Genomic DNA, 69,894 nt, shown 5'->3' with positions numbered 1-69,894 from the left:
CGGCGTCTATAAACCCTCCGGCCGGAAGACCGTCGAGCTCTGACGTTAAAAATCGAGAGACGAGCCGGCGTCTATAAACCCTCCGAGCGGAAGACCGTCGAGCTCCGACGTAAAAAATCGAGAGACGAGCCGGCGTCTATAAACCCTCCGGCCGGAAAACCGTCGAGCTCCGACGTTAAAATCGAGAGACGAGCCGGCGTCTATAAACCCTCCGAGCGGAAGACCGTCGAGCTCCGACATTAAAAATCGAGAGACGAGCCGGCGTCTATAAACCCTTCGAGCGGAAGACCGTCGAGATCCGACGTTAAAAATCGTGAGACAAGCCGGCATATATAAACCCTCCGGCCGGAAGACCGTCGAGCTCCGACGTTAAAAATCGAGAGACGAGCCGGCGTCTATAAACCCTCCAAGCGGAAGACCGTCGAGCTCCGACGTTAAAAATCGAGAGACGAGCCAGCGTCTATAAACCCTCCGAGCGGAAGACCGTCGAGCTCCGACGTTAAAAATCGAGAGACGAGCCGGCGTCTATAAACCCTCCTAGCGGAAGACCATCGAGCTCCGATGTTAAAAATCGAGTGATGAACCGCCGTTTATAAAGCCTCCGGACGGATAGCTGTTCGCATGGTACGACCCAGTTGTAAGCGCCGACCCATAACCGGTCCTACTATTAAGGCAAGAATAAGGCCATCGTACGGCCGAGCGGCTCCCTTATAAAGAATACTTAGAGTGAAAAAATTATTATGATCGAAACAAAGGCTAAGGATGAATATTGGTCTAGCAAGCAAATAACAAGCAAAAACAGAGTTCATTTACGCCGAACGGCGGCCAGACAAAAGTAGTAATAACAAGAACGTTCGCACCGAACAACGGGCATACAAAAAGCGGTTCAAATACTCCTCACTCATCGAAATTAAAAAGGGCGTCAGGGATAGAGCCCATCATGACAGCCAGATCTTCGGGGGGGACGGACAACTCGGATGGTAGGTGGCCCTTAGTCTTCAAATAATCAATCGCCACCTTGATAGCCTCTTCAAAAGTTAGAGACAGCTTGTCGCTGAACTTTTCACCGAACTCGTCCGAGCGGACGAAAGCTTTCCGCACTTCAGCCGACCGGCCAGGCTCCCCGTCTTGATATTCTTTGAGCGTGGCTCGGGAAGCGTCAAGGGCAGCCTGGAGATCTTTCAAATCCGCTGCAAATTTAGCCTGATCGGCCGAGCGGCCCCCCCCCCCCCGTTCGGCGGACAAGAGGGTGCCCAACTCTTTGACGCGTTGATCTAGTCCCCGATTCTCCACTTTCATAATATCCAGGTCTGAGATGACCTGAAGCTTCCGGTTAGTCACAAGCTTTATATCGTGGTCGCGCTTCTTGACCACAGCTTCAAGACGAGTCACCTCAGCCGTCAGCTCGGAGGACTTTCGCCGCTCGGATTCCAAAAGCTTTTTACTTTTCTCCAGCTCGGCGGATGAATGCCCCTGACGTTCCCCTGACAGTTTGATCTTTTTCAGCTCATTTTCCAGCTCAACCAGGCGATTGCTAATTGCAATCTGTTCCACCCAGGTCTACACAGAAGGAGAGATGTCAAGGGATAATTAAAAAGGAACGCAAGGGGAGAAAGAACATACCCCGGTGGCCTGCTGCAGATTGCTGTCCCCCAACTGACTGGGAGTCATGAGCGCGACACGAATTCGGGCATCCTCCCAAACTTTGGCAAGAGGCCCTGTTAGGGTAATTTGCTGCTCGGGGCTCGTGGGCCGATCGGCCTCCAAAAGTTGTTCCTCGGAAGGAAAGCGCAGAATGGTCTTGATCACCCGAGGGCCGCTCGGATCATCCTGGGTCTCAGCTGCCTGATCAGAAGGTCCGGTCCCCCAATAGTAGAAAGGTCACCTAAGCGCCTGAGGCGACGGCGAGTGCGGGGGCGAGAATCAGTCGGCTCCCCTTCGGGGAGCACCTCAGGCAAGCCAAGCTGGGAGGGTGTTCGATCCGAAGAGAGCTTCTCGATGGTCGTCGAAGCTCCTTCTTCTCGATCGGGAGGAATACCACCCCGTTCAGAAAGCTGCTCACCAGAGGGGACCAATGGTGGCGTGGGGTCCGCCCGATGTCTCTTCCGGGTACTTAGGGGGGCGTCATAAATAGGAAGAATCTCCTCCCCGACTGGGGTGGATAAAGTAGCGTCACCTGCGGCTTCATGTACAGGTGCTCGAGCGGCTGATATCTCGGGGGTGGACTGTGTCCCTTCAACCCCCGAGCTGGCTGGGACAAGCCCCCGCGCAGCGACCTCCTTTTCAGTAGCCGCCTCAATCTCTGCGGCTCTCAGCTTCAGACGTTCGGTAGCCTTAGCGTGCCACATGATCTCAACTGCAGAAAAGAAAAATAAATCAGTTAGAGCAAAGGAGAAAGATAAAGATTAATCCTTACCCATGCTGCAGGGAATGCCAGCCCGAACGGGAGACAGGCCGAACAAGTACATTACTCCCTTAAGGAGTAACTTATCAATGTTGTATCGTTGGCCAACCAGACGGTTATCTTGTATTTGCCGAGCTCTGGTTGGGCCGGCACCGTGGTCTGCCACTTGGTTCAGAAAAGCGGCGGCTCGGGGAAGCGCACATAGAAAAAGTATTCTTTCCAGTGCTTGTTAGAGCTCGGCATATTGATAAAAAGAACAAAACCAATCCTAGTTTGGAAGATGAAGGTGCCACTCAGATTGTTTCGGATAGTAGAAGTAATGGAAGGTTTTAGGGTCCAGAGGGATGTCGTTCAGCTTGAAAAGAATTACCACTCCGCACAGCAGCCTAATGGAGTTCGGAACAAGTTGGCCGAGCGGGAGGCGGAAGTAATTACATACTTCCAAGATGAAGTGATGTATAGGAAACCGCAGGCCGACCAAAAATTGATCCCAAAAAAAGCAAACAGTGTCGGACGGTGGGTTATTGGGCAGGTCGGAAGGAGTGGCTAATATTATTTCAAGGTTAGTGGGGAACTCATAAGTACGAACGAGGCAAAGAGCATCTTCCTTGTCAAACCGGCTCTCCATGGTCATGTACCAAAGACCAGGAGCGCCGGTGGTCGGCTGGGAAGTGCTCGCCATGGTTGGGATTGAAGAGGATATCGAAGACGGAAAAGGGAAGAGAGAGCAAGCGGGGAAGGATGATGACAAGATGAAAAGGACAACTAACGAAAAATGCAACGGAAAGATGAAGTGAAGGATGAGGGAGGCTTACGAACAAGAGAATGATCGAAGGGGCTGCGAGGTCGCCGGAGAGCCGAAAGACGAGGTCGCCGGAGCAAAGAAAGCAGCAAGGCTCCTGAACGCGAGGGAGCAGAAATGCGGCGGAGAGAAGAATCGAAAGCTTTATAGTGTTGGCCCCTAATGGCCTCAGCCGTCAGATTCAGGTCGCAAGAAACGAAGCTGTCATCGAGCCGTTCATTTCAAACGGCGGCTGTCCCATCGGAGGTAACGCCATCGCCGTACGCTGACGACAGCAGGAGCGCCACGTGTCAACAGGACACAGGGCGCATTTAATGAACGCCCATTACCGCACGCAGCGCGCGTGCTTGGCGTTAATGGAGAAGATTTGGCACGAATTCCGAAGGGATACCGAAAGCGTCAGCATTGACCATCCGTCCATTGGTAGAGTCGAACGGGCATAATGAAGAGTGTGAGCCGAGCGGATGAGCATTCCCGGGGTCGGCCTAGCGGCCGTTACTCAATCAGACCGGCAGTCCAGTCAGTCGGACTTTGACGCCTCCTTCGACTAGACTTGAGGAGGGGGGGCAAGTGATCCGGTGGTAAGGCTGGAGGGCCCTCATAAGGGAAAGGTCAACGACACGTGGAGGTCAACAGTCAAAGGGGGGTCAACCCCATGGGCTCGACGAGCGGGCGGGACATGCCGATCACTAGGCAATGACCTTCATCCGAGAGAATAACCATCTGGCTGTGAGTCCGGATTTCCAATGAAGAAGATCATATGGCCGAGCGGATAGTTTGCTCGGCCGCGGTGCAAGGCAAGAGTAAAGGCCGAGCAGTCTGCCCGCTCGGCCAGGGTGTCAGGCTACGAGAGCCAAGCAGGCGACGACCCTGAACCTTCCCGGACGGACGACCACCTATGCCAGATCAAAGGCTAATGTTCTGGCTGAGCGGCTTGATGGTTGATCCGGGAAGAGGAAGTCAAAAAGTGTGGGACAGTGGGGACGTCATCTTAGTAACCCCTGTTGCTGACAACAGGCATGTTCGAGGACCAGGCCATACTCAGTATCGTACGACAAAGGGTTCTGCTGTCCCATCAAGGAGACACTCAAACTGTAGCAGTATAGCGTCAGACATGCTCTTTTGACAAGACCATACTGCGGTATGGTATAGGACACGTGTACACCTCGGTTTGTGTGCACCAAGCTCCCATAGCTCTATATAAGAGCCCTTAGACTTCACCGGAGGTATGAAATCCATGATCCTGGGAGCCACTTTCTTATTTTTCGTCTGCCTGACTTGAGCGTCGGAGGGTCGTCGCCGAGAACCCCCTCCCGGCCCGACTTCCTTGCAGGTTCGCCGGAATTCCATACAGCCGGTTGAAGATCTACGTCAGCAATTTGGAGAGAGTCACGTGTCCAGCGTCCGTTGATTCAGCATTCGGACAAGATCAAGGACATATCAATTATTTCTTTCCTTTATTACTCTGTTAATTGACAGAGTATTATAATATTTTCTTTATTACTGTGTCAATTAACGAAGTCTTATAATTGTATCTATAAATTATCCCTTTATGGACAAATCAAAGTAATTAACAATTTTATTATTTTATCTCGTTTCTATCCAATCTTATTTCTTTCATTTACGCTCAGCCGACACAATGTTGGACGGACTATTGCTAGAAGATAACGTTGTCAGGGAATCACAATCACTTGTCGGAGAGTAACGGTTGTTCATCGGGGAATATTCTGAGGCTCTACTATTTTATATAAAACCGAACCTTTCTTCACCCAATGGGAATTTGTTGTACATCCTCTATCACCCAATATACCCTGGCATTCGACATTCTCTGATGTCTGATGATTACGGAGGTTACGAAAGATAGTATAAAAAAGAAGGTCCTCTCCATTGGCCAAGTACACGCACACACTCTCTTATACACACGCATTACTATTGTTCTACTTTCATACTTTTTCCACTCAACTTGTTTCTAACTTGAGTGTTGGAGGACCTGCGTCAGGGACCTCTTTAATTTTTTGATTCTTACTCTAACGCTTCAAGTGTTTGGCCTGTGGTATTTGTAGGATCATTGGTATCATCGGCTATCGTCCCTCCTCTTTCCTCAGCAGGTCCTAGGTCTGTCCAGGTCTTCTCCTCATCAACGTTCTCATCCTCGTCATCGGCACCTCCATCCGACTCAAATTCCGGATGAGATCAACAACGAAAAGTGTTCTTTAACGTAGATAAAACTTTAGGTGCTTTTAGCTAAAGAAATGGACAACTTGACGTTGCTTGCAAATTCAACAACTTGACGTGGCTTGCAAATTCAATTTCCGGGTTCTTAAAGAACTGATCAGCTTTCTCTCTCACTTTGTGCAATCTTCTCTGCTCTTTCATGCACTTGGACGTGGAATCTAATACACATGGGTAGTCTCTAATCTGTCTAAAATTCCACTTTTACAAGCATGCGCTCACTTTGAGCTTTCCTAATAACAATCCTAGCTGATACTTTTGCCAACTTTAACCATTAGCTCAACTGCTCAAGCATGCAGAATGAAGACTGAAGAGCAGTACTGTCTTTTTGTTCATGTCCCCAGTAAGCTAAGTGGATCTGATACAACCATCATTACGAACACATCATCTTTTAAAGTATTTTATCTTCTTAAGCTTTAACATCTACTCGATGCCATCAAGTTCCTTTAGCAGCAGATTAATATAGAAATGCAGGGAGCTAGATCACTAGCCGTGAAAGTGATAAAAAGTCGTATAGGAATCAAAATTAAAGGAGCTTTGCAATCTCATAACGAAAGAGCTGCAGCAACTTTAATCAGACTCCTAATCATGTGAGTTAGATGCCATCTCCAAGGTAAACCAAACGCAGTTACGTTAGCAAATCGCTTGGATATACATTCGTTGCTTTTGATGGCCACGACTGGTAAAGATGTACAATGTCGAGTGTGAATTGATTGCAGTGCAGAGTTGGTTTGCATTGGCCAATGCATTACGTATTACAAAAGCCAGGGGGAACATAATGAAGATGTTGGATGTTAGGGTACAATTCAAATCTGTCATATACGTGTATGGTTAGATTTTGTAGGGCATCCATATCTGCCTGTAATCATTCACTGAGCCTTACTTCATCATTTGCGAGTTTCAGTACTCGCCAATTCTGAGTCTGCTTCATCTTTTCTTGGTCTTCTTCGACAGTAGTCTGCTTCATCATGATAACTTATACATATTAAATCTACTAATCCTACAGACAATCAGTATAGTTCACACAGAAAGACTCATAGATAAACAAGTCATTCTTAAGTTTAACAAGGTACGTACACAAGTGATAATAATGTATCAGATCTTCTAGTATTTGTTTAATTAGCTTACAGACTTGAAACAGCAAATCATCTTCTGCCTAATATTGGGCTATCTTTCATGTCAATCTCCTACTTGAGATCACCATGAAAAGAAAAAAAAAATTATTGTTTTCATTACTTTTAGAAAGGGCATATTTACACTTTTTTCTTTCTCAATCAATAATTGTCATTTATATAAAGAGTTTTACTAAGAAGTATTAATTCAGAGATAAATCAGTTAATTCCTCAGATTTTCAGAGTTTAAATCCGCATTTAATTTTATTGCTAATTATCCTAAGAACACTATTTTTTTTTTTTGAATTATATATATATAATACTTATATATATCGTATGTGTGTGGGTGAACCCAGAGGTAATGTGAAATTGATGGTCAAGATAATGTGATAGTCAAAGTAAAAATGATGTGGTGGTCAAAATAAGAGTGCACGTATCCGGATGAACCATCACTCAGGAGTAAGATCTCCAGTATAAACTCGAGCGGACTTGAACCTGAATCGGGCCATGGGGCGCAGCTCGATTTTTATATATCTTATGGGTATGCCTCTCAGTATAAACCCGTGCAGATCAAGAGTCAATCGAACATACAGGACTCAGCGTCCCACTCAGTGCTCTTCGTTTTTCATATGAGTAGAATTCCTGGCATTAACCCGTGCAAGCTAAGAGTTGGCGGGATTTACAGGGTTTAGCCCCTCATTTTTCAAGCACAAGTCTTTTAGCATACAATCAATCGACATAATATCCAACTAGACTTAAGGGACTTAACACTCTATTCCTCAGTGCTAAGATACATAGAATATAGCTGGTCAACCCTAGAGCAAGTCGGACTTAAGGGATTTAGCTCCCTACTCTTACAATACAACTCTTAGTATACAGCCAATCGGCCAAAGAGCATGTCGGACTTCAAGGACATGGTTTCCCATTTCTCAATGTTAAGACACTTTGCATACCGATGGTCGGCTATGAAGTCGGTCAGGTCTTTGGGGCTCAATTCCCCATTTCTTATGTACAAGACTCCTAACATATAGTCGATCGGCTATTAGACCGACCCGACTGCCTCCAGGAGACAATATTATAAAGGAATGACAACAACCTATTAGACTACTCGACAGGGAATATTCCACCATCAAAGCATATATAGGAAACAAAACATTTCTCCGAGAATGGTCGTACAACCTCTATTGCCCGGTGTTACTTGGTATAGTTTGGCATTAAACATTCTCAACCGCTTTATTAATACGGGAGTTACAAAAGATAGTTCATTTGCATTAAGTGGAATTTTTCTCGAACTGTACATATTCCATTAGTCGACATATTCTAGCACCAGATATTCTCTGACACCTCATAATTACAGAGGTTCTAAGGATCAGTATAAAAGGAGTCCTCTCCGTTGGCTAAAACGTTCTCCTATACTAAAAAAGAGGCACACTTATACGCTACTGTTCATCTTCTTCTCCACTTTTCGCTCAGCTACGGTACTAACTTGAGTGTCGGAGTAAAGGGCACCCTCCCTGCTTCTTGCTCTAACGCTCTCCTTTACTCTCTTTGCGATGTGCACAGGAAGGAGTGTTAGGTGTCATCTCTTCTCCATCTCAAAATTTTCTTCTAATCAACTGATCCTGTCCGAATGCTGAATCAACGGACGTTGGGCACATGACTTTCTCCGAATTGCTGACGTAGATCTTCAACCGGCCATATGGAACTCCGGCGAACCTGCAAGGAAGTCGGGCCGGGAGGGGGTTCCCGGCGACGACCCTCCGACGCTCAAGTCAGGCAGACGAAAAATAAGAAAGTGGCTCCCAGGATCTGAGATTTCATACCTCCGGTGAAGTCTAAGGGCTCTTATATAGAGCTATGGGAGCTTGGTGCACACAAACCGAGGTGTACACGTGTCATATACCATACCGCAGCATGGGCTTGTCAGAAGAGCATGTCTGACGCCACACTGCTACAGTCTGAGCGTCTCCTTGATGGGACAGCAGAACCCTTTGTCGTACGATACTGAGTATGGCCTGGTCCTCGAACATGCCAGTTGTCAGCAACAGGGGTTACTAAGATGACGTCCCCACTGTCCCATACTTTTTGACTTCCTCTTCCCGGATCGACCATCAAGCTGCTCAGCCAGAATATTCGCCTTTGATCTAGCGTAGGTGGTCATCCGTCCGGGAAGGTTCAGGGTCGTCGCCTGCTCGGCTCTCATAGCCTGACACCCTGGCCGAGCGGGCAGACTGCTCGGCCTTTACTCTTGCCTTGCACCGCGGCCGAGCGAACTATCCGCTCGGCCATATGATCTTCTTTCCTTCATTGGAAATCTAGGCTCACGGCCAGATGGTTGTTCTCTTGGATGAAGGTCATTGCCTAGTGATCGGCATGTCCCGCCTGCTCGTCGAGCCCATGGGGTTGACCCCCCTTTGACTGTTGACCTCCACGTGTCGTTGACCTTTCCCTCATGAAGGCCCCCCGGCCTTACCACCGGATCACTTGCCTCCCCCTCAAGTCTAGTCGAAGGAGGCGTCAAAGTCCGACTGACTGGACTGCCGGTCTGATTGAGTAACGGCCGCTAGGTCGGCCCCGGGAATGCTCATCCGCTCGGCTCACACTCTTCATTATGCTCGTTCGGCTCTACCAATGGACGGATGGTCAATGCTGACGCTTTCGGTATCCCCTCAAAATTCGTGCCAAATCTTCTCCATTAACGCCAAGCACGCGCGCTGCGCGCGGTAATGGGTGTTCATTAAATGCGCCCTGTGTCCTGCTGACACGTGGCGCTCCCGCTGTCGTCAGCGTATGGCGGTGGCGTTACCTCCTATGGGACAACCGCCGTTTGAAATGAACGGCTCGATGACAGCTTCGTTTCTTGTGACCTGAATCTGACGGCTGAGGCCATTAGGGGCCAACACTATAAAGCTTTCGATTCTTCTCTCCGCCGCAATTCTGCTCCCTCGCGTTCAGGAGCCTTGCTGCTTTCTTTGCTCCGGCGACCTCGTCTTTCGGCTCTCCGGCGACTTCGCAGCCCCTTCGATCATTCTCTTGCTCGTAAGCCTCCCTCATCCTTCACTTCATCGTTCCGTTGCATTTTTCGTTAGCTGTCCTTTTCATCTTGTCATCATCCTTCCCCGCTTGCTCTCTCTTCCCTTTTCCGTCTTCGATATCCTCTTCAATCCCGACCATGGCAAGCACTTCCCAGCCGACCACCGGCGCTCCTGGTCTTTGGTACATGACCATGGAGAGCCGGTTTGACGAGGAAGACGCACTGCGCCTCGCTCGGACATATGAACTCCCTGCTAACCATAACATTGTATTAGCCACCCCCACCGACCGGCCTCATGAACCACTGCCCGGCACAGTTCTCTTTTTCCGAGACCAATTTTTGGCTGGGCTGCGATTTCCTTCGCACCGATTCCTCTTACAAGTGTGCAACTATTTTCGCATCCCGCTCGGCCAACTAGTTCCGAACTCCATTAGGCTGCTGAGCGGGGTGGTAATTCTTTTTAAACTGAACAACATCCCACTGGACCCCAAACTCTTTCACTACTTCTACTATCCGAAACAATCCGAGTGGGGCACTTTCATTTTCCAATCTAGGATAGGTTTTGTTCTTTTCGACAACATGCCGAGCTCCAATAAGCACTGGAAGGAACATTTTTTCTACTTGCGTTTTCCCGAGCTACCGGCTTTCCGTACCAAATGACAGACGGCGGTGCCAACACAACCGGAGCTCGGCAAGTTTAAGAGCGATCCGGCCTATCTTCATGTAGTCAACCGGCTGGTCGGCCAGCGCTACAACATCGATAAGCTGCTCCTTCCGGGAGTGCTATATATATTCGGCCTGTCCCCTGTCCAAGCCGACCTGCCTTGCAGCATGAGTAAGCATTCTTATCGTCCTCTTTCCTTTGTTCTAACTGATTTATTCTTTGTTTCTGCAGCTGAAATCATGTGGCTTGCCAAGGCTACTGAGCGGCTTAAGTTGAGAGCTGCTGAGATTGAGGCGACAAAGGATAAGGAGGTCGCCGAACGGGGGTTGGTCTTGGCTGGCTCGGCACTTGGAGGGGATGAGGGGACTCAAATTGTCCCCGAAGCCCTAACCACTTCTGTCTCTCTCAACGAGGCTGGAGGCGATATCGCATCCTCTGCTCAAGCCGAGGTAGAGGGCCGCTCGGCGGATGAGGCTCCTCTAGCGACTCGGAAACACAGACGGCAAGAGCAAGTCTCTTAGCTGACCCCATCCGATGAGCAGCGTTCCGAGCGGGGTGATGATGCTCCCATGATCTCTGGGGCGGTTTCCACAGAGAGCACCCCCACGCCGCTCGGCTCTCCCCGAGCTGCCTCCGAGGTGCCGCCTACCAGTTCTCCTCGGGCCCTGCGTCGCCTTAGACGATTGGGCGACCACCCCTCCACAATTGGCGAGCCCTCTGGCAAAGCAGCTGCGCCCCAAGATGATCCGAGCGGCCCGCGGGTGATAAAAAATGTTCTGCGATTTCCGTCGGAGGAATACTTATTGGCTGCTGATCGGCCAACGGTTCCCAAACAGCAAATCACTCTCACAGGTCCCCTCGCCAAAGCCTGGGAGGACGCTCGGATTCACATCGCGCTTATGACCCCCAGCCAACTAGGCGACAACAATTTGCAGCAGGCGACTGGGGTATATCCTTTGTCTTGTTGGTTACTTTGGTTTAGCTTCTAACTTGATCACATCTGTTCACAGAACTGGGTGGAGCAGATCGCTATCAACAACCGCCTGGACGAGCTGGAGGACGAGCTGAAAAAGCTCAAAATCTCGGGGGAAAGCCAAGGACAATCCTCGGCTGCTTTAGAGAAAGCCAAGAAGCTCTTGGAAGCCAAACGGAATAGATCTTCTGACTTGGCGAGTGAAGTGGCTCGGCTCGAGGCTCTGGTCAAGCAGCGCGATAAGGAAATAAAGCTCGCGACCAACCGGAAGCGCAAGGCCATCGACGATATGGACATGATGAAGGTGGAAAACCGGGGGCTGGAACAACGCGTGAAGGACTTGGACGCCCTACTGACCACCGAACGGGAGAGCCGCTCGGCTGATCAGGCTAAATTTGAAGGGCATTTGAAAGATCTCCAGGCGACCCTTGACGCTTCCCGAGCCACGTTCAAAGAATACCAAGACGGGGAGCCTGGCCGGTCGGCTGAAGTGCGAAAAGCTTTCGTCCGCTCGGACGAGTTTGGTGAAAAGTTCAGTGACAAGCTGTCCCTAACTTTTGAAGAGGCTATCAAGGTGGCGGTTGATTATTTGAAGACTAAGGGTCACCTACCAGCCGAGCTGTCCGTCCCCCCCCGAAGATCTGGCTGTCATGATGGGCTCTATCCCTGATGCCATTTTTAATTTCGATGAATGAGGAGTATTTGAACTGTTTTTTGTACGCCCGTCGTTCGGCGCGAACACCCTTGTTATTACTATTTTTGTCTGGCCGCCGTTCGGCGTAAATGAACTCTGTTTTTGCTTGTTATTTGCTTGCTAGACCAATATTCATCCTTAGCCTTTGTTTCAGTCATAATAATTTTTTCACGCTAAGTATTCTTTATAAGGGAGCCGCTCGGCCGTACGATGGCCTTATTCTTGCCTTAATAGTAGGACCGGTTATGGGTCGGCGCTTACAACCGGGTCGTACCATGCGAACAACTATCCGTCCGGAGGCTTTATAAACGGCGGTTCATTGCTCGATTTTTTACGTCGGAGCTAGACGGTCTTCCGGCCGGAGGGTTTATAGACGCCGGTTCGTCTCTCGATTTTTAACGTCGGAGCTCGACGGTCTTCCGGCCGGAGGGTTTATAGACGCCGGTTCGTCTCTCGATTTTTAACGTCGGAGCTCGACGGTCTTCCGGCCGGAGGGTTTATAGACGCCGGTTCGTCTCTCGATTTTTAACGTCGGAGCTCGACGGTCTTCCGGCCGGAGGGTTTATAGACGCCGGTTCGTCTCTCGATTTTTAACGTCGGAGCTCGACGGTCTTCCGGCCGGAGGGTTTATAGACGTCGGTTCGTCTCTCGATTTTTAACGTCGGAGCTTGACGGTCTTCCGGTCGGAGGGTTTATAGACGCCGGTTCGTCTCTCGATTTTTAACGTCGGAGCTCGACGGTATTCCGGTCGGAGGGTTTATAGACGCCGGTTCGTCTCTCGATTTTCATCTGCTGCCTGATTCTCCGCTCGGGGTATCTTTTGGATATTGACCTCTCTAAAGTTGGCCTTGAGCTTTTCAAATGCTTCAGCGTAGAGCTTGAGCCGAGCGTTGTTAATCTCAAAAGTGCCAGAGAGCTGCTGAGCGGCCAACTAAGAATCTGAATGGAGCGTCACCCTACCGGCCCCCACATGCCGGGCTACCTGCAACCCGGCTATGAGGGCTTCATACTCTGCTTCGTTGTTTGTGGCTCTGTAATCCAGCCAGACGGATAGATGCATCTTTTCTCCTTGGGGAGAGAGTAATAACACACCAATCCCGCTTCCGAGCCGAGTGAACGATCCATCCACAAATATTTTCCACATGACTTTGGGTTCTGGCCTTTGTACTTCGGTGACAAAATCCGCCAAGGACTGCGCCTTTATCGCCGAACGGGGCTGGTATTGAATGTCAAATTCGCTCAACTCCGTTGTCTATTTGATTAGCCGCTCGGACGCTTCTGGATTCAACAGCACTCTTCCCAATGGGCTATTCGTCCGGACGATAAATAGGGACGGAGGCGCCGAGCGGCGAGGACCAAAGCGAAAGCCAGCTTCTCAAGCCCAGTGTAGCGAGATTCAGCATCTTTTAAAATATGTCTTAGAAAATATACAGGTTCTTCTCCGCTTGCCCTTATTAGTGTCAAGCCGACTGCTTGCTCAATTGAAGATAAATAGATACAAAGTGGCTCACCCATAGCTGGCTTGGCTAGCACAGGCAGAGAGTTCAAGTATGTTTTCAGATCTTCGAACGCCCGATCGCATTCTTCGTCCCAGTGAAACTTAGTGGCTTTGCGCAAGATTTTGAAAAAAGGTAGGCTCCGGTCGGCAGTCTTGGAGATGAATCTGGACAAAGCAGTTATCCGACCGGTCAAGCGCTGCACTTCCCTCAGATTTCTTGGGGGCGGCATATCTTGTAGTGTTTTCACTTTGCTGGGATTTGCCTCGATGTCCCACTCGGTCACTATGTATCCCAAGAAACGCCTGCCTTTTGCTCCGAACAGGCACTTCTGAGGGTTTAGCTTAACTCCATATTTCCGTAGCGTTCGGAAAGTCTCCTCCATGTCTTCAAAGAGATCGGGCGCTCGGACCGACTTGATGAGAATGTCATCCACATATACTTCCAGATTTCGCCCGATTTGCTCCTTGAACACTTTGTTCATCAAGCGCTGGTAAGTTGCTCCCGCATTCTTCAGTCCGAACGACATCACATTGTAGCAGTAAGTGCCGTCAGCTGTAACGAAGCTAACCTTCTCTTGATCTTCTCGGGCGAGCGACACTTGATGGTAGCCCTGATAAGCGTCGAGCATGCATATCAACTCGCAGTCGGCTGTGGAGTCCACCAGTTGATCGATCCGGGGCAGGGGATAAAAATCCTTTGGGCACGCCTTGTTAAGATCCCGGAAATCGATGCACACTCTCCACTTGTTGTCCGTCTTGGAGACTAGTACCACGTTCGCCAACCAACTCGGGAACTGGACCTCGTGTATGTGGCCGGCCTCCAGGAGTTTCTCGACCTCCGCTTGGATGATTGCATTTTGTTCAGCGCTAAAGTCCCTCTTTCTCTACTTCACCGGCCGAGCGTCCGGTCGGACGTGGAGCTCGTGCTGCGCTATACTCGGCGAAATTCCGGGCAGCTCATGCGTCGACCAAACGAAGACATCACAGTTTCTCTGGAGGCATTTGACCACTTCCTCTTTCTGGCTTGCCTCCAGATCGGCCGCAATGAATGTGGTGGCCTCCGATCGAGTCGGGTGGATCTGCACTCCCTCTTTTTCTCCATACACCAAAGAGGGAGGTTTTTTAGTTATGGCATTTACCTCAATCCGGGGCGCCTTCCGAGCAGAATTGGCTTCTGCTCGTACCATCTCGACGTAGCATCGCCAAGCTGCCAGTTGATCTCCTCGTACTTCTCCCACTTTGTCTTCGACCGGGAACTTGATCTTCTGGTGGAAAGTGGAGACGGCCGCTCGGAATTCACTGAGAGCCGGTCATCCCAATATTACGTTGTATGCCGACGGAGAGTCCACCACGACGAAGTTTGCAGTCCGCGTCCTTCTGAGCGGCTCCTCTCCCAGCGAAATGGCCAGCCGGATCTGTCCGACCGGCAGAACTTCGTTGCCCGTAAACCCATAGAGGAGGGTTGTCATGAACAGCAGCTCGGCTCGATCAATTTGCAATTGGTCGAAGGCCTTTTTGAATATAATATTGACCGAGCTTCCTGTGTCAATGAAAACGCGGTGAATAGTATAGTTAGCTATTACCGCTTTGATGAGGAGAGCGTCGTCATGTGGCACTTCGACTCCCTCTAAGTCCTTGGGCCCGAAACTGATTTCAGGTCCACTCGCCCTTTCTTGGCTGCAGCCGACCGCATGGATCTGGAGCTGCCTGACGCTTGCCTTCCTTGCTCGGTTAGAGTCTCTTCCTGTCGGCCCACCAGCTATAATGTTGATTTCGCCTCGGGAAGTGTTATTTCTATTTTCTTCTTCCCGAGCGGACGGTCTAGGCCGCTCTCTAGACATCCGGGGATTGTCTTCACGCCTCGGAGTATGATGCCGCTCGGGAGTCTGTCTTTGCCGCCTGTCGGGTATCATCCGATCGGCTTCACGAGGTCTCTGTCACCTGTCGGATGATGGCGATCGACGGCCGCCACTCCGGGGAACGGGGTGGGCGATCAGAGGAAGACTCCGGCAATCTCTGGTGTTATGCGTGTCTGTCCAGTGGAATGAGCAGAACATTGGGGTCCATACATTCTTTTTTGGTTTGGGTCGCTCGGCAGCTACTTCTTGGACATGGGACCTCCCATGGTGAGAGCGGATTGCTTTAGCCCGCGGTCCTCTGGGCGGCTCCGGGCGATTGACAGGCTTCCGCTCGGTAGGTGCTGGCCGGTCAGTTGTGACTTCCTTTCTTCGGGCCGCTTGGGCTTCCTCCACATTGATGTATTCATTGGCCCGGTGTAGCATATGATTGTAGTCTCGGGGCAGCTTCCGAACGAGCAAGCGGAAGAAGTCCCCGTCCACGAGGCCTTGCGTGAAAGCATTCATCATAGTTTCTGAGGTGGCCGTTGGGATGTCCATGGCCACCTGGTTGAATCGCTGGATATAAGCTCTGAGCGGCTCTCTTGGCTCTTGCTTGATGGCGAACAGGCTGACACTTGTCTTCTGATAACGCCGGCTGCTTGCAAAGTGGTGGAGGAAGGCCGTGCGGAAGTCTTTGAAACTTGTGATGGATCCGTCTGACAGCCTCCGAAACCACCGTTGAGCCGATCCCGAGAGGGTAGTAAGGAAAACCCGACACTTCACTCCATCTGTGTATTGATGAAGGGTAGCGGTGTTGTCGAACTTACCCAAATGATCGTCCGGGTCGGTGGTTCCGTTGTATTTACCGATCGCCGGGGGCACATAGTGCTTTGGCAGAGGGTCTCGCAGAATGGCCTCCGAGAATTGCTGGTTGATCCGCTCGGGAGAAGCGTCCGCTCGGGGGGCCTTGCCTTTTCTCTTGTCTCGTATCGGCACTTCGTCTGATGAAGATCCTCGCTCCCGATTAACTACTGCAGCTCCAGGAGGCGTGCGGAATAGGGCCCGAGGAAATGAAACCGTGGCCTGAGGTGCTTCCGCTCGGCCCCCTGATGCTGATGTCGCTTGCTGCTCAATCCGCTCGGCTTGTGCCTTCTGTTTTTGTTCCACAAGCTTAGCTGCCCTTGACTCGATCAAAGCGTCGAGCTCCTCCGTGGAGAGCATCACTGTATGCGGTCGTCCAGCTTCGTCCATTGCTTCCGATCGGATGCAAGAGCGTTCCCACAGACGGCGCCAAATTGATCCTGTCTGAATGCTGAATCAATGAACGCTGGGCACGTGGCTCTCTCCGAATTACTGACGTAGATCTTCAACCGGCCGTATGGAACTCCGGGGAACCTGCAAGGAAGTCGGACAGGGAGGGGGTTCCCGGCGACGACCCTCCGACGCTCAAGTCAGGCAGACGAAAAATATGAAAGTGGTTCCCAGGATCCGAGATTTCATACCTCCGGTGAAGTCTAAGGGCTCTTATATAGAGCTATGGGAGCTTGGTGCACACAAACCGAGGTGTACACGTGTCCTATACCATACCACAGCATGGGCTTGTCAGAAGAGCATGTCTGACGCCACACTGCTACAGTCTGAGCGTCTCCTTGATGGGACAGCAGAACCCTTTGTCGTACGATACTGAGTATGGCCTAGTCCTCGAACATGCATGTTGTCAGCAACAGGGGTTACTAAGATGACGTCCCCACTATCCCATACTTTTTGACTTCCTCTTCCCGGATCGACCATCAAGCTGCTCAGCCAGAATATTCGCCTTTGATCTGGCGTAGGTGGTCGTCCGTCCGGGAAGGTTCAGGGTCGTCCGTCCGAGAAGGTTCAGGGTCGTCGCCTGCTCGGCTCTCATAGCCTGACACCTTGGCTGAGCGGGCAGACTGCTCGGCCTTTACTCTTGCCTTGCACCGTGGCCGAGCGGACTATCCGCTCGGCCATATGATCTTCTTTCCTTAATTGGAAATCTGGGCTCACGGCCAGATGGTTGTTCTCTCGGATAAAGGTCATTGCCTAGTGATCGGCATGTCCCGCCCGCTCGTCGAGCCCATGGGGTTGACCCCCCTTTGACTGTTGACCTCCACGTGTCGTTGACCTTTCCCTCATGAGGACCCCCCCGGTCTTACTACCGGATCATCAATGATAAAGTCACCTACCCAACATATCATTTCCATCGCTTTTAGACATGATCACATGAGTAGCTATAGTAATTTGTAAGAAAAATAAAGATTAACGGAAGGTATATATAAAGCTAAAAGATATGCAAAATATTAATTGATATAATAAAAATAATTTAATTATTTTACTTAATATTAACTACATAGCCTTGCAATTAATGGAGCTTAGAATTGTTAAAGTGACTAAAATTTGATAAGGATTTAGAAATAGTTAAAGTCAAAGTCTTAGGATACTTTTATTTTATATGGAGATAACTTTGTGTTTTTTATAACATTTTTATCACTCAAAATACGGATGACTGTTCTCTAGTTATATAAAATTATGAGAAAATTAGAGCATCCCAATTGCGCCATTACTTTCTTTTCTCCGTGCGTTTCTCTAAAAAAGCTTAAAGCGGACCAAACGATGCAAACTCTTCTTTTAACATCTCTTTACCAGCAATTTCGCCAGGCCACACGAGAAATCAGGATGGTGAACAATGGAACATTGACATTCCTCTATTTCCTTTCTCTGTTTCATCACTTTCTTGGATTCCTTCTCACAAGAGCTGACCTCTATAAACGAACAATTTCATCCAAATTAAAATATTGTCTTCCACCAACTAAAGCCTAAAGGCTAAGATAACGCTAGCTAGTTTGCAAAAACCAAAAAAGTATCTTATAAACTGGTCGCAATTAAGAACGAATGATTCTTAATTCAAGAGCAAAACTAGAACAAACAATGAAGTATGTCAATCAAAATTCGCACATCACAGCCAGCCGCTGCTTCCTCGAGGTGCCAAAGTAAAGCGAAAAAAGATGCCCAAAGCAGAGGCTCCTGCCTGCTCTGTGCCTCTGTCCCTCGCCAATGCATCTTTCGCTTTAAATCTTCCTTTTTCTTTTTTCCTTCCTTTCGTCTTCTGTTTTTTTCCCAGTGACTATACATCAACGTTTCCTTCCTTTTCTAGTTTATATAAGTCATACGCTTTCTGACTTATTGTGCTCGTGTAATATCCCACTGCTCTCAGTGTGCTCTGCTCTTGTTCTTGAGCTGCAGCTGGTAGAAGGAGAGCGGCAGAAACAGTGGCAGGTAGTGGAAGATCATGGAGCTTCTGTCGCAGATGTGGTCGCTCTTAGGGCTGCTCACCATCCTCCAAAACATCCTTCCTTCTCAGCTTCTGGCCCTTCTCCACTCGACGTGGCAGTCACTTCAAGACTCCCTCACCCCTTACTCCTACTTCGACGTGCCTGAGTTCCTAGGCTCCTCCGCCGTCGAGCCCAACGACCTCTACCGCCACGTCTACCTCTACCTCCATCAGTCGCTTCTTAGCTCCGCCGCCGCCTCCTCTTCCCCGCCCCGCCTCACCCTCTCCCTCCCCCGCGGCTCCCTGGCCGCCCCTTCGCTGTCGCTGTCCCCTAACCATTCCCTCGAGGATTGCTTCGCCGGCCAGCGCCTCCTCTGGACCCACCACGCCGACACGCTCCAGGACTCGCTTGAGGAGCGCCGGTCCTTCTCCTTGCGCCTCCCCAAGCGCGCTTCGGCCTCCCTCCTCAGTCCTTACTTCGCCCACCTCGCCGAGGCGGCCGACCACCTCGAGCGCTCCTCACGCCCCCGCCGCCTCTTTACCAATTCCCGCGGCGGGGCTCCCTCCTGGTCGTCCGTGCCCTTCCGCCACCCGGCCACGTTCGCCACGCTGGCGCTCGAGCCCGCGCAGAAGGAAAGCCTGCTCGCGGACCTGGATGCCTTCGCGGCCGGCCGCGAGTTCTACTTCCGCACCGGCCGCGCGTGGAAACGAGGGTACTTGCTCCACGGCCCGCCGGGATCCGGGAAGTCCTCGCTCATCGCCGCGATGGCCAACCACCTGCGCTACGACGTCTACGACCTGGAGTTGACCCGAGTCGCCAACAACTCGGACCTACGTTCGTTGCTCATCCAGACGAACAACCGCTCCGTAATCGTTATCGAGGACATCGACTGCTCTCTCGATCTCACCGGCGACCGACGTATTACAGCTATGTCAGCGGCAGCGAGGACGAGAACGGTGAGGCGTCGACGGCAGCCTCCGCTCAGCAACGAGGGAACTGACTCCGATGACAATGACGTCGTCGGCAGTAGCAGGGGCAACGACGCGCGTGTGACTCTGTCAGGACTGCTGAACTTTATCGACGGGCTATGGTCGTGCTGCGGCGAGGAGAGGGTGATAGTGTTCACGACGAACTACGTGGAGGCGTTCGACCCGGCGCTTCTGCGGCCGGGGCGGATGGACGTGCACGTGAATCTAGGGGCCTGCGGGGTGCACGCGATGAGGGAGCTGATGGAGCGATACGTCGGGGTGAGGGACCACGAGATGCTAGGCGTGGCGGAGAGTTGCATTCGGGTGGGGGCGGACATGACGCCGGCGGAGGTGACGGAGGTGCTGCTGAGGCACAGGGAGGAGCCGGAGGAGGCGGTGAGGAGTTTGGTAGCGGAGCTGAGTGCGCGAGTAGCCGGTGGAGAAGGTAGCGGAGGGGAAGAGGAGTCGGGGGCGTGGAGTTGGGAGGAGTCACCGGAGAAGGCGGGCGGAAAGAGGAGGAGGGCCGGGTGGGAGAAAAAGGTGAGGTTTCTGAGGCGGCTTAGGAGCTTGACCAAGCTCGATTCAGAGAGTAGGGGTGTTTAGTACGGAAGGCTGCAATTTTCTTTTTATTTTCCCCCTTTTTTTTTCTTCGTAGCTACGATTTAGAACGTAGAAGGTGTTTTTTGGAACACCAGTGAACTGCGTGGTGTATTCTAAGATTTGTTATCTTCAGTTTGCGTTTCGTGCAAGTATAATCCTTGGCCCGGGTTTGGTGCGGTGATAAGGACACGGTGTGTTTATTTTTAAAAAAATCTTAAAAATATTTAAAAATAAATATATTAAATGATGGGACCTATAAAAAATAAAATTATAAATCATAAATTTATATGCTATCCTGTCCATTGAGATTTTTTCCTTAAATTTATCATAACTCTTCTCAAAACGTTTAATTTTCATTCACTGCCAAGTGGAGTTTTCTAGATTTATTTAATGATCCCTAAATTTGAAATTTAGATACCTATAATATATAAATATAAACTTTAATCCTTGCATATCATTTTTTTGCCTTTCATAAAAATAATTAAAAATTAAAAGAGTGTCATAAATAATTTGATGTATGTTTTTTTTCCATGATTAATATTAAATGAGCAGTTAAAGTAAACTATAGAAAACATCCTTTAATTAAATTTTAAGATTTATGGCTATCGTGGCTGTAACATTGTTAGTTTCTATAAGAGTGTGACTATCTTAGGTTAAATTTATTGAAAAGTGATAACTTGATTAAAAAAAATATTTTAAATTTAATAAAAACTACGATTTTATGATACGCATTAATTTCAAATGAACATTATTTAATTAAGATTGATTATATGAAAATTAGCAAATAATTATTGCAATTTGTAAAATAGCTAGTTGCTAGATTTTACAATTGTGTCATCATCTCATTTTGATTTTGGTTCTTTGTGATTGATAATATAATTGTTCCTGTCTGGAAGCTGAGAAGACGAACATGTCGGTATGACGTGTCTGGAGGGTTGACCGCATCCTCTTGACCCGGTGGTGAGCTTTCCTCTACGTTGACCAGATCGTCTGAAGTCCTCCTCCGGTCAACTGTACCTGTATCCAGCGACCGGGTCGCCCCAGCTTCTGGTACCTCGGTGCTCGAGGCGAATCCCACAGATATATGAGCAATCGAATACTAATGACAAAATAGTTAACTAAATGCAAAAAAGGTACGAGAACGTACCCTGGCCCAGGGGGGCGCCCTCGGATGGATGGATGAGCTTGGTCGTGGTGCTGATCAAGTCGTCGCGGTCGTGACAAGTAGATGGGTGTGAACCCGCTGAGAAGTCAAATCTAATAGTGGCGTTACGGAATCCGATGCAGCCCGATGGTGGGAACCTCCTCGACTAGATGACTGAGCACTATCCCAACTCGAAGATCGGAATAAACAAATCTGAGTCCGTCCGATGATGGCTGTCCCGTGGGTGAAGGAGGCAGATACGGGAATCAATGGCGACGCCCATAGCCGCCTACGACCGCAGGAGGCGACAGTAGTGGTGGAGGATGCCGCTGACCGCTAGGGAAAGCGGCGACGGCCGCCGGAAGCGCCGACGATAGCTGGAAGGGACAAGGGCGGAAGCATGAGCAGGCGGCGAAACCCACCAGCTGTGGCGTGTGGAGACGGGTCGGCCAGGGAGGTGTGCGGCGATGTCCAGAGGTGTCGTCAACGACTGGAGGCGTCGTTGGCGACCGCCGGAGCTGTAGCCGGCATCGAACGCTGGAGGTGATGGCCATCAAAGACGGCTGTGGTCGTGGCTGCACGGGACGATGGCACTGGTGGCCGGAGACGGCTGCGACAGTGGCTGCAGCGAGAGGTGTCGGCGTCGGCAGCCTCTGGAGCCCGGCGATGCTCCAAGGGGGGCCATCGGCGGAGAAGACCGGAGAAGAGAGGGGTGGCGCGATTTCAACAGTGCCTCTTGTGTCGCGGTGGTTGCGGCTCGAAGAACACCCCGTGCCCTTCATCTCTCCCTTCCTCTCCTTGATCTCTGTCGCCGCCTCTCCAAAAATTCCCCCTCCGCGGTGGTGGCGGCGTCCCACAAACCCGAAGCAGCCCCCTCTCCCTTTCACGAACCAGCCCTCTTCCCTTTAAAGCCCTAGCTTGTAAAAAGACCTAAATGCCCCTGTCTTTCCTCCTAATTTCCTCTCTGCCACTCAACTATATCCGGATCACAAGCCTCCCCTTCAAGTCTAGTTGAAGGAGGTGTGAGTCCGACTGACTGGACAGTCTATTGCAAAGAATTGAACCGCTCTCGATGTCAAAGCCAAATCACTGAACCAATAATATAATGTCGCTCGAGCGGTCACTGTAATGGTGGTGTCGTAGGAGATGATAACGATACCGAGCAGACCAAGTCGGAAATTGGACCAATGCCGAGTGCGCAGCCACGAAGATACCGACCGGACGATCAAAGTGATGACGATCAGGTGGATAGACGCCGAGCAGAAAATGCTGAGCGAACGACAACGTCAAGCGAGTGCCAAAACCACAAGCAAGCGACGAGTGCCATGATAGCAGACCGAGCGGCACGATGGACCATGAATAGACCGAGTGGACAAGCGATGCTGAGTGCACGACCGCGGAGATGCCGGATGAGAAACAAAAACATCTCAGCGAGCGATGACGATGCTGGGCACACAACAATGAAGATGCTGAGCGAGCGATCGGAATGATGTCGATCGATCGGATAAATGTTGGGCAGACGATACCGCGCGTGCGACCGGAATGATGTCGATCGGTCACATAAATGTCGGGCAGACGATACCGCGCGTGCGACGGGAATGATGTCGATCGGTCGGATAAATGCTGGGCGGACGATACCGCGCGTGCGACCGGAATGATGTCGATCGGTCGGATAAATGCTGGGCGGACGATACCGCGCGTGCGACCAGAATGATGTCGATCGGTCGGATAAATGCTAGGCGGACGATACTGCGCGTGCGACCGGAATGATGTCGATCGGTCGGATAAATGACGGGCGGATGATGCAGCGCGTGCGACCTGAACGACGTCAATCGGAAGAATAGATACCTGGCCGTGACGACTGCTCGACCCCGAACGGGGGAGATAGATGATCATGAATCTGGTCCGTGACCAGTGAAGGCCGCTCAACCCCGAACGGGAGATATAGACATATGATGTGCTGGTTCGCTGAACTGGTCCGAAATCGGTCCGGTGATGAGCAATCGAATACTAATGACAAAATAGTTAACTAAATGCAAAAAAAGGTACGAGAACGTATCCTGGCCCAGGGGGCGTCCTCGGATGGATGGATGAGCTTGGTCGTGGTGCTGATCAAGTCGTCGCGGTCGTGACAAGTAGATGAGTGTGAACCCGCTGAGAAGTCAAATCTAATAGTGGCGGCACGGAATCCGATGCAGTCCGATGGTGAGAAATATATTGGATTTTAATTTAAAATGCTGAATTTTGATAGAAATATACTGCATTTTAGTTTAAAGTGCTGAATTTAAAAGAAATTATATTTATTTTTGGACTTTTTGTATTAAAAAAAATTGAAGGACAATTAGATAATGATATTTACATGTGGGAGTTGAAGCAAATAAAATTTTATATGTAGAAAATAAAAATAAAATTTTTTAGACACGGATACTATTTAAAATTATGATTAAAAATTTTTCTCTAATTTATTCAATAGTCAACTCCGGTAAATTATTTATCTAATTATACATCTTGAGAATGTATAAGAGACAATTTAATGCACTTTAATTTATTTAAAGTGAACGATAAATACGATGCACGCATCCACTTTTGCCCATTACCAACGCCGCCGCAAAAAACTAGTTGTATCCTGTACCCTGCCCGATTACGTAAACCAAATCCCAAAGTCCGACCTACCCATCCCCCAAAACTCACGCTTTGGTGCGAATTTTGGACCGTCCTTTTCAATTCCTGTCGCGCTCCGTTCCTCGCGTGCCGATCTGTCTCACTCGTCGAAAGACATAATTCGATTATAAAATTTAAAGCCACTATTTAAATCTTCAATCAAATTTATCATTATTTTTATTAATTTCTATTTTTATAACATTTAAAGTAATTTTAATATTTTTATTATTTATGGGTCTAATGTTGTATTCGGTTAATTTTGATTTCTTTCCCCAAAAAAATAAAAAAATAAAAAAAATAAAAATCCTATTTGAATTCCATGTGTTACAGGGTCAGTCCGCCGCAGGATAATCGGCAGTCCTTCCCCACTGTCGGATCCAAATCTGGCCTTGTTTTCTTGCGGAGGCTTGCTCGATCGCCAGCGGGATTTTCCCCGCGCTCGTGCGAAGTGGTTCTGATGTGAGCGCGATAGAGTCTCATCGGTCGATCCGCCACCCATTCCTGTTCATCGTTGAATAAATTCTCGTCGGTAGGTCCAACAACCTCCGGTCTTATCCCCTTTCTGTTGGTATTTTTAGGAATGTTCACGCTTTACCTCGCAGCCCTACCACCGCTGTCGTGTTAGGATCGCTCTCGGTTGGGTATCCGATTCGGTGTTGTTCCGATCTGGCTGCTTAGAACGATGGGAGGACGACAGGTGGTTCTGGATCTCGGCGGCGCGGAGATTCGCGGAGATTTCGAGAAGAGGAATCCACCTATCGCCCTCCCTAAGCAACGCCTGGATTCGTCGCTTCTGGCGCTCGACATCGGGGGTATTGTTAATTGAATTCTTGGTAGCTTTGGTGGGCCAAAATTGGATTTTTACGCTGCGAATTTGTTGACGCCGTTGTGTCTTCAGGGACTTTGATCAAGCTTGTGTACTTTGCGGATGGATTGCTGCATTTTGTGAAGTTCGAGCGGAGGCGCCTTCATGAGTGTTTCGATTTTATTCGATCCAAGAATCTTATAAGCGGGAAAGGTGTGACTTTTCCCTTTTATGTTCGTTTGATTTCTTCTGTTATAGAATGAACGTCTTACGGTGCTATTCTGAGTGCGTTTCCAAGTAAGCTAAAACTTCCCTGCGTTATTCTGTTGTTCAATAATTATGGCAACATGCGCGTTCATCACGCAAATACGAGCTTAAAGGGAAATTCAATTAAGTTATTTTAATAAAATCTAATTAAGAATTGAGGCAGAGCCCACAATCCTCCCTGATGATCTACACAGACAGTTCAAATTTTACCTAGCGCTTAGTATTGAGTCATGTGCAAACTTGCTGCTCAAATTGAATAAAAGTGGTCTGGCAAAACAGGTGTATGAATTGACTATTTATGGATGTAAACTGTAGCAAGAGGTAAGCTACCCTTTTGAATCAGGCTCTAACGATCGCTATGTCTATAGCATTTTCTTCCATGAGTTTGTATTGATTTAAGTTTGAAAGCACTGAACTCACTCTTTTAATAAATTTTCATCAAATTTCTTGAAGAATTGTAATGATTTTTTTTGGCGTTGTTTTATGACAGTTTTCCCTGTATTATAAGTTAATTGGACGCTGGATTTTCATAACATGTAAGGTTCACACAAAAGGTGAGTTAGGGCCATTCCAAAATATAAGGCACTGAATGACTATAATAAAAATCTAAAGATGAGTAGATTCAGAAAAGTGCAATCTTGTTATATATGAGGATTGGAGGAGGGTATGTATTGTATTGGCACAACGGTACTATGATAGAACTATGTCCCTTGACGGGTGATACCCTAGGGTTGCCTGCTTTCGTAGGCAATTTTGCAAGAGAGAATAGAAATATAAAACTTATATGATTGTTTGAATGAATAAAATAATGAGATGTACGTCCCTTTCATAGGTTTCACAATAACCTATTTGTTTGTGGAACAAGCCCAAAGAGGGACGAAATTCTACTTAGCACAATACTGCAAGATGGGAAAAGGTCAAAATACAGTAAACGAGTTCCAGATAGGGAAGGGGAGAAAGCCTATGAGACGAGATGAAAATACAGTAAGAGAGTTCCTGATAGGGAAGGGAAGGAAGCAGAATGGAAAAGAAGATAAATTTTTTTCTTCACTTCAACTTCAAACCTCAATTAGAATTCTAGTTACTTACAGGAAAGCAAATGCAAGTCAAACCTGATCGGAGTCCTATAAACCATATTCTCTATATAGTTTTCTTTAATTTTTTAGAAACATGCTATATTTTTTAAGCTAGCTCTATAGAATAGAGGACTTTATCTAGTCTAGCTCTTTATAAGGTGTATTAGCTTGGTTGAATTGCCATCAAAAGCACAACTCCAATTGGATGACGAGGAAGTTGCACTTTCCTAAGTGTAATAATTTGCTTGCTAGATCCCATAGAATAATGAGATGGAGGTTCCTTTCATAGATTTCACAATGATCTAGTCTCAGTCTTACTAAGACATAGACAAAAAAAACTGTATGAATTGAAAATAGTAAAGCTTTCTAGAAATAAACTGTTTTAAGCAAGTAAAAAAGAATATATATATAAATATAATTTAAGCCATGATCTGATTTATTTGAAAACTGTATCTTTATTTGCATCATTGTATGCTTCAGTAAGTAAGTTCACAAGAGATAAGGGAATATATGAGAGCAAACCTTCATATGGTTTCTGGATGATTAGAACAAGGGATATGCTGCCTCTTAATCTAGTCTCATAAGATTCAAGCAAATAGACTGGTTTCTCTATGCAATATTATTGTCATTTATTTACTTCTTTTTTATTAGCTTGGGACATGGTTTGACAAATATGCTTAACTTATTTTACAGCATTTTCTCCAGAGCTGTCAAATGGACATGTAGTTTCTGTAGGATTTTTGAATGGACATGCAACTTTGAAGGTATTTTCTTTTTAAACTTTCTACACTGTCAGTTGTTATCTTTTGACATGTCTAAGAGGAAAGAGAATGAATGTAAGAGAATTGGATTAAGAGAGGGTGTTTTTTTTCTTGTTGTGCACTGCAAAGCAAATAATTTGTCATTTCAGGGTTTTACCTGATAAATTTCACAGATGATGTCAATTTCTGCTTTTCAAAATTTCCCCATACCTTCAAGAATGCCAATTTCCATTAGTACTTTCAGAATTCATTTCCATTTGCCTCTATCAGTCATCTTATGGTAAATGTCATGTCACATCCCCATGAATGTGTCATGCCAGGTAGGTTGAATTACAATACATATATACTATGTGTATGCATATGGACACATCTGTATGTGTATATTTATGTTTATGTGTGTGTGTACATTTATATTGTTCTTTTAGTTTGCGCTAGATGCTTGACCTGCCCCCCATGTGGAGTTCACATGAACTAGTTGATGGGCAGGTTGGGATTGAGTTAACAATCTTTTTTTTTTTAATTCCATTTTTTCCTCACAATTGGCATGTGGATATCAAGTGGGCTGCCAAATGAGGTCGACTGTTAGGTAACTTAATAACATTTGGTTGCGATGGCAAACTGACAAGAACACTGAAACATAAGAGAGAACTGACATTTGCAAAAGTGGATAAAGAAGGTAGGACACGAGGTTTCCCCAAATTTTATTCTCAGACAAAAGCACTTAGTTTCTAATTCATTGTACTACTATATATGTTTTAGTTATGTTATTCTTTTGTGATCTATACATTCAAAATTGAATTTTAACAATCAGTACACATGTTGCAACAACATAAAATTGAAGAAGTTATTGTCTCTTCTAACAAATCTTGTATATGAACTTTGAATTTGTATTTGATGATCCTCCTTTATGAACATAACTGTTCAATGAAAGGAGCATTACTTTAATGGAATTGACAAATTTTATGGTATAAGTATTTTGCTTGATTTTGGCAATCAGAGTATAGGTTTACTCCAAAGCAAATGTGAGAACTTGGGGCTCTAAAGCACCTAGCGGTTTCACACTTTCATCTATGACAAAAGTAATACTTGGTTAACTTAGAAGTTCTCGGTATGCTAACATATTGAAAGCAATAGAAATTTACACCACTAATCTTAGCTCCTTTCTTGGAGCTTAGTTCAAGATTAATTTGCGTCAATTGTGTTAGATTTGATCAGCATGTTAGTCTGGCTCCCTAATTTCTGAGGAGCACCACCACCTACTAAGTTATTATCCATCTAGTCTGACCTAAAGATTTAGGCATCCATGGAATGTGCATGAGGAAAAAATCATGATGTATGGTGATGTATTGTCAACTTAGATGTTGACTCATGCTAATCAAATTGTCATAGTTTCAATCATGTAAAGCATCTATATCATTAATGGCATTCTAATGTTCATCAATTTAATGCATTGCCTCTTGGGTTTACTTAACAATCTTCAATGGTCCATCCAGGTATCGTATAAATTTATACTGATCTAACAACTTCATCAAACTCACCTTTTAACAATAGCTGTAAGAAGGTGATGCAGAATGCAGTTTATATCCCTTCAAAAAACAATAAATGTGACTACTGCTTGGTTTTCTGTTAATTTCTTTTTGCTGCTTTAGCAGGCTACAGGTGGTGGAGCATTTAAATTTTCTGGCAAGTTCAAGGATGATCTAGGTGTTACACTTGAAAAGCTGGATGAGATTGATAGTGTTGTAGCCGGAGCCAACTTTTTGTTGAAGGTTAATTTTTGTTACTTCTGTTCTTGCTTGTGATAGAAAATAACTGAATTCAGGATTTTGTACTACTAATCTGGTGCTTGTGTATGAAATAAAATTGTTTCTATTGTATTGGCATCATACTTCTTGTGTGAAAGAAATTTCCTGAAGATAGCATGTTCCTCCATTTGTATACGTATGCTGTAGCTGTAATGTTAATCTTTGTGAGAGGAATCTCAGAAAAAAAAGTGTTGTTTCCTTAACCAACTACTGATGCCACTACTCATACTTGGATATTCATACACTCAAAGATCCTAATGTATTTTTCCAAAGCAATAATTTGCTATTTCTTTGCCAAAATGTATCTAGAAATAAACATTGTTCTTAGACACAAGACCTCATATGCTTATCTTTCAGAAGTCATTTCCAGTTTCTATCATGTACTAATGTACTGAATATTTAAATCAGGCGGTTCGCCATTAAAACAATAAAATTGAATAAACATATGTGAGAAATAAAATATTACCAGCCATGGTTTGAAATGCTAATTAGTATCAATTATCAGGGTCGAAAGGTATTGTTATGTTTACCAAACAATACTAATACTGTGTTGGCATGCATAAATATCGCCATGCCTCGTGTGCTAACACAATTTTGGTGGTACCAACTGAGACAAGGCCTGTCTTGATCAATATTGTTGGAAGATTTTCTTCCTATGACTCACCCTTTGATTTTGTCTGTTGGTCATGAGGAGAAAAATGAAAGATTAAAAAGTGAGCAGAGAGTAAGAGAGGTAAAAGAGATGCACGAATGGGCGGGTTCAGCCAAGACTGAAAGACTCATTCAATGGCTCATCCTTTAATTTTATCTTCTGAGCATGGGGAAAAGATGAAATGATCATGGGGAAAGATGAAACAGAAAAGGGAAATGTGCCAACCAGAGAACAAGCAATATTAAAGAGGAGGAACATAGTTGGAGGAACAAAGATGTATCTTATCCTGCATCTCTAGCTAATTCAGTTTCAATTGTGCATTCAAGTCCAACTCCTAATGGTTAGTCAAAATACATTTGTGAGCATGTGAAGGATTTTCACATGGAATAATATTTAAATCTTGTTCCCAATTAATAGTTTATGTCTCTATGCTTCTGGGTCAAGACTTCTTAACTTGTATTAGTTTAGCTGAGCTGTTACATCAGATTCATATTTGCAATATCAATGTAATCTTCAGATTGCTGGGTTCCTACTTTAGTTCAAATAGTTTCTTTATTTCTGGGCAGGAAATCCCTGGAGCATCTTTTACTCATATTGATGGAAGAAGGAAAGTTGTAGAGATTGATAAAAATAACCTATATCCCTATCTCCTTGTCAATATAGGTTCAGGTGTTGGTATTATAAAGGTAATTCAGCATAGTTTTTGTTTTCCAGTAAATCAGTTGCTACTTATACTGTAGTATAATTGATGTTTACGCATTGTTTTTGAGCAATATCACATGGTATGTAGGTCACAGGAAATAGGAAGTTTGAACGGGTAACTGGTACACATATTGGTGGTGGTACGATATTTGGTTTAGCAAAACTATTAACAGGTTGCTTAAGGTAATCTGACCTTCATAATAAACCATCTTTGGCAAGTATGATCTTTTTTTCACTTGATAACTTTGAACAGTTATGATGAATTCTTGAAGATGAGTCAACAAGGGGATAATCTAGTGCTTGACTTAATTGTGAAAGATATCTGTGGTGAACTTGTTAGTGAAAAGGTATGCATGTTTCTACATTTTTTCCCCCTATGCATCTCACTAACTGTCTTTACTTCTTCTAAATTGTGCCAGCAAGGTCTTTCTTCATCAACCCTTGCTTCAAGCTTTGGGAAGGTGATAGCATCAAAAACGACGCTTTCAGATTACAAACCCGAGGATCTTGCTACTACGTTGTTAAGCGCTTTTACTTATAACATTGCACAAGTATGTAGTTTTTCTTTATTTTGTTGTAATCTTGAGCTGATAAAATCATTTTTCTTTTTGAGGAAAAGATTGTATATCCTGTTTGACCATGATAAATAGGTAGTTTCATATTGATTACACATTTCAGTCATCCTTCCATCCTAAATTTTGGTCATACCATTACATTTAGGTAAAAATCTACATCATGTATTTCTCAGGAATTTCAATGCACAGAACATTTTTGATGTTGTTGTCGTTGTTGATTGAAGCCTACTTTAAACATGGTTATGAAATTAAAAGAGGCAGTTGCAGTGGCTGGAGAGGTGTTGGAGAGGGATTGTAGTGTTTTTATGGAGGTTTCGCTAGACTGTCGTAAGATTTTGAGCAGCTTAATGAAGTAGATGTTTACTTTTCTTTGAAAAAAAAGACTTATTTTATAACCACTTGTCTATTTTTAGTACCAGAACTATAACCTTGAACTGCAGAGTTATTTAGCTTTTAACGAACTGTATTTTCACTTCAGTTTGTAACTGGCTTGACTTTTCTTGACCTCCTTAATTATGACATTAAATATGTCACACTCTGGGAACTTCTTTTTTTTTTCTCATTATTAACACCGTAAATCCTTTCTATCTTCAGGTTAGATTAATAAGTAAAAAAGTATTATACTGTGGAGATTCTTTCTGAGGACTTTTCTCCTACTTCATGTTTTGTGCAGATTGGTTTTCTTGTGGCAGCACTCTTGGGCCTTAAAAGAGTTTTTTTTGGAGGATCATACATTCGTGGACATCCAAGCACAATGGACAACATATCATATGCTATTAATTATTGGTAAATATTATGCTAAGAAGATATTGAATTGTCAGTGTGAACCATCCAGAGAAAATACTTTGTTTGAATTTCTTCTTTTAGTGCCCTTGTGTAGCATGGATAATTGTTCACTGATTAGCATCTTTGAAAATCTGATTACCAATTATCATAGTGTTTGATTTTTGGTTGCTTTCTATATCTAGGTCAAAGGGACAAATGGAAGCAACTTTCTTCCGTCATGAAGGATTCTTAGGAGCTCTCGGTGCCTTAATGAGTTACAATGACCATGATACTGAAGATACTGAAATGGTACACATGAAAACTCAAAAGGAGTAGTGAAGTTGCAACCTTTCTAATCTATTTTAGGATTAAGTTTTTTCTGTGTCAAGGACTGTGCTCTTCTTAATTGGGTTCTTGCCAGTCATCTCTCATCTATGCTTCAAATAGATAGGGAAATCAAATGGTTCTGCCCCAAGGGCTGACTTTAACTTCTCTGTTTGTATAAAAATAATCAACAAATTTTCTAGATTTTTTTTAGTTTGAATTGCCAGATTCATGCCATTGTCTTCCCATTTTGTATTTTTGTAAATAGTCTATATTCGATGTCTTGTTAGTCTCGAGAGGGTTGACACTTGATTATACTTAATTTCCTCACATCCTAATGAGTTGACATTATCCATACCATGTATTTCTTACTAATCACTCAATTTGTTCGGTTCCTGGAGAATTTCCAAAGGATAATCCTAGTGTTTAGTATGACATTTCTTTCCTTACTTATTTGATGGTTTAATACTACATGATTTAATCTTGATAACCATTTATTGATCAATATGTTTTATCCAAAAGTTTCTAATTCTGCTTTATCAACTTTCTATATTTTCTTCTTTATAAGATCTACGTAAAATTCATTGAGCTACATATTTGTTTTGTCACTTATCATGATAGGACTAGCTTTCTCTTTTTATGTCCCGACACCCAACCTGCTTAACTGTTTTCCCTAGATGATTTCATACACTCTATTGCCTTTCATTCCCATCTTTCCTCCTGACTTCCATCAAAACTCCATGTTGACCGTATCACCTGTGCAGTAGTGTCTTCGACAAAATAGGTATGCATAATGCATATTGAACTTGGATACTCCTCAAAGTAGAGTTATACATTATACGCTGTCACTCATGAGAAAAATATTAACATGGTTTTATTTACATTGCTGTAGGACTCATCAAATTCTTAGCATTTAATCAACTACTCAAATTCTATTTATTTTTTCTTCTTATTTTTTTAGAATTGCAACAGCTTGAGGACCACCCTACTGTTGTTGTCCATGCTGTTGCTTGACAAAATGTGGTTACAAGATTTCTCATGAAACTTAAACACACTTTATCAAGAACACTATTTTTCAATGACAAATTGAGTAATATAAGAACAAAACACTAGTTATGAGCTTCCATTGTCATTCTTTTTGCAACAAAATGTCAGCGATTCAAGTAATTTGCAACTAAAAGGTCAAGTAATGATGTTTCTAGTGATAAGAAAAACATACAGTTTCTCAACATTTATTGATTGTGAATCATGATATCATGAAAATGTTTTGCCCTGCTAAATTAGTTTGCAATTGTATATTGAATATTCCAATATTCTCATAATCACTTTTACATGATCATCGGTTTGTGGATTTTGAGAACTTGGCAATGATTGACCACACTGCCTTTTCTCCACCACTTTTTCCCCTAACATTAATTGTCTAGTTCTACAAAAAAAAAAAGAGTGCATTTGCAAGAAAAGTTTTTTGTCTCTCCAGTTCTCTCTCTTCAAATAATCATAAGTTTAGTTTAAATTGAATCAATTGCTTTAACATTTTTTTTTACTGTTAGTTATAGTTTGAGATATATATCTTTGCAATTTTCTTGCATGCAATGGGAAGGTTAGTTTCCCTGTTCCTGAAAACATGCTTCAATCATGTCCAGCAACATTTTTCCCTTATTTATCAGTGTCTGAATTATAGTGCGTTTTGCATGAGAAATTCCATGGCTTTAGGGTTTTCCTAGAGTTTCATTTTTAGTCTGTCTGACAGGAGTGTGATCATGAACCTTCAGCAAATATGGATGGAAACTTAACGTCTGAACATAACGAACACAGCATATTTCCATATCTCCTTGTCAATGTTGGCTCAGGTGTTAGCATGATTGAGGTGAATCTTGAATATGAAAATTAAATAAAATTTTAATTACTTGTTTTGGTGACGGGAGAAATTAATAACTAGTCATCAAGCAGGTGATTGAAAAATGGAAATTTCAGCGTATTATTGGGACACATTTAGGTGGCGGTACTATACTAGGCCTTGCAAGGTTGTTGACAGGGTGTACAAGGTAATAATTGCTGGATAAGTTCTGCCATGCTTTGTATCATATTGATTTTTTATATCACACATCTTTTGTAGCTACGCAGAGTTATTGGAGTTGAGCCAGAGGGGAAACAATCTAGCAGTAGACTTGACTGTTGGAGACATATATGGAGAGCAAGGTTACTCAAAGGTAGATTTGCATACTTTATGCTAATTTATTTAATGTAATACATAGCACAGTTCATGCAGCCTCAACAAGTAGAATAATCAAAGGATTTTTGGTTGGGTGGAGTAACAGAGTTAAGGGAAACAACTAAAGTTTTACTAGCTAATGTTACAGGAGCTCACTCATTATATTACATAGCACAGTTGATGCAGCCTTGGTTGGGTGGAGTAACAGAGCTAAGGGAAACAACTGAAGCTCTACTGGCTACTGTTTCAGGAGCTCACTCATTGCATTACGTAGCACGGTTGATGCTGCACCAAAAGTAGAATAATCAAAGAGTTTTTTGTTGGGTGGAGTAACAGAGCTAAGGGAAACTGGGAAACAACTAAGCTTGTACTGTCCACTATTACACAAGCTCGCTCATTATATTTTGATTGAAACGACCATGATTTTATTGCAAAAAGAGTAACTTATTCTGGTGAACGAGTTAACTTTGGCTAAAATCCATGACCTTGAGGCTTTTGCAAGTTGTGCTTTGGCCTTTCCTATAAGTGCACCATCCTTCACTTTTGAAATCCTGTTTTGGTCATTTGTTGCTACAGCAAACTGTCTACTTGTTGTAGCTAAACTAGTTACTCTTCTTTTGTATTATTCTGAAGTTTCTTTGTTGGGAATATACTTTCTAGCTTCAGTTTTGCACTTTTTGGCAGGTTGCTTTAATCAAGCTAGTCCGTTTATGCTTCACCTGTTTCTAAGTTCTGTCATTTGCTATATTAAGTTAAGTGGGTGAGCTGTTGTTCACTCGTTATTTTTCAGAAAAAGTAGATTAATCAAAGATTTGAAAAATGACAATTTTTCTTAGTCTATTCTTGGTCATCTTGTTGTTTCCTTTTTGCCTTGCTGATATGAGGCAAGTTATATGTACCACACTTACCTCCTGAAAAGTCGATAACTCTCTTCCTTGGGGAACTCATTTACTCATTGCACATATGGTTTATGATGTCCATCTAAAATCAAGGTGCAGTGTGCATTTTGAATTACCCAGTACATGAGACTGTCCGTATCTTATTAGTTAGATGCTGTATATATTTGGTGGGCGACTGATATTCTTTTATAACTCTTTTGTTCTGAAAATAATCACAGCATGGCCTTCCAGCATCAACAACCGCATCAGCCTTTGGTAAGGTAACCTCAAACAAGCTTTCAGACTACAAAGCAGAGGACCTTGCTGCAGCTCTCTTGAATGCTTTCACATACAATCTTGGACAGGTATGAAACCATTTTGTCATTTAATTTTTTGATTTAGAAAATGCTGATAAGCTGATAATATCACTCCATAGTGATGTTCTAACTAGATAGAATTGTTAAATTAACTAAAGAGCTAAAACTAATGCCTGGATCAAATAATTCCGTGAGCACCTGTTTGCTTGCATAAATATTGGCAGTATCAAATTGTGAGAAGAACTCTTAACACAATAATTTTCACCTACTATGCTTTTATATTTTCCTACTAAATTTTATCTAATTGATATTGATCATTTTTTTTTTTTTTTTGCATCGGGGTATTCTCGTCGAAATGATGTGATCAGTGAGCATATTTTATTGGCAAAAGTGTTTTTTTTAATGAAGATTCTGATTGTTTGCTTGTGGTGTCATGTAATCCATGAGATTTCACTTATTCAACACATCTATAGATTACTGTCTTTGTTACCTTTTATTTTTGGCAGGCCTAAGAGAAATTGTGCATTGATGTAAATATCTCTCATTAATAAATAATGATGCCTTGTAGATCTCCTGGCTGGTGGCAAAGCTTTCTGGACTCAAGAAAATATTTTTTCGAGGAACTTACATATGTGGTCACGAACAGATAATGGACAAGATTTCTAGATCACTTAGATACTGGTAATTACTCATATCCTTGTGATATTTGTTCTCTTATTTAAACTAAAGCATTTTATGTTATTAGGTCAAAAGGTCAGCTGCAAACGACCTTTTTATGCCATGAAGAATTTCTTGGAGCTGTGGGTGCATTTTGGAGTTATGAGAACATGGGCATAGACGAGTTGGCGACTAAGGAAGTCATAAAACAAGTTTTGCTAGGAGCTCCATATGTAGGAGAAAAGTCACCATCTTGGTCACCAAAAAAATTATCAGACAATGTAAGTGAGAAAGCAAACTTGTGTCATAATTAATCAAATTGCCTAGATTGCTCCACCTTTTGGTTTTAAACTCAAATTAGTAGACAAATTTCTTCCTTGGTAGTTCATGCATCAAGTCAAATTTGCATACCACTGTATTTACCATTATCAATTTTGTAATTGCCCCAGCAGTATGCGGTACACTAATCTATTCATTATGCATAACACATCATGCTAGTTTTACTAGTGAGTGATAGTTCTTCTGTTGTATTTTAAGATGGTAAATCCTTTCTATGATATATCTTTCCTCTCTATGTTGTATTTTTCTTGGCCCTGTTGACTCCTCGTTCTTTGATGTTCGCTTCAAGATTCCTATAACTAGAAGATGGAGAATTTCTTACACTAGGCCTTCTAATACCCTCCAAAAAATATATAGATTTGTTGCATTAGCTACAGCAGTCGACATCCAATTTAAACTACATATTCTATGTTGGTCCAACCTCTGACATGCAGCAAAATATCAACTGTGTACGTCAATTTTCCTTTTATCGTAGTAATTTTTATTATTCATTAATAAGATTTCAAGTCATCATCTTTTGCCTTCCTATTTCACGTTTGACGGCGTTTTGTTCAACAATTTATTTGTTAGATTCATCTCTTTTTAACAGTTGCGTCAGAAGGATGATCAAATGACCTCTCAGATGGAACTGGAGAAGTTAAGACATGAGAATACGGAGCTAAAAGATGAAGTGACGAGATTGCTAAAAGAAAACGCTGAACTGAGAGCCAAGTTAGAGGAGTCACATGATAATAACTTGCAAAATTCTTGCAAGTAAACCATGTCCATGCCAGCAAGAAACGAGCTCTGTATCAATAAGCAAATGAGAGAAAATCCTAGAGCTTTTCTCTCTCTCTCTCTCTCTCTCTCTTTTTTTCTTCTTTACATTTTTATTTGTATTTTATTTTATCTTTTCGTGAGAAACTTGTATCTCAAATATCAATTATTCACTAGAATTGGGAGGCCAAATCTAAAACTATTTTTTAAGATGTAGTAACTCATTTGTATTTCCTCACTTGCACATGCGGATTAAGTTTAGCTTATCTTTTTGTTGTTCTCATTTATAAAGGAAAGAATGAGCCAGTTATAGTCAAGCTTCAAAATTAATATTAATGTCCCAGGGCGTAACATAGACGGTGAGCACATAATATCTCTGGCATAATGATCAGGGGTCGATTCTCAGGAACTGACGACTTGGGGTTTATCCCGCCATGCGTCTATGGCCTGTGTACCTGTATGAACCTCCCTCCATATCCGTGGGACCGACACTAGGGGAGCTGCTAAGATAACGGATTTTTTTTTTCAAAATTAATATTAATCATATAACAGAATGAGCTAATTAAAATATGCATGTACCCACATATTATAATAACATTAATATTAATAGTATAGTTTCCAGAGTGTAGCACAACTGAGGATGCATGAATTCGATTCTCAGGATGTCATTATCTGAGATTAGCGTCCTAGTTATGCTCTTTCAGCTATGTATCTATATTTATTTTTCTCCATATTCGTAGGACCGGTTCTAGATTCTAGGAAGTCGCTGATGTGACGGTTCCATATTAATATTAATAGTATATCATCGCTTAATTTAATTAAGACCCTCTGAATTCTGTCGTGGAGATTATTATTAGAAGGGAATAAAAAAAAAGTCATTTAACGTCTTTCATTATGGTTTTAACTTAGAATATTAGAATTTAACTTTTGCTACATGAAATAAGTATATATATTTTTTTCATTAACATTCGTAAGTCCCCGTTGAGACCTTATAATTAATAATAAACCGTAATTGATTTTGTATACTATTTTGAGTCAACATCAAACCATAATTAATTTTCTTTCAGTGAAAAGAAAATTGTTCGTCAGGATACTTTTTATATAAATCACTAGATCGTCATCTTGTTCATGTTAAAATTGATCATCCTTCATATTTATATATTTTTTTCTGTTTTGTTTTTTTAGCTATAGTTAAAAAGAGGGCATTGTACAATCACAGCATACCAAAAATACATTTTAAAACTAAAAATATAATATGAGCTGTTGAACTGCATTACAACCATCCAAATACCGGTAACCAATTTAATTTCATATAACTCGGGAATAAATTCAATAAAAAGCAACAACAACAAAATTATTAGGCAAATTGCTATATTGACTGCATCCAGAACAACCATTATTGTTGTAGATTTCATGTACCTGTGACTACTGCACCATGGAGACAACAAGGGATCGCTAATATACATCCAAAGTCCAACGGCCAAATCCAGCAAACTGCACACAATTTTACAAGGTTGTCAATGCACCTTGTTGACGCTCGCCTAACAGGACAGGAAAACTAATTTGCAGTAAAGTTTTATATGTAGAGGGAGGAGGTTCAAACAAATAACACGAGAAATTATCACAGTTCTTAAAAAGTAGTGAGCATGAAGTTGTTAGTTGTGGTCCTTTCTTTGCTTTGTAATGTCAAAAAAACTGATGAGTATATACAAACCAATATAAAAGCAAACTTAATTCACTAGGACAATATTTTTTAAAAAAAAACTATTGATATAAAAATAGATTAATCAATTTATAGTACCTTCTAAATGGAGAGTTTTTTGGCCAGCAGCGGATGAGCAAAACAGGCCTGATAAGAAAAGGAAATGAAGTTTTTTGCTTTCAAAGAATTCTCTTGAAATACCGAAATGGTAGTCATCACTATGGCTCTAGAATCTTGTTGAAGTATGTGAAAAGGTTAAGTGATACTCGGGCAGAAGAAGATGAAAAATGAAAAATTCAACCAAAAGATGAGCAGAATTATTAGGAAAGGAATAATGAGGAACATGATTGAGGATCTACAAACACTTGCAAAAGTTTGAGATTCAGAATCCAGCAGAGTTGAAGAAGAGAGAACTCACTGTGCTATATGCAAAACACAATCCAAAAGACCATTATAGACAGCTAAGAACAGCTGCTTTCTTATTTAAGTCCATTTGTTGTTAAAGTGAGAAAGGAAGTCAAGAAATTTTATCCAAATAAAATATATTAAAGATAAATATCATAGGGTACTTATAAACAATGGAGTAATTAAAGAGCATTGGAAGAGATATTTTCATCAACTTTTTAATAAAAGTTCAAGTGATCAACTTAACTTTGAAATTTAAGCAGCTTAAATGAGTATAGAAATTTAATTTTTATGGTATAATTCAAACTTCAAAAATAGAATAAGCTTTAAATAAGATGCACAATGGAAAAACCGTTGGACCAGATAATATTCCGATAGCGGTATGAAAGTGCCTAGGGAAACACAGTATTGAATGACTTATAAAATTATTTAACATGATATTGAAAACGAAAAAAATATCATATAATGAAGGGTAAGTACTCTAGTTCTCTTATCTAAGAACAAGGAAGACGTATAAAATTATACAAACTATAAGGTATTAAATTAATGAGTCATACAATGAAACTTTGGAAAAGAGTAATTGAAAAAATATTAAAGAAGGAGAACCGAAAATCAATTTGGGTTCATGCCTGAAAGGTAGACAATAGAAGTTATACATCTTCTTAGACAACTAATTGAAAAATATTAGGAGCAAGAATAAGATCTACACATGGTATTCATTGACTTAGAAAAAGCTTATGATAGAGCCCAAAAGAAATTATATGGAGAATTCTATACAAGAGAGGCGTTAACGTAACATATATTGAACTAATTAAAGATATATATAAAGACATAACGACCAAAGTAAAAGCTTCAAGCAGAATAACTGAAGCATTTCTAATAAATATAGGGTTACATCAATGATCAGCTCTAAATCTCTATCTTTTTACGCTAATTATGGACGAACTCATTGCACACATTCAAGACAGTACCATGGTGTATGTTGTTTACAGATGATATTGTTTTGGTAGATGAAACACGTAAAGGAGTAAATGCTAAATTAGAATCTTGGCTGGAAACACTAGAAGGGATAGGTTTTAGGCTTAAAACAGAATATATGAAATTTATGTTTAGCAATATTAGACGTAATGAGACAACTGTTAAAATAGGCGATGATGAGTTAAAAGTCTTAAATATTTAGGATCATTTTTACAAAACGATGTAGAGATTGAGAGAGATGTCTTATATAAAATACAAGTAGGATGAGATGTTGCCACCATGAGGTCTGGGGTTCGAATTTTGACAAAGTCGAGGTAAATGTCTCCCTTATGTGTTAGTCATTATTCCAAAGGCTAGTAGCCGTCCGTGATTTACCTCCTCCGTGTTGGCCCTAGGACGGGTTGGCGGGGGCGCGGGGGGTGAGCGTATTCGCCTTTTGCCACCAGGATGGTGAAATGAAGGCGAACTTCGGGTGTTTTATGTAATTGTGAAGTACCTCTAAAACTTAAAGGAAAGTTCTACAAAATCACAGCTATGACTTGAGCACATGAGCAGAAGATGAGAGTTGGAGAGATAAGGATGTTAAGATGAATGTGTGAACATACAAGGATGGATAGAATAAGAAATGAGAGTATTAGAGAAAAAGTTAGAGTTGTTGTATATATTGAGGGAAAACTCTGATAGACATGTTTAAGATGATACGGACATGTATTTAGACGGCCAATAAATGCTCCAGTTAGGTAATGTGAATACATCAAACGAGAAAGACTAAAAAAACTTTGTCAGCAACAATAAAACAAGATAAAATTTATTTAAGTATAGATGATGATATAGTAGGGGATAGAGTCCAGTGACATAAAAGGATCTATATAACTGACCCACCTAGTAGGATAAGGCTTGGTTTTTGTTCTTATTGATGCTCCTGCATCAACTTTTCCCACATAAACTCAAGGGCGTAACACCCATGGACCTTGATAAAAATGATAAGACAAGAACTAACAAAGATGGAAAGCATCATTCATAGCTATTACATCTCCAAAGGCTTATCTGGTATAATTTGATTAAAGAAACACAAATGAAATTGCCCATAAACAAAAAACAAATGAAAGGACCTAGGTCTTTCTGAGTCTCCTCCATGATCCATAGCAAGAGAAAGGAAGAGAAAATTGAACACCAAAATTGCCAGATTCTCAAGTAGGCATGAACAGATCATTTAAACATTTTAAATAGTTTAAATATCTAGTGGTGCACAATTACATTTGATGCTATACTTGTAGAATTGGAATAATATGGCATTCTGGGGAAATTGTTAACAGTATTAGACCTTTGCAAATACGCTAGTTTTCTTTTTTGATTAGTTTACTTGCTGACAGATTATTTGTAGTATTATATTTGTGTAACCGTGTGTGTTATATGTCATCTATAAAAATATAATTACGAGAAACTTTGTCATATTCTCCTATTAATGCCAATTTCAAAATGTTACATATGTCCTTGTTTTTTTTATCCCTATCCTTTACGATTCCAATACTACCTTATCCTAAGATTTAACTAGCTTACCTGTGTGCACCAGCATTATGAAAACAAAACCTATGGGTATCCGTGTAAGGAAGTCATCTCAACAGTACGTTAAGTCACAAAACAAAACATTATTTGCAAAATCGTAAACTTAACATGTGGATTCACCACCAGTTGGCTAAAACAAAACAAAAAAACATGTAAAACAATAACATTGAATAATGGATCTTGAAACAGCAGCATTTGCTTCCAAGATTACCATCTAGATAGTAGAATGAGAGAAAGGGTGTTTCCAATTTGTGATGTTATATGTTGAGTCCTATTAGCATCACAAACTGTTTTCTTGCACAACAAATGTCCCTCTCTGATGGTTGTCTTATGAAAGAGTAGGGAAAAAAGGATCAGTATTACAATTGATCAACTAGGGTAGGGAATGGGATTGCTAATTATACAGGAGATAAATGTAAGGCATCATAATTATCATAGTATTTATTCCCAAGGGAAAACAAACAACATCGATGATCATCTTGAACAAAGACAGCTGCATTAATGAGAAAAATTATAACTCCTAGTAACCATGTTAGTTATGGTTAACACAGAAATTGCAACTCATTTATTAACTGAGCTATAATCATGGTAATTAGTATGCAAAGATTTAGCATACCTCAAGTCTTTGCATAACATGAACCATCAGGAATTCGTACTAAAAGAAGTTCTCCCTAATCTCAGGCGGCGTCGTATTATCGCCACCGTTGGAGCTACTTCCCATGGCTTCTCCCTGCCGTTCCACTTGACACTCCGGTGAGAGCGTCCCCCCGCTATCCGCCAGTGTTACATCCAAATGCTCCATCTGAAAGAGCGCCGCGTCCATGGTCGCTGATGTAAAGGACCGAATAGGGAACGATAGGCGATGCATCGTCCTCACTTGCCATAGCGCAGCCGTCAGCGCCGTGGCTTCCTCATCGGCCGCGGCGAGGGCCAGCGACAGCGCGTCATCAACTCCTTCGCCCACCGCCGAGACACCCAAGGAGCGTACAGGTGCACCGACGGCGACTGAAGATTCACCGAGGGCAGGGAGCGGGGAGCGGCAGACAGGGCAGGAGTTGTGGAGGGATAGCCAAGGGACGATGCACTCGGAGTGGTAAAGATGGGAGCAGGGGAGGCGCCGGGCGGCAGATCGAAGGACAAACTCATCTTTGCAAACGGCGCAACAGGGGACGGCAGCGGCGTCAGCCTCGGAGATGCATACGGTGGGGAGGGCGTCGATGGAAGTGGCAGAGGCAGGAAAGGAGCCAGAGCGGGCGGGGGCCGATGGCGGGAGGAGAGGAAGAGGATCTTCGCCGCCTCCATCTGCGAGTCGAGCGATGAGGCGGCTGAGGCGCGCGGCACGGGAAGGAATCGTACGGCGGCGCTCCTCGGGGTCCGAGGCGGATCTGGTTCCTTCGTCGTCGGAATCGGTGAGGGCGAGGGGGAGGGATTGGAGAAGAGGGGCAGGGCCCGAAGAGGAAGAGGAGGATGAGGTGGAGAGGAGGTGGCTGGCCGTGGGGGTGAGCTCCATTTCTTCAAGGAAATCAGAGCGGGAGCAGTCGGGGCAGATCAGGGGCGATCGTGAAGGAAGGATGGTGACGCTCATGTCGCACTGGTGGCACCAGTAGATTACCGGCGGGGAAGCGGAGGCGCAGACAGGTGCGGCGCCGTCGACCGTGGTTGGATCAGTCGGCGATGCAGCAGCAGCAGCAGTAGAAGACATCACGATTAACGGCGGCAGCACTCCCCCCTCCTCCTCCGTCTCGATGTTTCTCTCTTCCTCTTTCTTATCCTTTTTCGTCTTGAGTCTCGATGGTGAACGGTAAAAAAACAAAAAAAAAAAAAATTGGGTGGGTCCGTCGGAAGGAGAAGGTCGGGTGAGCTAACCAATGGATAGCGTCTCTTGGACGGGAGGCAGTCGGCGAGGCCGATAATAATGAATAAGGTCTGTGTCAGCTCAATACGTATAAATATATATATGACAAATTTTAAGACTATTTTTATTTTTCTTCTTCTAATTTAATAGTCTTCAAACAGTAATTTACTAGCATTAATAGACTCTATAATTAAAATTATATTATTTTCAAGGGAGGTGAAACAAACATGTCGGATAATTTTAAATGATAATAATATTTAGTAGTTTAAAAGGAAATAGAAGTTTACATGGAAGTCAAGCCGCTCCTAACCTTTTTTTTTTCTGTGTGTTCATCTCTATCCAAAGTATGATTTGGTAGCGTGTGAAATACAATTTAATAATAATATTTATAATATAAATTTGATAGCGTCTATAATATATGATAATGATAGAATAAAAATAATTAAAATCTGCATGAAAAATTCTTCCAGAAGAAAGATGCATAATGTTCCACGAGACAGATGGAACAATCACTGAATTTTCTTCGTACGTCCCAAAAATTCAAGACGAAAGAAATATCCAATAAAAAAAAAAGTGGAAGTCTGGAACTCGCCTAGTGCCATAGAAAGCCAAGGAACAGAATCACTCGTCACTTTCCATTAAAAATAATTTAATTAGACTTAATTTCAACCAAATAAGTTAGTTCAACATCGTTCATTTGGGCTGGACTAACATCCTTGAATATTCTTTTAAACTTTTAATTGTAGCTTTCTAAGTTAGGACGGACCCAATAAGTGCCTTGAAAGACAAAAGGCTTAACAATGTTTACCTTAAAATTTATGATTGTGGACATCATTATCAAAGTGCAACAACTATGGCTATAGGATGGAATAACACTGTTCATATGTAATAACTTCTATTAAAATGTAATCTTGGAATATGAATTTGAAAACTATGAGCTTTTAGGAGTTTTGATTGAGGTCTGATGGATTGAGTCGTACATGAAATCATGTGATTTTGAAAATCTTATCCTTTTCATATTTTAAAAGATAAGTACGCAGTGAAAATTAAAAAAAAATAACATTAGAAAACACGATCAATTTTACTTGGTTCAAAGCGTTCGGTGACTCTTATTCCAAGACTCAGGTCTCGTAGACCTATCGATGGATAATCCACTAGAATACATCTTCCGATATCTCCGAAAGAGGGAATCGAGTACAAAGAATTTCGGCGAAGTGTAACACACTACATTTTTCTTTTTCAGTAATTAAGTACAAAAAATTTTGTTACTAACACGTAGGGATCGATGTGAGAGTACTCTTGTGTCGGTGTCAGTCTTCTGGCCACGATCGAAAGTTCTCGAAATAGTCATCGGGCGCATTAGCTTCGCAACAGAGTCGTAGCAGGAAGTCGATGCAGTTGTAACCTCGAATTGACGCGTAATAACTCATATAGTAGTTGTTGAATGAAACTTGATCGAGACTGCCTTAAATAGGGCATGAAAGGTACCTTCCATTTGTGTTGAAGGCGCCTCTAATGAGAGAAATTTTATCCCAATTTTGTTGTGCCTTATCTACGTTGAGGTCCAAATTTTATCCCTTGGAAGGTGCCTTCAAGTCATTGAAGGCATCTTCCATCAACAGTGCGAAGACATCTTCCAATGCTTGAAGGCGCCTTCGGATATTGTTCATCCGAAGATTTTTTGTTTTTTTTTGCCCTGCATGTTGTGTTAGTCCAAAACTAAAACATCTAATCTATAAACAAAGTTAGCACAGTAAAAATAAGTAGTAGTAATTAGCTCTTGTCCTTTTAGAACGAGAAACTAGTCAAGGTCTCAGATTAGAGATCCAAAACGAACTTAACTTGGACCGCTACTGTCCCTCAATTAGGATACACCCTCACAAAGTCACTCTCCGCCAGTGACTTACCCTTACTTACCATCTTGTAGTTGGTTGACTAGTCTTCTGACCCACCAGATCTTTATGCTAGTTGTCCGATTCGTAGATCCAACTAAACTTTTGTCGATTGTCTAGTGCTGCAGATTCAATTGGACTTACTGCCAGATATCTGATTGGCCTATTGACCTATCTGGATTTCGCACTAGTTATACGATCTTGTGAATCTAACTAAATTTCAATTTGATATCCAATCCTTCGGACTCGTCAATTCCTACCCACTTAATAACATAATTAGATTATAAAATATTCAACTTAATTTATTTATTATTCATCAAAATTTAAATTAGATGGTTACTAATAGTAACATAGTCCATATTAACATCTCAATTTATAATTTTAAAGTTATGTTTGGATTATACAATCATTCTATAAAAATGCATATTATTACCTACTTACGTGGATTCATCTTATAGTTTACTCGAAGTTTGTCATAGATATTTGTTTGATCACCTAAACATAGGGCACGTGGTTGAATTGGTCGTATTCCGTTCCGTGGTAGGCACGCGCCTGCCGATGACTTTCATCTCCATCCATAAATGCTTGCGTGATCAGCTTGGCTTTTGCAAACGTTGATTCTCCTTTCTCACAAAATACGTTTTAAATTTTCCAATATATCAATTTTTTTTATTCAAATCGTTGATGCGACAGAAAATAATAATAATAAATTAATTAATTACAGATAGTTTGCTTTGCTTTTGCCAGCGATTTTTTAAAAATGCGAATAAGGAATGAAATAATGCAGGAAAATTAATTTTGAAAAAAGGAATTTATAAATTGGAAAATGTTCAAAAATAGTATACTTTTAATAAATAAACAAATATTTAAAATTATATATATTTTAATAAATGATAAATTTAAATGTTTACTATTTTTATTACGGGCGCGTCATTTTTAGATCTTGTCCTTTTTTGTCGAGGCCCCGTTATAAGTGCCTTCTTTCGGCCTGCCACCGTGACTTGCGATTTAATTAGCTTCTCTGCCGCTGTGGATACTGCTCTTAATTATATATAGGATGGCGGCGGAACATGGATGGGCGGTGAAGTCGTCGAGAACGTCGGCGTCGGGTGGCGTTTCCTCGGAGATGCTTTTGGAGGATCACCAGGAGAAGCACTTCACTGCCAGCGATGTCGTGCGCGACGTCATCATCGGTGTCTCGGACGGCCTCACCGTCCCCTTTGCCCTCGCCGCCGGCCTCTCCGGCGCCAACGTTCCCTCCTACATCATCCTCACCGCTGGCCTCGCCGAGGTCGCCGCTGGCGCCATCTCCATGGGCCTCGGCGGGTCGGTAACTTCACCCATACAATTTAATTCGACTCTATTATATTTTACTCTTACCCTACTTCTCCAGACCAGTCAGTTGTGGCGCCGGGATGTTTATATATACACGTGGCAGGTATCTAGCGGCGAAAAGCGAGGCGGACCATTACATGCGAGAACTCAAGCGTGAGCAGGAGGAGATTATTGCCGTCCCCGACAACGGTAAGGTCACCTCCCGTCGTTGCCGTCGGATGCTGATCTGACGGCCGTACATCGTGTGATTGCAGAGGCGGCGGAGATCGCGGAGATCCTGGCGAAGTACGGCCTGGAGCCTCACGAGTACGGACCGGTGGTGAACTCCTTGCGGAAGAACCCGCAAGCCTGGCTCGAGTTCATGATGAAGTATTAAGCAGCTCTTGTCGGTTCTTAATTAATTAATTTGATATCCAATCGATTTAAACGATAGGTAATGTAATTTGATCGATCAAAATTTCAGATTTGAGCTAGGATTGGAGAAGCCAGATCCGAAGAGAGCATCACAAAGCGCGCTGACGATCGCCGTGTCCTACATGGTGGGCGGCGCGGTGCCCCTGCTGCCCTACGTCTTCATCCCCACCGCCACGAAGGCCATGTTTGCGTCCATTGGCGTGACGCTGGCAGCGCTGCTCTTCTTCGGCTACGTGAAGGGCCGCTTCACCGGCGACCGGCCGCTTCTGAGCGCGATCCAGACCGCCTTCATTGGAGCCGTGGCCTCCGCCGCCGCCTACGCCATGGCCAAGGCCGTCCAAGCCAGCTGATGCAGTTGACAGTCAGAATGTGCGTAGGTGCTGCATGTTAATCAAGTGTTGCAAAATTTGCACGCATAGGATGGTCGCTCTATGTGTCAAACCTATGGCTATATATCAGAGTCAGCCAGATATAAATAGTATCTAGTTGTATTTGTATGGATTTGGGACGCTTTATTTGTCCATAATGGGTTTCGGTTTTGTGCGATATGTGCACATCTAAATCCGACCCGTTACGATCTACTACCACCTAATTAATATTTTAGAATTCATATCAATAAATAAATAATTAATTAATTAATTAATGGTTTCATTTCAACGATTTAACACGTCAGTCCAACAGTGTCGCAAGAAGGTCTGCGTCGCAGGTGATAATGGAGCCCCAAGAGGCGGCGACCGCCTCCGCCCTCCTCCCGCGGCCGGTCCACCCAACCACCTTTGCGGCTTCTACGGCTGTCCGCCAGGCGGCCGTCCACCATCTCGAGGAGCGGCGAACCAACTGGGCCTACTCCCGGCCGGTGGTGGTTCTCGACATCGCTCTGAACCTGGCCTTCGCGGCCTCCGCCGCCGCCGTGCTCTGCGCCACCGCCCACGAGCGTCCCGTCACACCGGTCCGGCTGTGGATCTCCGTGTACGCGCTCCAGTGCCTGGCGCATGTGGGGTTGGTCTGGCAGGAGTATCGCCGGCGGCGGCGGAGCGGCGGAGAGCGAGGGTTAGAGGAAGGGGGAAGTGGCGGGGAGCGGGTGTTAGAGGATTCGGAATACACGGACAGCGAGGATGAAGTAGCCCGTGTCGGCGCGGCGGATGGTCACCGTTACAGGTGCTTGCGAATCTGCTAAATGGCTATAAGTATAGTAGAGAAACTGAGTATGATATTTCCCTGCTTGCAATTCGTAGCAGATTCAATTGGATTTGTTCTCACTGAACGACATAAGTAAACTATCTAATTGTCATGCAATTTTAACCATGTTGATCAAGTTAGAACAACATAAATTGTTCTCCAGGCGAGCAGCTGTTTTGTTGATTCCCCTCATGTTGAGCAAGTGTTTTATGTCTTTTTCATACTCGCTACTTGTAAGTTACTAGACTGACTGAGCTATGTTATCGATTATAGAGAATCCAGTGAACAAGTGCAAGGAGCTATCATCCACGCAAGGTGTAAGAATTGTTGATGTGACATCTTCCCTTGGCAGGAAGAAACTCTTCTAAATTATCATTTTGATAGAGTATCGTACGAATTAGTAAGTATATTGATAGAGTGTCATATAATTAATATTATATCCTAATATAAGAATGACAGGCCTCACCTATTTATTTTATTTTTTTAATGATTTTATGACATTATGATAAGTTCAGGAAAAAAAATTATTTAGTATATTATTATTCTAGCGTAAAGGTTTGAAAAAGTTATATGTTGCTCATCTATTTAGCATTTCCTGATGTTGTGCTCAGCATTTTCAAAGGATGTGAATCCATCAATAGAATGGCTTCCTTCATTTGGTGGGTTTTTGGCTTTTGTTGGGCGTTTTCTGGCAGTGAAGCTCTTTTACATGATGCTCCTACTCTTTACTGGTATGACTTTCATATTATTTGCATTTTCTTCCTGTTTGAGTAATCCTTCTTACTCTTAACAACATTTATGTTCCTCTAAATGTTAAACTATGACTTCATCTGTACTATGTATTTATACCTGAAAAACAAGTATCAGATCCACTGTTTTGTTGTATCCTTCAGCATCCTTCACACAACATATCCAACCCAAATTGGAAAGCCGAACTAACTTGACCATAAATTCGAAACCTGACCCAACCCAGTCCAAAAATTTTAGGTTCAGAGTTTTTTTCGATAAATCAGATCTGTGAGCGGGCTTGGAAATTTTTTATACCCCAAATAAAACCTGGTTTAGGTCACATCTTTCTTAAAACCCCACATGAATTAGCGAATGCCCACACTTACCTCAAGGTCACACATCCATGAGCGAAGGCATTGCTTTGTTGTTTTGTATACTTGTCGGTTTTGATGCCCTTTAAATAGTGCTTTACAAATCATTAAAGCTATCAGAGATTTTTTCTTTTTCCATCACTTCAAATAACTGTGTTATTTTCCTACCCTACTTAACATGGAACAATCAATCAGCAACGTCTTCAGTTCTTTTATTTCAAAGGTTATCTTTCATGTTTATCTATTTTCTATGTAAAAGGATAGTGGCCTTTCTTTCTTTGCTATATTGTATTTTTTTTCTCTTTTTGGCATAATCATTGAATTTCATTCTCTCTTTTAGCTTATCAACTACTCACAATGTCTTCATTTAATAAACATATTGAGTAATCTGAGCAATAATGTTGTTTTTCCCTTATATTGCATGGGAGTCTCTTACCAAACTAGGTCAAAGCTTGAACCTGTATGCTTTGAGAATCTAATTCTATTATTTAGAAAGAAACAAAAATTGAGTGTGCTACTTCATGAATTTGGGCAGGTTGACCGTAGGTTTCCTCACATTTGATGCACTCTTTGCTGTATTCTTTGAGAATCTAATTCTATTATCTAGAAAGAAGAAAAAAAAATTGAGTGTGCTTCTTCAAGGATTTGGGCAGGTTGACTGCGGTTTTCCTCACATTTGATGCACTCTTTGATGTATGCTTTGAGAATCTTTTTCTATTATATATAAAGAAAAAAAACTGAGTGTGTTTCTTCATGTATTGGAGCAGGTTGACTGTGGTTTTCCTCATATTTGATGCACTCTTTGCTGTATTCTGCATTTCTTTCGCATGCATCATTGGAATTGCACTCTGCTGCTGCCTGCCTTGTGTTATGACAATTCTTTGTTCTGTTATAGGTCAGGTGAGGACTTTAGATTGTCTTGATATAAGATTAGGCTGCTAAGCATTAGTCTGTCATGAATTTGGCTAATCCTTATCTCTATGTTCACTTTGTGTGTAAAGGAAAGTGCTACCGATGCAGACATCAGTATGCTTTCCAGATACAGATATTCTGAGTTTCACCGTGATGGACAAAAGTTAATAAAGGAAGGATTAATGGTTCCAGATTTAAATCACAGGGGATTTACCTCTGATGAGCGTGTTCTTCCAAAGGAGGATGCAGTAAGTTTTACCTATCTTGGCATTTGCCCCCCTTATTCATGTTAATTTCTTTGAGACTGATTCTTAATTTATTTTTTTTTTACCATATTCAGATTTGAAAGTTTGTAATTTAGTACAAATCATTAGATTAATTCTAATTCCAAGCCATGTATCTATCTGAAACTTTGGAATCCATTGAGTTTTTAGTTAGAATCCACAAAAGTACAACTAATTTAACTTTCTTGCATACATATAGAATAGAATCTGGCTAGTTCCTTTAGGTAATTTGAACTGTCTTTGCATTTTTACACAGTTGGTTTTTGTTTGTTTTGTAAATATTATATTATTCAGTGTGATAAGTTCGAAAAGTATCCAATGCCTTGTCCTCTCAGCTTTGTTTTGCTTACCCAATTGCAGACCATTCAGTTATGTAGATTAAAGTCTTGAGCTAAAACTGTTTCTTCATTTACCAATGATTGCAAGAATCCAAAGCTGAATTGTCTTACTTTTGTCTCTATTTTCTTAGGGCTGTTGTATTTGCTTAACTTCTTATGAAGATGGAAATTCTTTACTTTCTCTTCCCTGCAATCATCATTTCCACTCTTCCTGCATCGTCAAATGGCTTCGGATAAATGCAACCTGCCCCCTTTGCAAGTATCACATACTCAATGGTTGAGATGTTGAACTCAATACCAGACCCATTGGTTCGGCTCCTAGTAAAAACCACTGCTGTAATTTGTATTTCTGAATCAGACAATGTACAGATGTAGTTTCACAGAGATGTTAAAAATGTACATACATCTGCGATGTATTATTATATGATTTTGTTTGTAGATTGAGAACAAAAGAAACATTTTGTTCCTTCTGTTTCACTACTATTTTGCGTCCATCAATAGCAGCCCTTTGGCACTGTGAACGAGTGGATACAACACTTGATTGTGCATTCAGAATTCCAGTAGCATTCTAAAACATAATTATCCAATAATTTATTTTAAAATTCATATGAAACTATAGAATCCATGAAATCCAGATTACAGAGCTATCAGACCATCATGCTTTCTTCACTGAAGATTGCCTCTCCTTCTCCCACTGGTAAAAGAGGCTTCCATCATAAACAGCTTGTATGGTATCCTTGTACAGGAATCCTTCTTTATCTTTGCCCCGATTATAAAGCAGTTGCCATTCTGTCTGGCTCGCCAACCTAGACAAATTCCCAACACGATAATGAATTTTCAGTTATCAGATAAAATCTTCAGTTTGTTCCACTCCGTTAAAGCTGAAACCTACCTCCCTTTGCTGTCATTGGGCTCCCCGTTCGCCTGGAGCATCTCCTTCAACTCCTCTGATGATATTGCTTCAGGGTTTGTCTTGGCATGCTTCTTAAATATCTCTTCGAATTTGGAGACCACGAACCTAAATTTAATACCCATGCAAATCCAACAAAAATGCAAAGGAAAGATTCAGCAGCAAGGAGATAAAATTTAGGACAAGATTTAGCCATCCATGTTCAAGTTCTCAGTAGGAAAAATGTAAATGGTACGTACCTCCCCTCGGTGTCATAGACCCCAGAGTCACTTCCATGTTTGCCTCTCTGAATGTTCTTCACGTAGATTGGCAAAGAAGGAAGCGGAGATTTACCCTACATTAAACAAACATTCAATATAATCAAGATGATCAACTAGAAAGGAACCAGTATTTTAAATGATCAGTCCTTCCACAATTTCTTTGATAAACACACAAAAAAAAAACTACTTGATCCACAGGGGGGCAAGTTTTGGCGCTGAGGAAGCCATGGATGAAAGCAGCGCTGAAAGCAGACAAAGCCACGCCGGAGCCAATCGCCCGAAATCCTGCACGTCCGACAGCTACGATCAATCCACCGACAGAGGCACAGAGAAAGACAGTGAGATATGGAACCTTGGTAGGTCTCGAACGGGTAGATGACGCCGTCGTTGTTCCTGTCGAAGAAGGCGACGTGCTTCTGCAGCGGCGTCAGGTCTGCCTCCCCCTCGCCTGCGCTGCCTGGAACCTAAAAGAGATAAAAGAGAATTATCAGAATTGACCGGATCAAATCATCAAATCAAATCAAATTAGTTTTAGGATTATTCTAATAATTCTGTTATAATTATTAGAATAATTCTCAGAATAATTTTTAGAATTATTCTGTTATTTATTAATTGGTTAATTGACCGAGTACTTGTTTAAACCCTATATATTGTATTGTTTTGAGGGCAAGTATCAACAAAACAATAAGATTAATTATTACTCTCCTATTTTATCTTCTTTCTATTCTTCTTTTAACATGGTATCAGAGCCATGATCCTTCGTTTCTTCTCTTTCTCTTAATTCTCCCTCACAAATCCTCTTCCCTTCCTTTTTTCTTTTTCTGCCGCCGTCCAAGACAAAAGAGGAGTTTCTTTCTTTTTATTTTTTTTGAAACCGCAAAACAAGACGACAAAAAGGGCTTCTCCTTTTGTGCTACCGCCGCTGTCCACCGAACGCCGACCAAACCTCGACGTCGACAACAAGTGGTTGCTCCAGCCAAGGCTTTTATTTCCTCCAAGAGGAGTTTCTCCAGGCGAAAGGTCCCCTTTCCGGTGATCCAGTCTCTCTACAAGATAAGTTATTTTACTTTAGATGTCAAATACTCAACACTATCAAGGAGGCCAAAAACAAAATTCAGTCCGATGTCAAATTTGTCGCATCATTGGCCATACTGGAAATCTATGCCCTAAAAGATTTGATTACTCTCGGATAAAATGTCAAATTTGTCACATCATTGGTCATCCTGGAAATCTATGCCCTCAAAGATTTGCCTCAAATTTCATTGGTGGTTCTACAGTCTCAAGACAACCGTCTATTTCACAAGCATATCCTAAAGCTCTCTCATCTGTGCCTACTTGCGGTAAAACCCCAGAGTTTTTATCTACTGATTGGTATATTGACACTGGAAAAACTCATCATGTCACATCAGATTATAATATTCTTACAGACGTAATGTCATATTATGGCTTAGATACGGTTCAAGTAGGCGACGACTCAGGTTTGCAAATTGCTAATCTTGGAAACACATATATTCATTTATCTAATCGAACTTTTCACATGCGCAATATCTTTCATGTTCCATCTATCACTAAAAATTTACTTTTTACCCGTCAATTTTGTCTTGATATCAATGTCATTTTTGAGTTTCATCATAATCATTATCTTATAAAAGATAAAGGAACAAATGCTATTGTGTTTCATGGGAGAATCAAAAATGGCCTCTACTATCTTCAAAGTTCTTCAATCAAAGCTTTTGTTGGTGAACGCACAAATAAACTAGCTTGGCATGCTTGACTTGGTCATCCTTCTCTTCATATTGTCCAGTCAATCATCAATATGTATGGTTTACCTACTTCCATTACCTCCTCTCCATCTCATTCATGTAGAGCCTGCATGGAATCTAAAAGTCATAAGCTACCTTTCTATTCATCCGATTATGTTTCTAATTTTCCACTTGAATTAATTCATTCTGATGTTTGGGGCCCTGCACCTGTTTTATCTAACCAAGGTTTTCAATATTATGTTACCTTTATTGATCATTTTAGTAAATATACTTGGCTCTATCCTATGAAAAGAAAATCTGATTTATTGGATATATTCTGTAAATTTCAAAATCAAGTTGAACGATATTTTAATCGTAAAATACTTTCTTTTCATTCTGATTGGGGAGGTGAATATCAAGCTCTCCATCGTCATCTTGTCTCTTATGGAATTGTTCATCGAGTCTCTTGTCCTCACACTCCAGAACAAAATGGCTCTGCTGAGAGAAAACATAGACACATAGTCGAAACTGCATTAGCTCTTCTTCATCATGCATCAATTCCACGTAAATTTTGGGATGAAGCTGTTACTACTGTTGTATATCTCATAAATCGACTCCCTACTCCATTGCTCAATCATAAATGTCCTTTTGAAATACTTTATAATCAAACTCCTAATTACACTTTCCTTCGAATTTTTGGTTGCGCATGTTATCCATGGTTACGCCCCTACTCTAAACACAAACTTGACTCTCGTTCACTACAATGTGTTTTTCTTGGTTACAGCAATTTGCACCATGGTTATCGTTGCTTACATATACCAACAGGTCGAATTTATATTTCACGACATGTTACTTTTGATAAGACTCTATTCCCTTTTTCAGTATCTACTTCGATCTCTCCTCCAGATACAGCTGGCACCTTCTTAATACCACCTAATATTGTCAGAAATGATGGCATCCTAGATCCTACTCCGCTCTCTAATAACTCCCCTATACCATCAGAATCACCTCAGGATGCTGCTCCAATTTTGGAAGCCTCGCCGGTCGAAGATAATATGCTCTCTAGTTCTGAATCCTCGGATAATGCAAGTTCGTCATCTACATCACCATGTCAGCCTACTTCTTCATCACTATGTCAGCCTACTTCTTCATCACCATGAACAAGTGATTCAGATGATAATGCTCCTCGTCGCATGCTTCCCATTAGTGACATTTATGAACGTTGCCCACCAAATGCGGCTCGATATTCTCTTCCACGGGCTCTAGTGGTTTCTTCAAAATCTATTGAACCAACTTGTTTTACGCAAGCCAACAAGGATCCAAATTGGCGTAGTGCAATGGCTACAGAATTTGATGCACTTCTTCGCAATGGAACATGGAGTCTAGTTCCACACACTTACTCAATGAATGTTGTGGGCTCTAAATGAGTATTCCGTCTTAAGTATCGAGCTGATGGCTCTCTTGAATGATACAAAGCTCGACTTGTAGCCAAAGGTTTTAGTCAGCAACTAGATATTGACTTCAATGACACTTTTAGTCCAGTCATCAAGATTACATCTGTCAGACTATTATTATCGATAGCTGTTAGTTCCAATTGGCCTGTACGCCAATTGGACATCTCAAATGCATTTCTCCATGGTCATCTTGAGGAAACTGTATTTATGGAGCAACCACCTGGGTTCATTTATCCACAATTTCCTTCTCATGTTTGCCAACTTAAAAAATCCTTATATGGTCTTCGACAAGCTCCTCGTGCATGGTTTCGTCGACTATCCAATTGGTTACAATCTCAAGGATTTTCTGGATCAAAGACTGACTCATCTCTATTTCACAAATATAATGATGGGTCTATGATATTTTTTCTTATTTATGTGGATGACATCCTGATAACCGGTAATGATCACAAGGGTATTATAACTTTATTAAGTATTCTCAATCAAGAATTTCCTACCCGAGATTTGGGCATTGCTCGTTTTTTTCTTGGTATTGAGCTTATTCCACATGAGGATGACTATCTTCTCTCTCAGAGCAAATACATTACTGGACTTCTTCAAAGAGCCAAAATGGATGGAGCACGTCCGGTCTCTACACCAATTGCAATAAACAACTCTCCATCTTCATCCTCTCCTGCTCTGTCTGATCCACAGATTTATCGAAGCATTGTTAGAGCCTTACAATATGTCACTATCACACGCCTTGATATTACTTTTGCAGTAAATCGTGCTTGTCAATTCATGCATGCTCCAACTGAACAAAATTGGGATAATGTAAAAAGAATACTTCGCTATCTCAAAGGTACTATTCTACACGGTCTTCTTTTATATCATCAATCGTCTCGAGATTTACATGCCTATAGTGATGCGGATTAGATAAGTTCTCCTGAAGATAGACGCTCTACTAGTGGATATGTAATATTTCTTGGACGAAATCTTATCTCATGGAATTCGAAAAAGCAACCTACGGTATCTCGTTCAAGTACTGAGGCAGAATATAAAGCTATAGCAAATACAACGTCTGAAATTATTTGGCTTCAATCACTTCTCTCTGAACTTCATCTTGCATCAAATATTGCACCAAAAATTTGGTGTGACAATATTGGAGCAACATATCTCATAGCAAATCCAATTTTTCATGCTCGTACAAAACATGTGGAGATTGATTTTCATTTTGTTCGTGAACATGTGGCAACTCAACAATTATCCGTCTCTTATATCTCTGTTGAGGATCAAATTGCTGATATCTTTACTAAGCCATTATCCAGACAACGTTTCAACAAATTAGCAAGCAAACTCAACGTCAAAGATCTCCCGTTAAGTTTGTCGGGTGGTAAAAGAGATAAAAGAGAATTATCAGAATTGACCGGATCAAATCATCAAATCAAATCAAATAAGTTTTAGAATTATTCTAATAATTCTGTTATAATTATTAGAATAATTCTCAGAATACTTTTTAAAATTATTCTGTTATTTATTAATTGGTTAATTGACCGAGTACTTATTTAAATCCTATATATTGTATTGTCTTGAGGGCAAGTATCAACAAAACAATAAGATTAATTATTACTCTCCTATTTTATCTTCTTTCTATTCTTCTTTTAACAGAACCAAACAAAAAGGCGTCACCTTCTTCCAGTTGGCCGGATATTGTTTTTATAAGGGAGTGAGAAAGCTTGCTTGCCTGTGGAAAGAGAAGACGACGCCATCGATTGCGCAAAGAGGAGGAGGAGGATCGATGCGATTAAATACATGATCACACCAGTAAATGCTGTCGACGTATAATTTCCTGACACGAAATTGTTTTAAAATTTCAATATATTTTGGGATTATGGCTTTCGTGGAAGCTACTCAATCCGATTCAAGTTCACAATTTGCTTGTTTGTTCTCAGAAATGAATAAATGATGGTGTTTGCCAGTTGAAATCCATCGGCATGAACCAATTCAAAATAAGAGGAAACAAAACGTGAATGTATCGATCAGGATTGCGGTAACGTATCGATCAGGATTGCAGTAACGTATCGTAACGTGACGTAACGATTATAAATGCAGGATTGTAGTAACATATTGTATTGTAACGTAAACTATTTTTTTTCACGAATGAATTTCACAGAAAATAATTAATTAGTTTGTTATTTTTTTAAAACAATTTGATTAATCTTCTTTGAATTTTTGTTTTTCCTTTGCTCACTTCCAAATATATAAGGAACGTTAAAGTGGGCAATATCAGTACACGCTATTCTTGTGAATGGTAGAAGGTGGCTTACGAATGCGTTGCTCTCATGGACGATGATGTCCAAAATCGGGAAAGAGAGAGGTGGCTTTTGAGGTTGATTATGAAAATTATAAGCAGAAGAAGATGGTGCTGAATGATAAAAAAAATATAGAAGGAAGAAAATATCAGTAAGCAGGTCATGATAATTCTCGTAAAAATCTAAGCCGTATGAATTTTAGACAATCAAAATAAAACTTCAAATAGAAAAATCAAGATAATTCTCGTAAAAACCTAAGTCGGATGAATTTTAGACAATCAAAATAAAAATTCAAATAGAAAAATAAAAAAATATGAGCATGGATCTTTGTTTTATCGAGAATAAGACATAAAAAAGTAAATAATATAATTACAAAGAACCTGAATGCAGTGTCAATCCAACAATCTTATGAAAGAAGAAAAAGGAGATACCCTAATCCTTTGAAGACCAACCCATTATATAGTGCACATCTATTATCAACCTATAGATAACCATAGATGTGGGACTATAAATCCACATATATACTGAACATCTATTATTAGCATATAGATGATAATAGATGTGGGACTAAAGATTCTACACATACATGATCTACATCCAATAACCGAATCCAATAAGCATAAGTTAGATCACTTTAAAGGGTTCAGATCGTATTCACATATGCAACTTAAAAATAACCCCACCTAATAGAGATAATTATATCTAACAATATCTCATTTGGGCTATATATGAGTTGTATATGGAATATAAGTAAAACTTTAGTTGACATCAAATTTTATGAGTACAAGATATCCTTGCAAGCAATCTGATCCATTAACTTCATTAGTATAGGACTAAAGATGTCATAGCTACTGTATATGATTGTAACAAGTCCCAATAATAATCACAATATCAAGATGTAGATCTGCAGGGTGAAAATTACATGAAATGTGATCAGTACATGTCAATTTTCAACTGGTCCTAAAATGATCTCAAAAGAGGTCAGATCATATTTGCAAAATACTTTATATTAGACTGCAATAACACATCATGATTCACTTTATGATTCCAAAAGAAATCTGTATCATATTCATATCATAAAGTGAATCATATTTATAAAGCAATCTCAAAAGACGTATAATTTCCTGACACGAAATTGTTTTAAAATTTCAATATATTTTGGGATTATGGCTTTCGTGGAAGCTACTCAATCCGATTCAAGTTCACAATTTGCTTGTTTGTTCTTAGGAATGAATAAATGATGGTGTTTTCCAGTTGAAATCCATCGGCATGAACCAATTCAGAATAAGAGGAAACAAAATGTGAACGTATCGATCAGGATTGCGGTAACGCATCGATAAGGATTGCAGTAACGTATCGTAACGTGACGTAACAATTATGAATGAAGGATTGCAACAGCATATTGTATTGTAACGTAAACAATTTTTTGTCACGAATGAATTTCACAGAAAATAATTAATTAGTTTGTTATTTTTTTAAAACAATTTGATTAATCTTCTTCGAATTTTTGTTTTTCCTTTGCTCACTTCCAAATATATAAGGAACGTTAAAGTGGGAAATATCAGTACACGCTATTCTTGTGAATGGTAGAAGGTGGCTTACGAATGCGTTGCTCTCATGGACGATGATGTCCAAAATCGGGAAAGAGAGAGGTAGCTTTTGATGTTGATTATGAAAATTATAAGCAGAAGAAGATGGTGTTGAATGATAAAAAAAATATAGAAGGAAGAAAATATCAGTAAGCAGGTCATGATAATTCTCGTAAAAATCTAAGCCGTATGAATTTTAGACAATCAAAATAAAAATTCAAATAGAAAAATCAAGATAATTCTCGTAAAAATCTAAGCCGTATGAATTTTAGACAATCAAAATAAAAATTCAAATAGAAAAATAAAAACATATTAGCATGGATCTTTGTTTTATTGAGAGTAAGACATAAATAAGTAAATAATGTAATTACAAAGAACTTGAATGCAGTGTCGATCCAACAATCCTATGAAAGAAGAAGAAGGAGATACCCTAATCCTTTGGAGACCAACCCATTATATAGTGCACATCTATTATCAACCCATAGATAATCATAGATGTGGGACTATAAAACCATATATATATTGAATATCTATTATTAACATATAGATGATAATAGATGCGGGACTAAAGGTTCTACACATACATGGTCTACATCCAATAACCGAACCCAATAAGCATAAGTTAGATCACTTTAAAGGGTTCAGATCGTATTCACATATGCAACTTATAAATAACTCCACCTAATAGGGATAATTATATCTAACAATATCTCATTTGGGCTATATGTGAGTTGTATATGGAATACAAGTAAAACTTTAGTTGATATCAAACTTTACGAGTACAAGATATCCCTGCAAATAATCTGGTCCATTAACTTCATTAGTATAGGACTAAAGATATTATAGTTACTGTATATGATCGTAACAAGTCCCAATAGTAATCACAATATGAAGATGTAGATGTGCAGAGTGAAAATTACATGGAATGTGATTAGTAAATGTCAATTTTCAACTGGTCCTAAGATGATCTCAAAAGAGGTCAGATTATATTTGCAAAATACTTTATGCTAAACTGCAATAAAAAATCATGATCCACTTTATGATTCTAAAAGAAATCTGTATCATATTTACAAATACTAAATGCTAAACAGCAATAATAAACTATGATATCACAGTTGAGTGTCAAACAAACATATAAATTTCCATTAATGTTTTGAACTTTAAGTACGTACAATAATCAAAACAAAATGTTTTTCTTTATTATCAAATATAGAGCAATAAAATAGATACAAACCCTCACTAGATGAGTTATTCTTCCATAAAAAGGACTCCCATATTCACAACATGCGTATGAAACACCTTAGGCACCAAGCCTTTGGTGAGTAGATCGGCCAATATAGAATCTGTGCTGGTGTGCTCTACCATAATTTGACAACTCTGAACTCTTTCTTTAACCGCTAGAAACTTGATGTCGATGTGTTTAGACTTCGACGAACTGCGATTGTTCTTGGCATAAAGTTCTACGGTTTTATTATCACAGTAGATCCTAAGTGACATGTCAATACCATCAACAATATGTAATGTTGTGATGAAGTTCCGCAGCTAAATCCCATGATTGGATGCTTCGTAGAATGCTACTAACTTTGCCTCCATAGTAGAAGTGGCTACTAGCGTCTACTTGACGCTCTTCCAAGATATAGTCTCTCCAGTAAGCATGAAAATATATCCCGAAGTGGACCACCTACTATCTAAGCATCCAGTAAAATCAGAGTCTGAATATCCAATCACCTCTAAGTGATCTGATCCCCAATACGTGAGCATATGTCTTTTAGTTCTTTGTAAATACCGCATCACTCTCTTTACCGCTTTCTAATGTGACGGTCCTGGGTAACTAATATACCTGCCTAACATTCCCACTATAAATGCTATATCTGGTCGAGTACAAACTTGTGCATACATGAGACTTCCCACTGCTGACACATATGTGAATTGCTTCATCTCCTTTATTTTAAGTTTAAGTCGTGGACACTGCTGCAAACTGAACTTGTCACCTCTTGACATAGGTGTATCACCAGATGTATAGTTCTGTATATCATACCTTATAAGCACTTTTTCAATATAGGTCTATTGTGAAAGTCTAAAAATGTCTCTTGAACGATCATGATAGATATGTATGCCTAAAACAAAGGATGCTTCACTAAGATGTTTCATTTCACTAAGATATGTCGGCGGTGTGAGAGCTAGGGCACGGGAACTCGCAAGAGGGAGAGGGAGAGGGAGAGGGAAGGAAGGAGTTCGGTGGAGGAGGAGAGGTCGGCGCTGAAGAAATAGGAGGTGCTCGCGAGGTGGGGATCGGCGTGGGCAAGGAGGCTAGGGCACGACAATGTATTAGATTTATAAAATTCGAACTTAGGTTTAGGAAAAATCAAAACCTAAGTTTATTCCTCAATCAACTCCCATTTTTGGATATTCCAAATAGGCTTTCTTACAACCCAATATTTGATCCCCTTAAAATACATATTACGAGCTCCGAAAAATTCTCAGAAAATTTCTAAAAATTCCAATAAGATTATTTCTCAAATAATCTTATTATTTAATTATTATTTGAATGTCGTATTTTACACTCACTAAGAAGCTAAAAGAAACAGAGATCAACCTTACCTCCACCTTGTCTAGTAAACAAACTGAATTGACTATCAAGGACCTTCAACTTGAAAAGAAACAGCACACCCTAGATTCTAAGCATGCCGAGTTGGAGGTCTTAAAGGCCGAGTTGGAAAATTAGAAAGCAGGGGAGTCCGAGTGACTTGAGGTTTTAAGAGTGGATTATTTGCACTCTCAAAACTTTAATATGATACTCACCCGTCGGACCTCAAAGATATTTGAATATGGCACGAAAGGAGCCATAAAGTAGCTTAGGAAAGCATGCCATTTAACAGTGGACATCCCTAAGAATTTTATTCGCCACTAGAAAATTTTAGAGGACATTCTAGAGGACACTTTCCCGGACTTCGCTTAATATGTTCAAGAGACATTTTTTCTTTGGGGTTTCATCCTCTTAGCTTTGTAAATACTTAAAAACTCATGATGTTCTGATGTATATGTTTTGTTTGGACCTTGACGCCCAGCTAGAGGGGGTGAATAGCCGATCACCTAAATCGTTGCTTCATACATTCGTTAGTATGCAGCGGAAATACAAAATAAAATACTAACAAATATAAAGCTAAACCCTAAATAATACAAAGAAGAAAACCAAGCAAACCTTAATACGTTTAGTTACGTGGTTCGGAGATAACTTGCTCCTACTCCACGGCGTATCCGTAAGGTAGACGAAACTTCAATCCGTTAGTGGATCAATCCCTAGAAAACCTCTAGCTAGCACGATCTTCTTATGGGTAGAGAAATCTCTCCACAACCTTGATCACGTACACACGGATCACACACAAGAGCTAGAAAGACTACTAATAAGGGTTAACCACCCCTATTTCATCAACCTTCCTCAAACACCCCGAGTTCTATTAAATAGAGCTCGGGAGAAAAACACCTATTGTTTTTCCCACCACCAGTCAACTAGTAAAAACATTAGTCGATTGGTCCTAAATGGAATTCGACCATTACAGGCCAACAACTCGATACTAGTCGACTGATGAAAGTATCAATCGACTGCTCTACATGGGTTGAGCGAACAGAGACATTTTGTTTGCTACCAGTTGACTAATGAAAACACCAATCGAATGCTACAACACTGCTATAGTAATTTGTACAATACTGCTATTGTAAAATCCTAAACCTAAAACTTTACCCAAAGTACAATCTCTCATGCACTCATTCTTACCCACACAACCTAGACATACTCTTCTAGCCTCCTCTATCAGCCTTGCGTCCCTCGGAAGCCTCCCTGAAGGAATAAGATGTCACTGATCTGGATCAACGGTTCACACTGATTCAGCTTGATCTCCTCCATTTTACCTCCAAATCAAGCCAAATTTGATCTGACTCGACCCTAATCCATGACTCTTTGAATTTCCTACAAAACCACATAAAAATATGAAATTAAATACACTAATTTGTAGGAAATTTATAATTAAGTCCTAAATAAATCTCTATTCACAAATCATGATATAAACACAACATTAAGTATGCGAGAAGGTAGAAAATGCAAAGTATAAGAGCCAAATCAATACACAAAAATGCTAGTTATCACTTCCCATCCTTCATGCCTTGCCTTATGAAACTTCCATTGGCCTTGTCATTGTTGTCAGGTCTTCCTTTGCCAAGAGGCCAAGCCTCTGGGACTTCATCCATTGCCGAGTCACACTTGGACTTACGTTGTCAAGACTACATGCTTGAAATTACACCGCCAATACTCACCCTTGGACTTTCCTCCTTTGTCAAGATCACACTTGGATTCTTCTTGTTGTACTTGTATCCAACATACTCACAATGCATATCAAATACAACAATAAACCTAATTTAAACCTTTACCTAAATATCAAAACCTAGAGTACTCAGATTGCTCCAATATATTCTTCCACTGCTTTTTTGCCTTTGAATTTTTTCTTTAGCGCTATGTCATGCATTTTTTTCTTGGCGTGGTGTCAATTTATTTGCTTTAATTTGTGCGAGTAGTGTTTAAATAGATGTTGATTTGCATAAGTATCATTTTGACCATTTGGAAAGTTTTGAACACCTGACCGAATAGTAGAAGGGCTGAGATAACTCGCTAATGACTCAACGTGGAGGGATGAGAGCCTGGAATTGAACTTTCGATCAGTCGTCTAATCGAATGGCACGGGAAAACCTTCTTATAACTCAGTGCTCAGGCTTGAGAGTCTAGAATTGAACCTCTGATCAGATGGTCGATTCAAGGGCACGGGGAAACCCACTTATAACTCGACGCCAAGGTTCAAGAGTTTGGAATTAAACCTTTTATGGGAAGGTTAGTCGAAGGGTACGGGGAAACTATAGGTCCTGGTGAGACTGACTATAGGGGGTGAATAATACTAAAAATAAATTAACTAAATCTCTTACTTTTGCTTAGCAAGGATAGTCACATTAATTAAGTCCAATAATTAACATTAAAAGAAATAACAGAAATAAAGTAAGAGGATAAAAAGATTTACTTGGTTACAACCGAGATGATTGTTAACCAAAATAATTGAAAGCTCTACTAAGAAAAATCTCCTTTGCATAGGTAGAGTAGCGACCTCTTACAAATTTTGAATGCTCAAAAAAAGCTTGGAAAGTGAATATAATGATTGTTAATGATTTCCTGGCTTTAGGGGATTTTTATAGCCTCTTGAAAAAAATTACCATTGGTTGGGGGTGCCTCTATCAAAAGCATGAGGTCGCCTCCAAGCTTCTTTATGACATCTAATTAACCTCTAATCAGTTAATTCTTCCTTGCTCTTCTTTGGGTGATGCTCCGGTCATTCGGAATTAAACTCATCAAAACCCAACTACGATCTTCTTCTCGAGCAGGCTTCCTCCATGACTTCTCGTCCCTCGGATGCACTGTCCACTTCCTTTTCATCTGCTGTTGTACTCTTCTATAACACCTTGTTTCTCAGATGCATTGAGACTGTCAACTAGCTTTCTGTGTCATCATTCTCACTAGTTGCATCTTTTGTTTGACTCTTGGTATTCCTAAGTCTTTGCACACTCAGACACAAGGCATCAAAATCGTAGAGCCTAACTTAACCCGATTGGCCATATCAAAACTAACCCGGGTACTTACAGAAACCTACTTATAACTCGACATTAAAACTCGAGAGTCTAGAATTAACCTTTGACCGGATGGTCAGTCGAAGGGTATGGAGAAACTCATTTAAAACTCGGCGCTAAGGCTCGAGAGTTTGTAATTGAACCTCTGACTGAGTCAAATGACACCAGAAAGCCCACTTATAACCCTATACTAAGTCTTAAGATTCTGAAATTGAACCTCTTACCGGATGACTGGTCGAAGGGTATGGAAAAACCCCCTTATAACTCAGTGGTAAGGCTTGAGAGTCTTGAATTGAACTTCAACCTGATGATCGGTCAAAGGGTACAAAAAAAATCTGATTATAATTCAGCACTAAGACTCAAGAGTCTAGAATTGAACCTCTGACCAGATAGTCGGTCGAAGGGCATGGGAAAATCTGTTTATAACTCGGCGCTAAGGCTTGAGATTCTGAAATTGAACCTTCGACTGGATGGTCGGTCGAAGGGCACGGGGAAACCCACTTATAACTTGGCGCTAAGACTCAAGAGTCTAGAATTGAACCTCTAACCTGATGGCTAGTCAAAGGATAATGGGAACCCCGCTTATAACTAGACACTAAGGCTCGAGAGTTTGGAATTCATGGATCCTGAGCTAAGTTTGTCTGCATTTTCATTAAGCGTGAATATTCAACAGGATATATAAGAACACTACAAGCATATTCTTAGGCTTGATAAGGTTGCAGGTAGTTTGCATTCTACGACCGCTCTAAGTCTCTTCCTTTAGTGTCTTGAAGATAATAAGACCCCGAGGTGAGTGTCTGCATCACCTTGTATGGTCTGCCTCGTCGCGATTCTAACTTGCTGACATTCCTGATCGGCTTGATTCACTTCCAAACTAGATCGCTTACTTGAAAGAACTTTGAGATGCCCCTCCGATTATAATTTTACTTCACTTATTGATGATATGGCACCAGCCAAACAATAGCTTTATCTCTGGTCTCATTTATTAGATTGAGCTTTATAAGGCGCCGATCGATGTTGTTTTGATCATACAGTTGTCTTCGGTCGGACTCCAAACTGACTTCCACTGGAATGATCGCTTCTCCACCATAAACAAGCTAAAAAGGAGTTATCCCTATGACTTCTCAAGGCGTAGTGTAATAGGCCCACAACACACTGGCCAATTCTGCCACCCAACTTTTTCCAACATGATCCAGCTTTGTTTTGAGTCCTCTGATGATTTTTCTGTTGGTGACCTTGGTTTGACTGTTACTTTGAGGATAAGTTACAGAAGTGAAAGCTTGCAAGATAACATAACTTGAGCACTACTTCCAGATTTTTCGATCCTAGAACTGCCTTCCATTATCTGATATGAGTTTACAAGAATTTCTGAACCGACATACTATGTTCTGTCACAAGAACTTGATAACTATCTGCTCAATTATTTTTGTCGGCGTCTCAACTTCTACCCACTTGGAAAAATAGCCAACAACCAACAAGAGGAATCTTTTCTAGACAAGTGCCATTGGGAAGGGTCCTACAATATTCATCCCCTATTGGTCGAACGAACATAAAATAATTTTGTTCTTCAACAATTCTATAGGGTGGTGCGGTATGTTCTGGTGCTTTTGACACGATAAATAAATGAGTACTAGCTGAGTCAAATCGGCATGTAGAGTGGGCCAAAAATATCCATCTAACAAAATCTTCCAAGCAAGTGACAAACCACCCGAGTAGCTCCCACAAGAGACCTGATGAACCTCTTATAAAATATACTGCACATCATCCGACCCTATACATTTAAGCAAAGGGCGAGAGAAAGCTATCTTACAAGTGGTCTCCAACCAATGTAAACCGCCCACCCCTTTTTTTGATCATATGCATTTGCTCCTGATCGGAGGATAAAATTCCTTGACGGAAGAATGAAATTAACGATGCTCTTCAGTCACTCTGTCACTCTAGCTCAGCTTGTATTTCAATATGAGCTATCAACAAAGTTTGCTCCATAGGTTTGTCTAGAGTCTAAGGGATTAAGGAGCTAGACAATTTGGCTAACTCGTCGCCCTCCTGATTTTCTACTTAGGGGATTTTCTGTAAGGTCACTTCTTGAAATCTGACTTTCAATTTCTCAAAAGCCTCCGCATATAACTTTAGTCATTCATTGATGATTTTGAAGTTGTCTGAGAACTATTGAGCCGCCAACTGGGAATCAGAGTAGATTAGGACTCGGGTAGATCTCACATGTTTCGTAGCTTATAGATCGACTATCAATACTTCATACTCTACTCGTTACTAGTGGCTCAATAATCCAACCGAACGGACAACTACAGTCTGTCTTTGCAGGGTGATATCATAAGAATTTTGACTTCACTGCCTTGCTAAATAGACGATCCATCCACGTAGATTTTTCAAGGTACTTCTACTCTAAACTTTGTATCTTAGTTACAAAATTAGCTAAGGCCTGAGTTTTGATGGTTGTTCGGGGTTGATATTATATGTCATATTCGCTAACCTCTAGGATCCACTTGATCAATCTTTCTGAAGCTTTCGGGTTGATGAGCACTTGACCTAGGGTGTCATTGGTTAATACTATGATTGGATGCGAAAGAAAATAAGGACATAACCTCTGAGCGGCTAAAATTCGCCCATATGCCAATTTCTTAAGAGCAGTGTAGCAGCACTTAAGATCTTTTAATAAATGACTTAAGAAATATACAGACCGTTGTTCCTTCCTCTCATGTCATTCTAGTATAGACCTGACAACACTCTCAATGACGAACACGTACACCCATAATGGCTCGCCCATTATTTGTTTAGCAAGTACATGTAAAGTAGACAAGTAATCTTTTAATTCTTTCAGCGCTTTGTCACACTTTACATCCCACTAGAACTTAGTAGTTCGATGGAGTATTTTCAAGAAAGGTAGGTTCTGATCGGACACTCTCAAAATGAAACAGGACAATGTTGTGATCTGTCTGGTCAACCATTGTGCTTTGTTTAGATTCCACAGAGGAGCAATGTCTTGGAGAGTCTGTACTTGCTTGGATTAAGCTCGATCCCCCTCTTTGTTGCTGCCAAGGAGCTGCCCACTCTTGGCTTCAAACAAATATTGGTTAGGTGAGGACTTTAGATTGTCTTGATATAAGATTAGGTTGCTAAGCATTAGTCTGTCATGCGTTTGGCTAATCCTTATCTCTATGTTCACTTTGTGTGTAAAGGAAAGTGCTACCGATGCGGACATCGGTATGCTTTCTAGATACAGATATTCTGAGTTTCACCGTGATGGACAAAAGTTAATAAAGGAAGGATTAATGGTTCCAGATTTAAATCACAGGGGATTTACCTCTGATGAGCGTGTTCTTCCAAAGGAGGATGCAGTAAGTTTTACCTATCTTGGCATTTGCCCCCTTATTCATGTTAATTTCTTTGAGACTGATTCTTAATTTATTTATTTTTTACCATATTCAGATTTGAAAGTTTGTAATTATATTTAGTACAAATCATTAGATTAATTCTAATTCCAAGCCATGTATCTATCTGAAACTTTGGAATCCATTGAGTTTTTAGTTAGAATCCACGAAAGTACAACTACTTTAACTTTCTTGCATACATATAGAATAGTATCTGGCTAGTTCCATTAGGTAATTTGAACTGTCTTTGCATTTTTACACAGTTGGTTTTTGTAAATATTATATTATTCAGTGTGATAAGTTCATTTACTAATTGCAGACCATTCAGTTATGTAGATTAAAGTCTTGAGCTGAAACTGTTTCTTCATTTACTTATGATTGCAAGAATCGAAAGTTGTCTTACTTTTGTCTCTATTTTCTTAGGGCTGTTGTATTTGCTTAACTTCTTATGAAGATGGAAATTCTTTACTTTCTCTTCTCTGCAATCATCATTTCCACTCTTCTTGCATCGTCAAATGGCTTCGGATAAATGCAACCTGCCCCCTTTGCAAGTATCACATACTCAATGGTTGAGATGTTGAAATCAATACCAGATCCATTGGCTCGGCTCCTAGTAAAAACCACTGCTGTAATTTGTATTTCTGAATCAAACACTGTACAGATATAGTTTCACAGAGATGTTAATAATGTACATACATCTGTGATGTATTATTATATGATTTTGTTTGTAGATTGAGAACAAAACATTCGTGTTCAAGAAACATTTTATTCCTTCTGTTTCACTACTATTTTGCGTCCATCAATAGCAGCCCTTTGGATACAACACTTGATTGTGCATTCAGAATTCCAGTAGCATTCTAAAACATAATTATCCAATAATTTATTTTAAAATTCATATGAAACTATAGAATCCATGAAATCCAGATTACAGAGCTATCAGACCATCATGCTTTCTTCACTGAAGATTGCGTCTCCTTCTCCCACTGGTAAAAGAGGCTTCCATCATAAATAGCTTGTATGGTATCCTTGTGCAGGAATCCTTCTTTATCTTTGCCCCTATTATAAAGCAGTTGCCATTCTGTCTGGCTCGCCAACCTAGACAAATTCCCAACACGAGAATGAATTTTCAGTTATCAGATAAAATCTTCAGTTTGTTCCACTCCGTTAAAGCTGAAACCTACCTCCCTTTGATGTCATTGGGTTCCCCGTTCGCCTGGAGCATCTCCTTCAACTCCTCTGATGATATTGCTTCAGGGTTTGTCTTGGCATGCTTCTTAAATATCTCTTCGAATTTGGAGACCACGAATCTAAATTTAATACCCATGCAAATCCAACAAAAATGCAAAGGAAAGATTCAGCAGCAAGGAGATAAAATTTAGGACAAGATTTAGCCATCCATGTTCAAGTTCTCAGTAGGAAAAATGTAAATGGTACATACCTCCCCTCGGTGTCATAGACCCCAGAGTCACTTCCATGTTTGCCTCTCTGAATGTTCTCCACGTAGATTGGCAAAGAAGGAAGCGGAGATTTACCCTACATTAAACAAACATTCAATATAATCAAGATGATCAACTAGAAAGGAACCAGTATTTTAAATGATCAGTCCTTCCACAATTTCTTTGATAAACATACAAAAAAAAACTACTTGATCCACTCACAGGGGGGCAAGTTTTGGCGCTGAGGAAGCCATGGATGAAAGCAGCGCTGGCAGCAGACAAAGCCACGCCGGAGCCAATCGCCCGAAATCCTGCACGTCCGACAGCTACGATCAATCCACCGACAAAGGCACAGAGAAAGACAGTGAGATATGGAACCTTGGTAGGTCTC

The 69,894-nt window shown here is 41.5% G+C and overlaps 7 protein-coding genes across 9 annotated transcripts in view; 4 read left to right on the top strand and 3 right to left on the bottom strand.

The window, feature by feature from the left end:
* The first annotated feature begins 18,439 nt into the window (after positions 1–18,439).
* LOC122030498 (AAA-ATPase At4g25835-like) lies at positions 18,440–20,304 on the top strand. The gene has a single exon (XM_042589717.1). The coding sequence runs from the start codon at positions 18,562–18,564 to the stop codon at positions 20,113–20,115; it is 1,554 nt and encodes a 517-aa protein (XP_042445651.1). The 5' UTR covers positions 18,440–18,561; the 3' UTR covers positions 20,116–20,304.
* Positions 20,305–24,316: 4,012 nt separating this feature from the next.
* Positions 24,317–37,042, top strand: LOC122028535 (pantothenate kinase 1-like). 2 transcript variants are annotated; one of them, XM_042587377.1, is made up of 18 exons: positions 24,317–24,446; positions 24,520–24,729; positions 24,816–24,935; positions 26,759–26,829; positions 28,479–28,595; positions 29,850–29,969; positions 30,074–30,168; positions 30,239–30,332; positions 30,405–30,536; positions 31,234–31,346; positions 31,529–31,634; positions 33,400–33,516; positions 33,600–33,694; positions 33,766–33,859; positions 34,979–35,104; positions 35,625–35,737; positions 35,802–35,994; positions 36,642–37,042. In XM_042587377.1, exons 2-18 carry the CDS (start codon positions 24,600–24,602, stop codon positions 36,807–36,809), a joined length of 2,004 nt encoding a protein of 667 aa, XP_042443311.1. In that variant the 5' UTR covers positions 24,317–24,446; positions 24,520–24,599; the 3' UTR covers positions 36,810–37,042. The 2 variants fall into 2 exon arrangements, with proteins under 2 accessions (XP_042443311.1, XP_042443310.1); XM_042587376.1 differs by lacking the exon at positions 24,317–24,446 and having other exon boundaries at positions 24,479–24,729.
* Positions 37,043–38,042: 1,000 nt separating this feature from the next.
* LOC122030006 (E3 ubiquitin-protein ligase RZF1-like) lies at positions 38,043–43,269 on the bottom strand. Its single transcript, XM_042589161.1, has 2 exons — positions 42,076–43,269; positions 38,043–38,302 (listed from the first exon to the last, which is right to left on the bottom strand). The coding sequence occupies exon 1, from the start codon at positions 43,159–43,161 to the stop codon at positions 42,115–42,117; it is 1,047 nt and encodes a 348-aa protein (XP_042445095.1). The 5' UTR covers positions 43,162–43,269; the 3' UTR covers positions 38,043–38,302; positions 42,076–42,114.
* Positions 43,270–46,263: 2,994 nt separating this feature from the next.
* Positions 46,264–47,531, top strand: LOC122029784 (vacuolar iron transporter 2-like). The gene is made up of 4 exons (XM_042588911.1): positions 46,264–46,532; positions 46,645–46,730; positions 46,796–46,910; positions 47,005–47,531. The coding sequence occupies exons 1-4, from the start codon at positions 46,264–46,266 to the stop codon at positions 47,303–47,305; spliced, it is 771 nt and encodes a 256-aa protein (XP_042444845.1). The 3' UTR covers positions 47,306–47,531.
* Positions 47,532–47,609: 78 nt separating this feature from the next.
* LOC122029782 (E3 ubiquitin protein ligase RIE1-like) lies at positions 47,610–51,080 on the top strand. Of its 2 annotated transcripts, XM_042588909.1 has the most exons (6): positions 47,610–48,113; positions 48,408–48,449; positions 48,746–48,865; positions 50,002–50,134; positions 50,236–50,394; positions 50,900–51,080. In XM_042588909.1, the coding sequence occupies exons 1-6, from the start codon at positions 47,668–47,670 to the stop codon at positions 51,047–51,049; spliced, it is 1,050 nt and encodes a 349-aa protein (XP_042444843.1). In that variant the 5' UTR covers positions 47,610–47,667; the 3' UTR covers positions 51,050–51,080. The 2 variants fall into 2 exon arrangements, with proteins under 2 accessions (XP_042444843.1, XP_042444844.1); XM_042588910.1 differs by lacking the exon at positions 48,408–48,449.
* A 263-nt stretch (positions 51,081–51,343) lies between these two features.
* LOC122030382 (probable peroxygenase 5) lies at positions 51,344–55,298 on the bottom strand. The gene is made up of 6 exons (XM_042589588.1): positions 55,236–55,298; positions 52,291–52,402; positions 52,135–52,223; positions 51,918–52,012; positions 51,661–51,786; positions 51,344–51,574 (listed from the first exon to the last, which is right to left on the bottom strand). Exons 1-6 carry the CDS (start codon positions 55,296–55,298, stop codon positions 51,424–51,426), a joined length of 636 nt encoding a protein of 211 aa, XP_042445522.1. The 3' UTR covers positions 51,344–51,423.
* Positions 55,299–68,827: 13,529 nt separating this feature from the next.
* Positions 68,828–69,894, bottom strand: part of LOC122029785 (probable peroxygenase 5) — a 3,789-nt gene continuing 2,722 nt past the window's right edge. The window contains exons 3-7 of the mRNA XM_042588912.1: positions 69,882–69,894; positions 69,726–69,814; positions 69,506–69,600; positions 69,249–69,374; positions 68,828–69,162 (exon numbers count right to left, since the gene is read on the bottom strand). The exon at positions 69,882–69,894 is cut by the window's right edge and continues 92 nt beyond it. Coding sequence (XP_042444846.1) covers positions 69,012–69,162; positions 69,249–69,374; positions 69,506–69,600; positions 69,726–69,814; positions 69,882–69,894 — 474 coding nt within the window. The 3' untranslated portion in view covers positions 68,828–69,011. The remainder of the gene's footprint in view (positions 69,163–69,248; positions 69,375–69,505; positions 69,601–69,725; positions 69,815–69,881) is intronic.

The sequence above is a fragment of the Zingiber officinale genome, chromosome 10B (assembly GCF_018446385.1).
Source record: "Zingiber officinale cultivar Zhangliang chromosome 10B, Zo_v1.1, whole genome shotgun sequence".
Classification (NCBI taxonomy): domain Eukaryota; kingdom Viridiplantae; phylum Streptophyta; class Magnoliopsida; order Zingiberales; family Zingiberaceae; genus Zingiber; species Zingiber officinale.
Note: the sequence above shows the minus strand (reverse complement) of the source record. Positions and strands in the feature narration are given on the sequence as shown.

What these genes read in the sequence shown, in the direction of transcription:
- LOC122030498 (XM_042589717.1), top strand. Translation starts at nt 18,562, where the DNA reads ATGGAGCTTCTGTCGCAGATGTGGTCGCTCTTAGGGCTGCTCACCATC.
- LOC122028535 (XM_042587377.1), top strand. Translation starts at nt 24,600, where the DNA reads ATGGGAGGACGACAGGTGGTTCTGGATCTCGGCGGCGCGGAGATTCGC. An exon ending in GAGCCAACTTTTTGTTGAAG is followed by an intron (nt 28,596 to 29,849) that starts GTTAATTTTTGT and finishes ATTTCTGGGCAG; the next exon opens with GAAATCCCTGGAGCATCTTT. An exon ending in CTATTAACAGGTTGCTTAAG is followed by an intron (nt 30,169 to 30,238) that starts GTAATCTGACCT and finishes AACTTTGAACAG; the next exon opens with TTATGATGAATTCTTGAAGA.
- LOC122030006 (XM_042589161.1), bottom strand. Translation starts at nt 43,161, where the DNA reads ATGTCTTCTACTGCTGCTGCTGCTGCATCGCCGACTGATCCAACCACG.
- LOC122029784 (XM_042588911.1), top strand. Translation starts at nt 46,264, where the DNA reads ATGGCGGCGGAACATGGATGGGCGGTGAAGTCGTCGAGAACGTCGGCG. An exon ending in TATTGCCGTCCCCGACAACG is followed by an intron (nt 46,731 to 46,795) that starts GTAAGGTCACCT and finishes GTGTGATTGCAG; the next exon opens with AGGCGGCGGAGATCGCGGAG. An exon ending in TGGCTCGAGTTCATGATGAA is followed by an intron (nt 46,911 to 47,004) that starts GTATTAAGCAGC and finishes TCAAAATTTCAG; the next exon opens with ATTTGAGCTAGGATTGGAGA.
- LOC122029782 (XM_042588909.1), top strand. Translation starts at nt 47,668, where the DNA reads ATGGAGCCCCAAGAGGCGGCGACCGCCTCCGCCCTCCTCCCGCGGCCG. An exon ending in GGAGCTATCATCCACGCAAG is followed by an intron (nt 48,450 to 48,745) that starts GTGTAAGAATTG and finishes TGTTGTGCTCAG; the next exon opens with CATTTTCAAAGGATGTGAAT. An exon ending in TTCTTCCAAAGGAGGATGCA is followed by an intron (nt 50,395 to 50,899) that starts GTAAGTTTTACC and finishes CTATTTTCTTAG; the next exon opens with GGCTGTTGTATTTGCTTAAC.
- LOC122030382 (XM_042589588.1), bottom strand. Translation starts at nt 55,298, where the DNA reads ATGTCCAATTGGCGTACAGGCCAATTGGAACTAACAGCTATCGATAAT. An exon ending in ATAATAATAGTCTGACAGAT is followed by an intron (nt 52,403 to 55,235) that starts GTAATCTTGATG and finishes TATCTCTTTTAG; the next exon opens with GTTCCAGGCAGCGCAGGCGA. An exon ending in CCCAATGACAGCAAAGGGAG is followed by an intron (nt 51,575 to 51,660) that starts GTAGGTTTCAGC and finishes GAATTTGTCTAG; the next exon opens with GTTGGCGAGCCAGACAGAAT.